This window comes from Xiphophorus maculatus, unplaced genomic scaffold, assembly GCF_002775205.1.
Source record: "Xiphophorus maculatus strain JP 163 A unplaced genomic scaffold, X_maculatus-5.0-male Unplaced_Scaffold_BN000185F, whole genome shotgun sequence".
Classification (NCBI taxonomy): Eukaryota; Metazoa; Chordata; class Actinopteri; order Cyprinodontiformes; family Poeciliidae; genus Xiphophorus; species Xiphophorus maculatus.
This window is the reverse complement of record NW_019369781.1, coordinates 1-55,527: the sequence shown is the minus strand read 5'-3', so window position 1 is coordinate 55,527 and position 55,527 is coordinate 1. Positions and strand designations below refer to the sequence as shown.

At 38.2% G+C, this 55,527-nt stretch overlaps 1 protein-coding gene across 1 annotated transcript; it reads right to left on the bottom strand.

The window, feature by feature from the left end:
- Positions 1 to 1,993: 1,993 nt before the first annotated feature.
- On the bottom strand, positions 1,994 to 50,645 carry LOC111607913 (ribonuclease 3-like; the record flags this gene model as incomplete). Its single annotated transcript, XM_023330090.1, has 8 exons — positions 1,994 to 2,038; positions 12,964 to 13,034; positions 27,132 to 27,234; positions 29,430 to 29,529; positions 35,189 to 35,248; positions 35,454 to 35,514; positions 38,340 to 38,478; positions 50,538 to 50,645. Coding segments are annotated over 8 exons (687 nt in total), but the record flags the coding sequence as incomplete, so codon positions are not given.
- Positions 50,646 to 55,527: the final 4,882 nt, after the last annotated feature.

The following is a 55,527-nucleotide window of genomic DNA, read 5'->3' as shown; positions in this document are numbered from 1 at the left end:
TCAATTCGTCATGATAATGAAGCATAGACCAAAATCTTCAATAAAGTACAAGTGAGTTTTGGCTTTCTGAGGTGATTATCTGCAGTTGAAACAAGAAGTTTACACACAACAAATAAAAAAAGTACATCCACCTTTTTTTCCTCACTTTCTGGAATTAAATCAGACAATGTCTGTAGTTTAAAGTCAGTGAAAGCTAAAATACAACTAACATAACCTAACAAACAGCAGAAAAAGCTATTTGAGCTATAATGAACTCAAGTTACTCATGCTACCAGCTAAACAAGCTTAAGGTTATTTATTGTTCAGCTACTACTCAAGCTAAAGGTCACTCATGCTACTAGATAAAAAGAGCTAAAACTTACTCATACTATTAACTAACAAGGTAAGAGTCACTCAAGCTAATAGCTACTTAAGCTAACAGCTACCCAAGTTAGCAGTAAGTATAGCTAAAATATAGATAAGCTAACTGTAAGTCAAGCTAACAAACATTTAAGCTTACATCTAAAGCTATTAAGGGTCAGAGCTACACACTCTTATAGCCAATCAAATTAAATCTAATTTTAACATGTATTAGAGCTAACAGATACTGAACCTAACCTAACAGTTACCCAAACAAATGGTAGGGAAAGCTAACAAACACCCAGTCTACATATAAGCAAATAAGAATCAGTAAAAGCTACTCATATCTGACTCAAGCTAACAGCTAGCTACAGTAAAATCTATTCAGGCTGACAGTTATGGAAGGTAGCCACAACATAAAAACAGCTAATAGTTACCCATAGCAAAAGCAGGTATGGTAAAAACTACTCAGAAAATGTTGTATTGTCTAAAATAAATCTCAAATGGTTAAAAGTTCTTATTACCTTTGGATCTAGCACTCAATTTGAGAAAACTTAAGTTCAGGTCACGTACAAGAACTGGACAGAAAAAAGCTATAAAAACAACAGCTTCAGAAAACTTGTTGAAGTATTGATCAAAAGCAGTCCCAGAAAAATAAAAAGTACTAAAAAAAATGTAAAGTTATATACAATGCTGATAATACTGAGTTTAAAGGGCAGGATGCTGTCAAGCTACCATGCAGTTGGAACAGTTTACCAACTCATTGTCAGGGGACCACCCAGAGGAAACAGCAGCAGCATCCACTGCAGTAATGAGGCTCCTGCTCTGAAGTGGCTAATGGAAGCAGACCTCGCACCACAGAGCAGTGGCGGGTCGTGGGGTGGACCCACGGGGCTCCACCCCGCTCATGTACTCACTGCTGGGGACTATGCAGCTCACTAGGAAAACAGAGTGCTGGCTGCAGTCGGTTAATCCTGAGCCCTGACAAGCTCAACAAAAACACCTAGGCTCTCTCTCTGAGTCTTTAACATTTAGAGGTGACAAATAGATGGATGAGGAGGCACACATGTACAGAAAAAAGCTATTTTGGGCTAGACATGTAAAAACAGACATGTGGAAATACTGAGACACTTTATAGCACATGCACTTACAGAGCTTAAACACAAATCTCTGAGAAAGAAAGCTTTTTCCTACAAACACATCAGAGAGAAGATGCCTGGCGGTCCCTGGAGACCTCATGTGATTCGGGATCGTAAATCCTGTTACGGCATCTTTGATCTCCGTCTTCCAAATTCTAATTTACAAACATAACACTGCTGACATGTTCAGTGTTTCTTTGCGGAGCGTGGCACTCAAAGCACAGCAGAGACGGTGAAGACACGGAGCGAGTGAAAGGGAGAAGCAAAGAGTGAAATGTTGCTGAAGAAGAAGGTAATCAGAAAGAGGATTAAGGTCTTGACCAAAACCGGAAAGCAGCACAAAAAGCTGGTGGAAAAACACTTTGACAGTTATAAAATGTAAGTCAGAGCCGTTGCAAAAAATAACAGCCTATGGGTAACCAGGAGACAATTTTTCTCCAAATGGATGAGGTGAGTTTTAATGAGAGGCTACAGAAACCAAATAAACATCAATAATAAATCGCATCTCGACCAACCTGCAGGGGGTGAGGTGGGTAGTGGAGCCAGACCTCCCGCAGGTCCTGTGAAGACAGAAACAAAGATGAGGAGTAAGGCAGAAGAAATTCATGGCGTGAGGGGTCTTCCAAGTTCGAGATTATAAATAACACAGTTATAAAAAAGTAAACAAATTAGGAAATTATGAATGAAATAATAGACTGAAGGTGAAAAAGTTTGATTGCTCTAAAACTAATTTAAAACACCTCAGTTCATCTTTCAAGCAAATTGAAAATTATAAAAAGGATGTAGATTTTATTTGAAGGTTGGTTGTGTGCAATAGTTGTCAGCAAAACAAATGTTTATCTTCACACCAGCATTAAGATTGACCTTAGTTTGAAGGATCCAAAATAGCGTTGAAGTAGCTAGTAGCTACTTTAATGCTGTTTGGTAGAAATAGCTCTTAGCTTTATACTAGCAAACAGTTATTTAAAAGCTAAAGAAGAAAGCTAGAAAAAGCTAAAAGCAATTTCTACCATCAGCTATTTAAGCGACTTAAGCTAATAACTTTCCTACTTAGCTGTTGGCCTAAGTATGCTAAATGAAATTATTGCTAACAGCTACTCCAGTAGGATTTTTAAAAACAATAATAGTTATTTCCACTGATGGATGCTGAAGCTAACAGCTAATCAGGCCAGCAGCTATTCATGTTTAATGCTAATCAAGCTAGGTGCTAATAGAGCTAATTATTTGCATCAACAATTACTTACGCTAACAGTTACTCAAGCTAGTAATTAGAAAAGTGGAGCAAATTTAGCTGAGCGCTCATCGGCTTGGTAACCTTTTTAACAGAGTAGCTGTTAGGAAAAGTAACTATTAGCTTGATAGGCCCATAAGAATATCTGTTTTTCTCCAGAGTTTGTACACAACATTCAGAGTGACTTTGTTGAATGTGCAAATTCTTAAAAGAATCATGCTAACAGCTACTCTGAAGCTAACACCTTTATCAACCATTAACTATTTATGCTACTCAAAGTAATAACTTTTCCTACCAACAAACTGGCTGTTGGCTGGAGCATGCTAAATGCTATTACTGCCAGTAGCTTCTCCAGCTAAAAGCCACACAAGCTAAGATCTGCTAGCACTAACAATTCCTTGAGCTAACAATTTTTTTATCATGGTAACGGTTTCTACTAATGGATGCTGAAGCTAATGACTAGTCAGTGAAGTGGCTATTTATGTTAAATATTAGTCAAGCTAAACGCTAATAAAGCCAACTATTGGCATCAAAAACTACTTGATATCAATTTTCCCTCTGGGGATTAATAAAGTATATTCATTCATTCATTATGCTAACAGTTACTCAAGCTAATAGTTAATTCCATATTCTTAGATGTATTTAAACCATCAACTGTTTTGTCTAGGGGGAGCAGGTTTAGCTGAGTGCCCTTTACCTTGGTCGCCTTTTAGCCGATAAAGTAGTTAGCTTGATATTCCCATGAGAATTTCCGTTTGTTTTTGTTCCTCACAAAGTTAACATGTTCTCTCTGTACCTGTGTGGGTTTTCTCTGGGTACTCTGGCTTCCTCCCAGAGTTCAAAAACATAATCATTGGGTTAACAGGTTACTCCAAATTGTCCTCAGCAAAGGAGGTCTCCCTATGTTGCCCTGGTAACCTGTGTACCCCACCTCTCACCCAATGGAGACTGGAACCTGCCCCTCCACAACCAGGCATTGATGAGTGGGTAAAGAAAAATGCAATCTACTGAATATTTTTAGTTTTATTAAGTTATTAGGAACAAAAAAAGGCCCTGAAACAGTAGTGGGGCAAAAAAAAAAAACATCCTACAACTGGTACAATGGACATCTTTATCTCCACACTATGCATTTCATCTGATTTTCTGATACTGTCAGTACTCAGAACTGACAACGCACTGCAGAGATGGTAAACGGGAGGTTGTGAGGTGTATCTGAGTGGAAAACACAGCATGTTACTGACAGGCGGGGTGGTAGTCTGTAGCTTTGGGAGGTATATTTTCTCTAGGGAGAAACACACTGTCTACCTTTCCTGGGGAGGCAAATGTGTACAAAAATCAACAAGTTTCTTCAATGTTGCTCTGAGGTAACTTTATAGATTAAATGGAAAAGAGATGGAGGGCTGGAAAAGCATACAGTACCAAGGGAGAGGGGGAAGAGTAAGTGCTCAAGCTGTTGCCAAGGAAAAAGGAGCAAAAGGCAGCTTTATGCTCTAATGTTGAGTGATTCATAGTGGTATAGAGAAGTGGACAGGTCCTCTAAAGCACAGTATCACTCAGGTGTTTAAAAGGTTCAAGAAGATAAACTTTAAAATGCAATGGACAGGATGGTGTGTGTGGCCATTGGTATTGAGTGGGAGCCTCATTTTCTCAACACACCCAGCTGGCAGCCCATCGCCTTGAGCAGCCAATGAAAAATTCATGACGGCGGTCAATACGTTTGAGTGAATGCTTCCTTTTGGTTGCCTGTATCCAAGATTGGGACTGGAGGTGGAAGGCGCCGGATACATGGCGTTGCTTGTGAACAAAAGACTCTCTGGCTGTGGAGATCACTTAAAGACCATCGATAGCACCGGCTAATGGATCTCATGTTATCGCAGCCTTGTTTCAGTCACAGTATTGGTTCTAAAAAAAACACACACGATTGTAATGCAATCTAAAACGTGCATACACACAAGAAGGAACTGCAAAGAAAACCAAAGGAGAAAAACAAATAGATGCAGTGAAGTACACACGAGGCGAATCGGCTTGTGATCGGGGTTTTTGATTAAAACTAATCCACAGGGTGCACATGAGCCGCCCACATACCGCATATAGACCTGAACAGCTAATGTTTCAATTACAGCCATCCTAAAGACAAGGCAGACGATGATTAAGCCAGCATCGAGTGGGGGATTTCAGAATAACAATATTTTTACTCTTTTCTTCTTTCTCTCTCTTCCAGCAGAAGAAAAGCATAATTACTGGGGCCACAAAGTATCATGTGCAGCAGCTGAATCACAGCCATTTGGAAGATTTACCTCTAGCGTTACAAACAAGGGGGGGAAACAGCCGAATGATTATTTCACTGTCAACTGCATAGTTTATAGTAAAAGTGAAAATTAAGAGACAAAAAGAAAAGTGGTACAGTGCAATCACCTGTGATCTACAGCGGATATAAAAGTTTGCAGTTAAAATGTTGATGTTTTTGAGACCATTATAAGTCATTTCTATGTTTAATGTGGCCCATAATCTGTACAAGCACATTCAAATATTTTAGAGAAAAATAATCTTTAATGATACTTTTTGTGCTCTACCTGCATTCCTGAACTGTTTTAGCAAGCTGCTGAAACTTTATAGCAATTACAGTCAATATTGGTTGTTTTTTAGGAGCAAAATAAAATGTAAAAATAGATTTATTTTAAATCTGGAATGTCTAAGTCTACTGGTATTGGATTTTGTATTTTTTTATTTCATTTTATTAATTCATTGAAATTGTTGACAACCCAATTCAAAATGGATTATTTTTGGTTTGTTTTTGGTGCAAGTTTACTAAAAATGTTCTAATTCATCACTGAAATTGTAGATCAACAGCAAAGTTAGACATTTCTTCACCCAATAAAAAAGGTAAAAAATGTTTTTAAAGATTTCATCATCGAGTAAGTTGTAGTTTAAATGTATTCAAATTAAAAACTACAGAAAAAAAAGCTAATATTGTGAACGGGCAAGATTTTAGCGATGGTTATGAATAAGGAGGACCAATTTCCTGTAAGTTTTGTCAGCAAACGGCTGACTTGAGGCGCCAGGATACATCCAGAAATATTGCTAGGCTAGGTAACTGAAGCTAACTCTTGAAAATGTAAATAAATCAGTGGAAGTGAGGGGAGAGTTTATTGAAGGTTTTGTTTCTCTTTGTACCAATAAGTATATCCCTTCAGGAAAAAAATTAAAACAATAATTCATATTTGGTCAAACTTTGCAAACTATGCAAGAACACAAAAAGAAAGAGTAATGATGTCTACAACACATGAAAGTTTAGTAAGCTAAAGTCTTACCTGACTTGAATCAGGAATCAAACAAACTTGGCTCAAACTCGGGCCGCACAAGCAGCCTGAACAGTCCACGGCGGCCCACCTACCCTCCCTACCGAACTGAACCGCCCCTGGGACTGAAGGCCATCTACCACTTCTCCTCTGACAAGGTCCAATGCTCCCTGACAAATTGGTCTCTTGCTGCAAGCTGCCAATCAATCCATCAAATGCGGTATTGCAGCGGGAAGGTCGATAGAAGATGGCACTGCTGATCAATACGAACATAAAAGGAGTCCAAAGAGCTTTCTGTCAGCGAACAGTCGAGGTGCCGTTTTTAAATTTCCCTACTATGAAATTTCCAGTGCTTGAAACAGTGAAAGCGAACGAGAAAATTACTTATTTTGTAAGATATTAGCGAGCAACGACACGGTTAAAAATAAAACAATTCTATTAGAATATTGATAGAATAATGGTTCTGTTACAAATTCAGGATGAAATGAATCTTGGGTCTGAAGAGTTCAAGGTGAGAAAATGATGATCACACTGCAAAAACACAAAATCTTACCAAGTATTTCTTACATAGTTTCTAGTGCAAATGTCTTGGTACACTTGAAATAAGACAAAATTAACTTAAACAGAACTTTTCAGCAAGATAAAGGATTTTGTTTTAAATCCATAATTAATTAATAATGATTTTAAAAAGTACTTGTTAGACTGGTAAATTATTTAATTTATTTCAAGACATTTTTCCATGTTTAAAGTGAAATAATCTGCCATTGAAACGTGCAATTCCATTTAGGCCTGTCACCGTAAATAACTAATTAGTTGCATAGTAAATTAAAAGAAACTTAATTTTCATATTTGATTTATTGTTTTTTTTTTTCTCTCTATCAAAAACTGAATGATAAATTCTTCAGTCTGATGCTTTGGTCTAAACTATCCTTTCTTTTGAAAGATAATTTTGTTTAAAGAAACCTCATAATTCATTTGTTGTTTCTGTTGTTTTCTTTATTTGTTTTGGATATTTCAAATTTAAAAGTTCATCAGAATTTAAAGTGTATTGACCTTTGAGAATGTGTTCTTGCATTATTACCATTAAATTACTTGACGATGGTCTCAGAATAACAATATTATTGTTTATTGCAATAGGCTCTGTGACTATTTAATGTCCAGAAAATGTTGTTATTGTGACAGGCCTGCATCTGAAGAAATTGATTTAAAACAAGCTAATATATCTTGTTCAAAAGTTGTTTGCAAGTTAGTTTTCATTTACACTAGAAACTAGACAAAGGTACTTAGAAAGATTTTGTATTTTTGCAGTGCAAGTACTTTATCTCTGGAAAGTCCATTTTGTTGAAGTTTACTTTAGCTGTACACTGAAAAAACAAAATCTTACCAAGTATTGTTGCTGTAGTTTTAGTGCAAATATATTAGTACACTTGAATTAAGACAAAACTACTAATTTTTCAGCAGGACAAAATATTGATCCATTGATAGATTATTGCAACTATAACACAGGAAAAATGTCTATTTAGAAGTAAAATAATTTGGCATTGGAACTAAAACTTTTTTTAAAACTTTTTTTCCCAATATGTAGCTGAAAAGTTGCTTTTAAGTTAGTTTTGTCTTACTTTAAGTGTAGTAAGATATTTGCACTAGAAACTATACAATAAGTCTTGGTAAGACTTTATTTTCCGGTGCCTTGCTGACTGATTTTTTTCCATTTCAGAAACAAAAAAAAAATCTCCAGGATGCATGAATAGGGCTGAAAATGAAGCCAGCTGGAAACCATTTTGTTTATTGTGCCCACCTGTGAAAAAGGAAGCCCGTTGCAACGCCGTATTACCAAAAAGTCATTATCCCAGCACCATGGTGACCGCCATAGTTGTCACAGCAACCTTTGTGGAGTTTGGTGTTTGGAGGTGCATGTGTCTGTGAGGCGGTGTTAATGAAATCCAACAGATTAGCCCATGGGCGACCAGAGAGACCATTATTGTGATTGCTCCTGAAAGAGGCACTTCCCTCAGGTCGGAACGGTGGCATTAACGTCTCCGACGCAATATCGCCGTCGAGTCCAGGTTGGGAGCAATCGAGCAGCTTCCCCCTGAAGATGATGCCTCCTGCCTCTCTGTCGATGCTTTAATAACCTCCACAGTAATGTCATTAGCAAATTAGCATGTATTGTCTCCTCCAGGCTTCTGTGTGCAATGAGGCTAGATTCCATCCGAGGCGACATAAAGGCCTGTTGTTTTGGGAACCAGAGTCTGGGAAAGGTGATGTGTTGGGAGGGAAAATTGTGGGGACGGAAATAGACGGTTTGGCTCCTGCTATGAATGCCAAACTGATTAGGGGAAGCAGGGAAACAAGAATAGTGGAGCCAGGTGAGAATTAAACATGGATGTTTGGTGTTATTGAGTGTTTAGATCGAATGTGTGCACATTTCTTTGCCAAGATAATGAGGTAAGACACAAAAATATCTAGATTTTTTATTAAAAAACAATATAATACTTTGACATGAGTATATCAAAACAGTAATTTTTAAGATTACTGAATAAAAAAAAGATCAAGCCTTTTAGAAATACATTAAAAGATACAATTAAACAGATATTTTAAAATTAAGAGCATTGTATTGACTAGAATGCAGTAGCAACATTTCTTTACTGTACTTTTGTAGCAAATGATGCATCTGCAGCTAAAGAAATACTTTTTTTTTCAGCATTTGAAAATCTCAGCCTTTTCTAATCGACTTAATATCAATACAGTGTAATCAATAATCTGCTGATTATTGATTTGATTAACCAATTAATTATTGGAAAGTAAAAGCCACTGTTTTCTGTATGCAACATATTTTCTGTTCTTGTTCATCTTAAATTCAGAATGTATTTAAGATGTATATATTTTTGTACAGTATTTTTTGTATTCTTTTTAAGTCTGTATTATCCAGTTAGTATACTAACTGGAGTTAACAACTAATCGATTTACTGAATTAAACGGTTATTTCAATACTTAATGTATCACAATTATTCTGATTAGTCGTTTCGGTTAAAATACTGAAGCTTTTTTGATGAAGCATTGATTTATTGTTACTTTTGTCGCATACGTTCCACAAATCCCTTTGAATTTACTGTGTAAAATGGATGGATGGAAGAAAGGAATAAATAAATTATTAATTATCAGTTCAACCTTCCAGAACCTCTCAGGTCTGGTTCTGCTCTGCATCCAGAACCAGAACCAAACATGGAGAAGCAACATTCAGCGTCTATGCACCGCAAATCTGGAACAAACTTCCAGAAAGCAAAAGAACAGCTGAAACACTGAAAAACCCACCTGCTTAGATTTACTTTTGAACCATAATAAATTAACACTGACCAACATATTTCATGTGTATTGATGATTCTTGACAAAATGTAATGCTTGTTATTGGTTTTTACAAATGTTGATTGTATGATGTTGCTTTTGTTTGTTTTCACAATATAAAAACAAACTTTGAGCTGCTGTGTGGCTGAAATGTCCTATAAAAATAAACTTGATTGACTGATTAAGTGGAGGGACCAATGGACTAATCCTACACTTTTTCTTATTCTACTTACATTTTTCAGACTGTCAGTCTTTTTCAAAATAATGTCCTTATTTCTCTCTCTGTTAACGATCTGCACCAGAACAAGTTCTGGCGATGTGAAGTGATCCTGTTGCTGATAGGAAGGTTGGTGTGAAACATCTCTTGAGATAAAGATGTAAAGGAAAAGTCGCCAGAGTAGCAAAAAAATTCCACATTTTGATAGAGAAAAATGTAAAGTGCTTCAGTTTCGCACCTCATCTCATTAGTTTCAGTAATGTGCTGTGTAAAGAGCCATTCTGCAGAGTTGGAGTGAAAGTGCAACAGGATCCAAGCGGCTTGTGTGGGTATCAGTGCCTGGCTGTCCGTCTCTGTTCCCCACCCCCGTAGCCGTCGCACCCCGCCACACGGCTGGTGTTTGGCTTTTTGGTCTTTTGTCCATCTGCCTCCTCTCGGCTTTGTGTGACAGAACAGCCATCAGGAGGATTCAGCAGGGGGCTGACAAGCCACACTATTTCAATCCTCCATCTGAATGTCTGAGAATCTCCAACTGGAGTTGAAAACAATCTCAACTTCTTTTCAATTTGTTGCAAACAAGTGAGTCGCTCGCTGAATGCAATTCTCCTGTGAGGCGCAGGTAGGATTTTTTAAAATACTCTCTATAGGTGTGGAAAATGCAATTACTAAACAATATAAAAGAATTTGTTTTTCAAAAATTTTGATTTTGGTCCAGAATGACAGAATACCCTTTTGAAGAGTCTTTCATTCAGAACCAAGATTGGAGAAACGAAAGTAAAGAAAGAGATTGGTTCACGGTTGCATCTTTATGCAACTTGGGAACCATTGCTCAACCTGAAGACCTAGAGTTAGAGACAAAAAAACTTCCTCTCATTATTGATTTCTATTGTCATACTGCAGGAGTTGACTGATGATTATACAGCGATCCTCCTCAACACTGGACCTTCTTTAAGGAGAAACTATTCAAGCCCCAAGTCTCCTGATTTGACCTTTGACTTGACCAGGGATCTTACAACAAGAAAAGTCAATGACATGAGGCTGACATCAAAACGATGCGATTTTTGTCATACAACTTCAGCAATGAGGACCGACTTAGGTACGTGAATTAAACCAAGCAGAACTCTTAGAAGTATTTACTATATTTTTTGAGAAAAGTCCTAGAGAACTACCTAGAGAACTTTACAAGAAGAAGAATTACTTTATTCATCCCAGCAGGGAAATTATTTCGCAGTTACAGCAAGAATTTTTTATATTATTAACACACACACGACGGGAGCTGCGTCTGCAGGCAGCCAGCTGAGCCGGCGCCATTTTTGAAGGAGGAGGTCGTCGGGACCGGGAGTCGAACCCGCGACGTCCGCGGGTCTAAGGCCTCCAAATGTGGGGCGTGCTAACCCCCTGCGCCACCACAGCACCCCCCAATGAAAGTTGTAATAATTCACACTAGTAATTGAAGAAAATGTGAAAATTTAAAGAAGTTAGCTGGATCCTGAATAGCCATAGCTTGGATAGCATTAAGCCTGACTGAGTAGCTGTTAGCTTTCTTAGTAGTGACTCGCCTCTGAGTTAGTTAGCATAAGAGTTAGCATGATTCTGATTAGCCTACTTAGAAACTAGCTTCACCCTTAGTTTTATTTAGCTTGACCTCAAGTAGCCATTACCTTGCATTAGCCTGAGTGAGTACAGGGTTTCTCCATGTTTTACCAACTTATTTTAAAGACTTTTTAAGACCGCTGTGAATAAAATTTAAGACAAGTGCCAAGCTTGTTTGCCTAGAATGCATGTAGCAATGTCTGCAAAAGAAGTGAGCTAGTAGCAAAGATGAATGTCATCCTGCCAACTGGCAATAATTTACCTAACAATGATAGATTTTTTAAAATATATGAATTGAAACAAATTTGAAGGATGCAAAACGGTCCTAGAAGTTAGCTGGAAACTCAGTAACAAGAGTCTTAGACAAATGCACAGCACACTTTTCAATTTTTTTTTCAAAAACCAGAGAAAAATAGCACTATTTTTCCTTCTGCTTCACAATTATGTGTCATCTTCTGTCCCATTATATACCAGTGAAACAACTATTGTTTCTGGCTGTATTGTGAAAATGTAGAAAACTGTTCAGAGGGTGTGGTTGAGTTTATGAATAGATGAAACTCCATCAACGCCCACAATGTTTTGTGGTTAGTGATTGTCAAGCTGTTTGCTTTAACGAAACTAATCTGGATCCAACAAGACTTCTGTGCAAAAATCATGAACTAGTTTTGTTTTTTTGGGTTTAGCAAAGCCAAAAAAAAAAGTTTTGATCTTCATAAATTAGATAAAATACAGAAAACGACCTGATTTATAACCGCTCTGTGTTTGCTTTTGTGGGTTTTTCTGGTCCATCTGGAAGCATCCTCCCTCAACTATGACAACAATGCCTCCCACCATCAACGAGGCGTTCATTAATACAGTTTTTTATGTTTGTATGTTTCTGTGGTTTTTTTTACTGCAATAAAAAGAAATTTCAGGGCTTTTTTTTACCTCCCCTTCCACATCTGTTGTGCAGTTCTTCAATAAAAAAAGAAATAAAATCTGTTCAAGCGAATCCCTCTTCATACAAACAGCCCTCAACTAAATCGTTTTTCTTGCCGACTCCCATGGCCGCGCGACGACAGTAAAAACAGAAGCAAGGGCGTTTCAGCACTCCAACACATTGGCTGCAAACTCAGAAGAGATTTGCAGTAAATTTGGCCAAGAGCAGAGACAAACAAGGCCAAATGTGTTCACAACTTCAGGGAAAACACACACAAAATAATAATAAATCAGCTCCACTGCTAAACCTAATGCTGAAATATTGATCTGAATTCTGATGAAAGTAATCCACACTACAGGGATGAGCATCACTGATACCAATATGAATAAAAAGGTGTTGCTTGCAGATTCCTTCTTTTGTTTTCTGCTGGTTCTGGTCGGGTTGTGCCGGTTCCTGTTGGTGGGCGGCTCACCAACAACCTGAACCGCCAGTTAGCACCGTACGCCACTAACTGATTCATAGCGTTTCTGGCCGGGACGGACGCAAACACCACTTCCTTCATCATTTATTCATGCTAGCTGATTTTACACACATGCAAACAACAGCAGGTGTCCAACAAAATTATTATCTCTGTTCCAGAATTGTGTTTGTTTTTTTTTTTCCAAGCAATGCTCAGGTTTTGTCCAGATCTTTCAAGGTTTGCCAGAACCTGCAGTGCGAAGGATTGGCCAATTATTAGGAGGAGGTAATGTCTTCAACAACAGCTTTCTTAAAAAATAAAGATATGAAGAAATTGGGTTTGCGTTGAATTTTTTTTTAAGACAAACTTTATTCTATCAGAGAATCACAAAATTAACCTTTACGGATGTTTCTGCACTCACCTCAGTGTTGAAAAGCAGTCGTCCGAAAAGCTGCCGGGACTCCTCCAAGCCTCCCTCTAGATACACAGCCCCTGAAACACACAGCACCAGCATTTATTACACACAGTAATGTAAAACGTAAATAATGATGCAACTACTATGGATGCAATTATTAATTAATAAGTTACTAAACAGCCATTTTCTTAAAAGCCCGAGTTTACAACAGTCTTTTCATAACAAAGAACTACCGTATTTTCCGCACTATAAGGCGCACCTAAAAACCTTCAATTTTCTCAAAAGCAGAGAGTGTGCCTTATAATCCGGTGCGCCTTATATATGGACCAACATTGAGCCACAACAGGTCTCGCAACTACAGTAAGCAGCCGCCGACTTCATTTTCCCCCGTAGAAGAAGAAGCGCGCGATGCACGCTGGGTTTTGTGTAAAGACCCCAAAATGGCTCCTATTAAGAGACACGCTTACGACGCAGAGTTTAAGCTCAAGGCGATCAGTCACGCAGTAGAACAGGGGAATAGAGCAGCAGCGAGAGAATTTAACATGAACAAATCAATGGTGCGGAAGTGGATATATATTGTGATTGCACTAACGTTTAATTTACTGTAACAGTATCAGGCTGTTTTTTACGTGTTTTTTGAATCAAGGAAAAGTTCCCCTCCACTATATGTTATACCTTGCTGTTGTTGAAAGATAAACTGTGTCACCAAAATACCACGTCACTTACTTTACCTCGGGGAAAATAATAAAACAGCATTTTAGGAATGAACAGAGTTTTCAGAACGCTGGTGTAATCTATTAAAGTTTGACTGACCTATCTGACTATTTTGTTGACATTCCCTTTAGTGCAGCTCCATCTAATGGATGCATAACGTAACCCCAGCCTCTACTGTAGCGTCTATTCTATGCGCCTTATAATGCCTTATATATGTCAAAAGTTTTAAAATATGCCATTCATTGAAGGTGCGCCTTATAATGTGGTGCGCCTTATGGTGCGGAAAATACGGTACATTTTCCATAAAATGCTATGTTAAAAAAACAAACATTAAACCTTATTATTTTGTATCCGTTGTATTAAATACAAAATGTCTTAAACTCAGAAATAACAAAACAGGAGCCTCTTAGGTTGCTGAATAAAAGTAAAAAATGAAGAGCATTCTTTTCATTTTTTACTTGAAATATATACAGCTAATATAAAATATCTGAACCAGAAGGATGTTTATACAGAAGCATACGGAAGAGGATTAGGGCCACCGAAAAAAAAAATTCTGTCAGAATTTTTTTCCCCGGTGGCCCTAATCCTCTTCCGTAGAAGCACCATCCGTGGTTGCTCTTAATTTAATATTTCAACTTTTCTCCATGAAGTTTATTAACTCACGTCTCTCAAAATCAACCGTATTTATTGCCACCTTGCAGTTTTTTCCCGTTTTCCCTCCACTTTTCTATCATCCTATCCTCACCTTCGTGTCTCGGCTGAATGAGCGCCGTTAAAGTTATAACTTCAGGAGCTCGTCATGTTTTTATATTTCAAAACAGAACCGCTTAAAATCCATTTTACATGCCGAACCGGACTCTTGTTTGGACCGTTTTTCTTTACCACTCCGCCGTCATCTTTAAATCCTGTATCAACAGCTCCCCTTAAGGTCGACCAACGGCGCCCCCTGCTGGACGGCGGCCGAACTACAACACTGCAAAAAGTGGACGCTGTTAGTTAATCGATTGAAACTAATTTTAATGTGATGACTTACTGGGGACTATATTTGTTTCTTTAGGAGTACGTTTTGGATTTATTGTAGGAGTATCAAAGTAAAAGGGGACTCTGTATGTATAAAGATGTATTGTTTCCACTTTTTTAGATTTTTAAATGTATAAAACCAGTCATTCACTAAATTGTGCTAATTTGTCACACAATAAAACAGAACCAACGGAGCAAATTTCCACCCAAACGCTTCATTTCTGCTGTTCACCATTCCTCAGCTCTTTCCTAAACGAAAAGCAGAAAATTAATTGAACTCGGGAATGAGTTATAATTGCTTTATTAAAAGTAGAAGTGCATTTTTATTGCTTTTTGGCAGCAGAATGACCTCGGGGTTTCTGTGCGGACCGCCTCCCTCCCACCAGCAGGAGGAGGCGTTTGCATCAACCACAATGAGGTGGAAGTGGTTGAGGTCACACAAACCTGACGCTTGGATTAAGAGGCACAAACTGAGCCTACACTGCATGTCCAGGCATGAATCTGTGTGAAATAAAACATCCAAGCCCACACGGAGGGCTCCTCTCTTTGTGGCGCGCCTACACACTCGGACATGAATGATCTGCGCAGATGTTCTCTGAATCCAACTTGAATTGCAAGGTGAAAAGGAACACAGTGTGCATACAAAGAGAAAAACGGGGATGAAGGAAGGAATGTGAAATGTCTCTCCAGATGGGAATAACGCCGCAGCCTCTCTGGCACATCCCGATGCTGGTTTCTGTAATTCGGCTCCTCTTGTGTTCCTGCAGAAATCTGTGGAACCATCACGCTGCCTTAAAGCTGCACACAACTTCTAAACCATCACACTTAGGGTGGCTCATTCAATTTAGAAAGCAATAACCACCTGGCAAATTGGGTATACAATCGCGCGCTGGTTTTTATTATGAGCATAAATGAGGCGAGTGGAAATGGGGCGCGGCGCAGTCGCGGGGGCCTAAACGCGCAAACTGCCTTCATGGCCGACATCAAAAGCATATGAGGGATTCATCATCTGAGGAGGAGGAAGGGGAGACTGCTTTCAGATGGCTAACAGGCCATTTATACACACACACACACACAGAGGGAGCTGAAGATGCAGCCTGCATCACCATGACCATAAAGAAACACAAACAAACTACCTCCAACGAAGACAAACACAAACACTCTGGCAGCATGTTTGTGTTTGTCTGCTTTCTTCGAAGCAAAATGGGAAATTACTCACAGCTACAGCAGGAATGTTGGTGAAATTCGATTAAAGGCGACAACTTCCTTCCCCTCATCTGCGAGTCAGTGTGGGGACTTTTAACGCCTTGTATGAAAATAAAAACTAAAATTTTTCTGTTGATGGAGTTTCATAAATCAAGAAGAATCCACCATGATTTGGTCTTTATCGGCTTCAGAAACGGTTTCAACCTGAACTCTATGTAAGGAAACGCAACAGATTCCAGGGTGACTTTAGTTAGTAGATAAAAAAAAGCCAAAATAAACAGTTTAAAAAAGTAAGTGCACCCTGTGGTTCAACATCTTATTAAAGTCAGAAAACAGCTTCAGTTATTACAGATAGAAAATGGAGATCAGGTATGATATCTGGGTCTACACTGCAAAACATCAAAATCTTACTAGTCAAGTTTCTAGTGTAAAAATTTAGAAAACTTGAAATAAAACAAAACAACCTTACAAGAAACTTTTCAGCCAGAAATAGCAGCTTGTTTTAAGATAATTCCTTAATATTGATTTAAAAAAGTACTACTTTCATTAGCAGATTATTTCTCTTAAAGAAATTCTTTCCATAAGTGAAATAATCTGCCAATTAAATTTTTTCTTCATCAATATTAATGAATTATTGACTTAAAACAAGCTGATATATCTTGATGAAAAGTTATTTATCAGGTAGTTTTATCTTATTTCAAGTTTTCTAACATATTTCCACAAGAAACTCGACAAAAAATACTTGGTATGATTTAGTTTTTTGACCTGACCCTTCAGAGCCACATAAAGACGATTACAAAGTCGGCCTTCTATCACCTGAAGAACATTTCCAGGATTAGAGGACTAATGTCTCAGCAAGATCTAGAGAAATCTTTAGTCGCATGATTACAGCAACAGTGCCCTAATAGGACTGCCTAAAAAATCTATCAGATCCAGAACGCTGCTGCTGGTGTTCTGACTAAAACCAGGAAGATAGAGGACATCACTCCAGTTCTAAGGTCCTTCTACTGAGAATATACTTAAAAAAATACTCTTGCTAGTTTATTAATCACTGACCTCACAGATCTTCTGGTTCTGCTCTACATTCCCAGAACAAAAACCAAACATGGAGAAGAAGCATTCACCACAAATCTAGAACAAACTTCCAGAAAACTGCAAAACAGCTGAAACACTGAATTCCTTTATATCAAGAAGACTAAAACTCACCTGTTAATATTCACAATAACTGGAACATTGATCAACATATTTGATGTGCTTTTGATTTGAAATGTAATGTTTATTGATGCTTCATAATTGGTAACTTTATGATGTTTTTATATTTTTATGGTGTAAAACAATCTGAACTGCTGAAATGTGCTAAACAAATAAACTTGACTGCATCCTCAGCTGCAAACCGTAAAAACTTCTGTTTTTGTTGAAGTATAATCAGTTTTTAGGAGCCTTTTATTAGCGGCTATATTTCCTCTATAATCCTACGGAAGTAGTTTGTTTTTCCACACAGAAATTTAGTTATTTTCTTGCTTTTTTTTTTTTTGCTTGAGTAGCCTCAACTTTAGCTTTAAGCCACTTCAGAACCTGCTAAAGAGTAAAATTAAAAGAAGGTGCAGCTTGGAAATGGCAGGAGGGAGTGCGGCTATTAGCCAAATAAAGTAATTTCCTGTCCTAAAATAAATCAATGCCGATAAATCTTCAGCTCTCTTGAAGTCCACAAACACAGAAAGCCACCAAACGTCTTGCAGATGTGCATCAGAAGCAATGTGGCCGTCTGAGCGAGGCCGACCACGCAGTCCACCAGAGATCTGCGGTCTGCAGCAGATGTTTCCACTGGAGAGCGGCTGTGGGAGGAATAAACTCTCCCTCCTGCGCTGGAGAACTGAAGTTTCCTTCAGAATCCCTCACAACTCAAAACGAAGTGACGTGTGTGAGCGTTAAAGGCTGGAGGGAAACAGACACGCAAGTTTTCCTTGTGTTCTGATGACGAAGCAAATTTGGCAGAAATGTTTCTGATTTGATTTTGAAAACTTTTTCTGACTGAAAGCAGAAAGTGGAAGTAAGCAGGAGGAGAAACTGAAACATCCTCCAGAGGATTCAGAAGGTATTAGAAATCTAAAAGCAACACCTTTTGGTGTCAATCAGCGGAGAAACCCAGATGAGGTGCAGAGCCAGAAAACTCCTGACAAGACGGCTGCCTGTGCAAAAAAGTGCAGCCCAAAGCGATCCAATCAAACGCGCAGCCCACTGCAATCATTAAACGCAGATCTGGGCCGCCGCTCAGTCCGGCCCATCAGCCTGTGAAGCTGCAGCCGACGCCCTGAATACACATGAATGCACCAAGCGGCTCGCATGGCAATTACGAAGCTCATCCTGCAGTGGGATCAGGTCAAAAAACTCAAACCAACCGTCAGAACCAAACCTGAGATAAGAACGAGTCAGACTGCTTTGTTTGGAGTCGCATCCTGTCCTCTAAAATCCTCCTTGGCTTTCTTGATTTCTTTGACACAGAGAGTGACTATAATGAAAAGGAAATCTCCTCAGCCTCCATCATACGTCCATCTGGTTCCAGAACCACAGTATTTCATTAAACTAGAAAAATGTTACTACGAAATAGGGGTGCGCTAAATTATCAACCAGCTGATGTATCGATGCCGATTTCTTTTATTTTGGGAGATCGGTGATTGGCCAATTTTTACATGTGAAGCCAATTTTTTCCTACCTTGGCAAAGGTCTAAAAATCAACCACAGACAGACCGGCCCACAAGGACATGTCTGCATGATTACAGTTACCAATAGTTACCCCACTGTTGCCAATTCAGCAACTTTCTTCATATTTTTAGCAACATTTCAGTCAAAACAATTGCTATCGGCCAAAATCTGAATCGGCAGTGTAACAGATAGTAAATTATCTAAGATTGTAAATGATTTAAAAACAGTTTCCAAATTGTGCAGATTGTTTATAGATGTTTGTCTGTTTCGACAGTATATTTAGTTCTGATTTAATGGTCAATGTTTATTTTGTACCTCATCGCTTGCCGTAGCCAATAAGGGCAGGCCTTATAAAAGCTGGCAGCTATCAGTTGTAAAAATGAATGGCTGGAAAACAACTGTCAGCGAGATTCAAATGATTCTATAAACAAAGACAAAAGTTTTGGATTCCCCCAGTGAAAGCAGCGAGGGACGTTTTGTTTTGTCTGTATTGTAAGCCCATGTTTCATATTTTAATGTTTGTATGTTGTTAGTTTTCACAGTGATTCGGATAAAAAAGAAAAGAGAAACGCTGAAAATCAGCCATCAAGGATGCTGGAGCCAGCTCTTTCCGATTACCTATTACCGATTTTTTTTTTTTTTAATCGGTAATAGGCGATCGGCCAGAAAATTGCAATCAGTGCAGCCAAACTTTGAAAGGCTTTTCTACTAAAGATTTAAGATCGTGGAACCCTCTGTTAAGAACTCTCAGAAATAATTCTTATTAATATTTATTTTTCTTTTCTGAGTTGAACTTCATGAATCTGATATATCGACATGTATCCCCTGGCACCTTACTTTTTAAATTTTTTTTGTTGTGTGTTTATGTGTAGAGATCGTGAGCGATATTTACACATACTTAGGTACTATATTAGTTTTCTGATTTATCCGTTTTTGTTCGTTACCACAGTATGGCAATGGACGGTTTGTATGCTAATATTACACTACAATGTCTGCTATTAAACCATAAATAATTTTTTTGGGGGAAAAAAAGAGATAAATTGATGCTACGCACATCTGTTGGCATCAAAACCAAAATAAAACATATCTAAACTGTATCTTTTGGAGATGTTTTATGCCCTTTTGCTTATGCATTCTTGGTTTAATGTGCGTCAATGACAATAAATAATGTTTAACAGAGAAAAATTAGTTGGAAATGTAACTTTTTCATGTTAGCAACAGTCGGACGGTGCCTGTAGCGACGTTGCGTTCAGAAATGACGTTTGTGGGTTTTCCTGTGACCAATAAAAACCGACGGTCGCATTAATAACCCGGGATGAATTATTCAGAAACGCTCCGGCTCTAATCCATCAAATCACATATTAAGCCGCTCGCTGCTCGGCTCAGCAAACTGAGACACAAACCAACACAACCTGGATGAAAATATAAAAAAAGTAAACAAGAACGGAAACATGAAAATAAATGTTTTAATTTCAGGATTTTCATGTAAAAATTCGAAGTTCAGCGCTCAGTTTTTAGATTTAAAGACCTAACGGATGGCAGATGTTACCACGACGACCAAGGTTTAGGAAGGAAGGGTGGAAGGAGAGGACAGAAAGAAAGGAAGGAACTGGAAGGAATGAATGAAGGCAAGAAAAAAAAGGACAGGAAAAATTATCCAAGGAAGCAAGGAAAGAAACAAGGAAAGGAAGGCAAAAAAGAAAGGGAGTGTGGGGAAAAAAGGAAAGAAAAGAAAGGAAGGAAGGACAGATGGAAGGAAAGAAAAGAAGGATGACAGAACAAAGGAGGGATAAAGATGGGAAGGAAAAGCAGAAGGAACGGAAGGATGGATGGAAACAGGAAGGAAGAAAAGAAAGGAAGGCAGGATGGATAGAAAAGGGAAGAAATTAAGGAAGAATGAGTGTAGGAAGGAAGGGAGGAAAGAAGGAGAGAAAACGAAGGAAGGAAGGAATGGATACAGGAAGGAACAATGGGTAGAAAAAGTAAGAAAGGAAGGAAAGAAAGAAAAGAAGGACAGGCAGAAAAGTGAAGGAAGGACATCAGAAGAAGGAAGGGTTGAAAAAGGAAGGAAGGACACAATGAAGCAAGGGAAAAGAAGGGAGGGAGAACAAAAAGAAGGTAGGAAACAAGGAAGCAACAAGGAAAGGAAGAAAGGAATTACAAGCAGGAAAAAGGAAGCAGGAAAAAAGGAAGGATGGACCAGGACTGAAGGAAGGACACAGTGAGTCGAGGTGGGAAAACAGGAAGGAAGCAAGTAAACAAGAAAAGACAGACTGGAGGAATTAGGAAAGTCAGAAGAACAGAAAGAAGAAGGAATGAAAGGACTGAGGTAGACAAAAGGTAGAAGGACAAATTGTTGAATGGACAAAAAGAAGAGTGGAAAAAGGAAAAACACAGCAACGGAAAGATGGATCAAGAAAGAGTAAGGATTGACAGACAGGAAACAAGGAAAGAAAGGAGGAAAGGAAGGAGACAGTAATGTTTTCCAGGCTCTGTTCTGTTTCCAAACCTCTCCACACCTGAAAACAGCGAACCATCAGACTTTCCCAGCCTGCGTAGGAGGAACCCTTTAATTTTTATATCTTTACTTGTGAAAAATCAGACCTGGAGGTAGGGATGAGACGCAGAAACAAAGGAGAAAAGAAAGACTGTAGCAATTAACAAAGGCAGCAGCAGAGCTTGAGAGGATCCACCGAGTGCATTGTGTATGAATCTGATATTCAGCAAGTGAGAGATAATCCCTCCTCTGTGTTCTTTTAATAGGGAAGAGCTTAGAGAGGGGCCTCACAAAGGTTCACCATCTGTATCCCCCACGGCTGCTGGCAGCACGTAATCCACACATCAACTGTACCAGGAAATTAGGGCCAAAAAATAAAATTAAATAAAATAGCAGAGCAGGCCTTTCTCGGCTTCTCCTCCTCTTCCTCTTCCCACAAGTTTTTACAAACAGAATCGCTCATGCAGGGATACTACAGGTTTCACCAATTCAAATTAAAGACCTTTTAAGACCTCTTAAGACCATTATGAATTAAATTTAATGTCAGAAATGAACATAAGAAACAACCTTTATCCATGTAGTGTCAAGTTTTTAGCACAGAATGAATGTAGCATCACACAGGTGATCCAATAGAGAAGATAAAGTGAAGATAAACTGGCATTCAAAACATGATAGACTCAAAAAAGCAAGCATGCTAGCTAGATAGCCTAGCTACATTGTTTTTTGTTAGTTACCTAGTTCTCTTCTCCCTCCATTTCTCCTACACAAACCAGAACCAATGGTTCCTGCTAACATAGCTGCTAATGCACCCTTGCTACCTGGCAGACTTGTGATTTAACATCAACATTTGAAGGTCTTATTTTGTAAACATTAAATGAACACATTTCAAGATTGCTATGAATGAAATTTAAGACCCGAGTCATGTAGGAAATGTACAAAAGAAACAGTCTTAACTCTCGCAGTGCCGAGGTTTTTTGCACAGAATGAATGTATCATTGTACAGGTTGGCAACCAAAGTGATCCAGTGAAGATGAACATGATTCAATCTGTGATAAATTTACACTTAAGTCATGACAGACGTTTAAGTAGGTTAAGTGAGCTAGCTTGTTTTTTTGCTAGTCAGAACCAATGGTCCCTACTAAACTGGCTGCTAATATACCTTTGCTAGCTATCAATGCTATATTAGCAGCTAGTTACCAGTAGCATGAACTGCCTAAAATGTTTGCTTGACAGCAAAGTCCAGAGAACAAAAACTACATAGAATATATGAGATTAAATAGCTCTGCCTCCATAAATTTAAGGCCAATTTACCTTTTACAATGTATATAAAGGCATTGTAAGGCCTTAATTTTAAATACATTAATTTAAGACTTTTTAAGGATGTGGGCACCATGTCATCAGCGAGGAGGACCGGAGAGGCGAGAAAGTGGTTCTGAAGGAGGTAGAGGAAGGAAAAACAGAGGAGTGGAGGCCAAAAGAGCCCGAATGAGAATGGCCCACTCCGGCAGAAGTTAATGACAGGGGATCAGAAAAGCAAGATTTCCATTCAACACTTTGAATTATTCAGGGTTGCAGGGCAGCTATTTGCATTGCAGATTCCTCCACTCCTTTCTCTCCCTCTTCATTCGCTCCGTCTCGAGCAGGAGAACGGCCCTGCCTCGGGGTGGGAGAGGGAGAGGAAGCCTCGTCCATGCAAAACAGGAGATTATCTGTCATTTCCAACACAGCCCGGGTTCAACAGTCACCACGGCGCGGGAACAAATAAAACAAAGGTCAGAGAACACGTTTGCCAGGCCGTCGGAGCTATCTGCAAATATTACGGCTGTCACATCCCGTCAATTCTCTGAACGACAAAAACGACAACACATCTGTGAGCGCAGCTGCTTTACTCACGGCAAAAACACAAAATCTTATCAAGTATTTTGGTCTAGTTTCTACTGCAAATATCTTAGTACATTTGAAACAAGGCTAAACTAACTGAGAAGTAACTTTACTGTAAGATATAGGAGCTTTTTGTAAATAAATAATTCCTTAACATTGTTATTTTAAAAAAGTTATAGTTCAACTGGCCGATTATTTCACTCAAGCATTTTTACCATGTTAAAATATTAAAGGTGATCTATTATGTTTCCTTGACCAGGTTACGATAGGTCCATGGCCTATACAAAACATGCTCCTTATATTTTTTGCACAAACTAATTCTTGGATAATGTAATTTTAGTCAGAATGAGCTGTTTTAGGGCATCCTGTCACTTTAAATCCAAATAGGCTGCTGGCCACACCCCCTATGTTTACACCCACATATGAAAATGCCTCCAACCAGATGTTTCCAACAACTGTTTATCTTCGAAAACAAGAAGTGGCGCCTCCTGCTCAAACAACAAAAACGCAGCAAGAGGTTTCTGGATGGCAAGTCAACAACAAAACCCTTGTCTCTTCCAGCAGCCATCGAACAGCAATAGACCCTTTTCACAGTGACGTCAGACAATGGCCGCCATAACTCAAAACTGGGTATCTTTACTTCCGGTGTGATTTTGCCTTGGGAACCAAGCTGAAAACTTCCCGCATTCTCATAATCTTAAGGATATAATAAAAGGTAAGTTTAATAATAACAGCATTTAAGTGTTAGATAGCTGTTACTAATCATTGTAAATTCACCATTCTCTATCTGTGTATAAAATAAACAGCCTCCGATCGGAGAGTAAACCACCTAGCAGCAGCTTTAGCCACATTTAGGAAAAATATACTCTCTGTCAGCGCTGTAACGTTTAGAGGTTCACTTTCTGTGTTTTATAAAACGGTGTTTACGTGTTAGATAACCGTTATCAGTCATTGTCAATTTACCATTCTCCAACTGTATTCAAAGGAACCAGCTTCCGATCATGAGTAAACCAGCTAGCAGCAGCTTTAGCCACAGTTAGGAAACATATACACCGCCGCCTGTCAGTGATGTAACGTTTAGAGGTTCATTTTCTGTATTAATGGAAAATAAAAACAAGACAAAAGCCACAAATAACAGTTGGGCTTGACGATATTTCTGTTTTTCCAGCAACAAAATGCGCATCTCCATGCACTGTTCATGTTTCTGTCACTGCTAACTGTCACAGAGTCTCTCCCAAAGACGCAAAGAAGGAATAAAAATAAATACACAAGAAAATATTAATGTGCAATGATTTGGATAAATAACTTTAATCTGATTACTGGATTTGAAATACGAACTCGTTAGATTATTCGTTACCGAAAAAGTGGTCCGATTAAAGGCATTACAAAGCAGCGGCGGCACCGGACATCTCTGCTTATAACAAACAAATCCCTATTTTATGGGATGAGTGGCAACTCCAGTCTATAATTTAATAATCTGATCAAGATTAGAGCCTAAAACGTTATAGTTCAAAAACAGTAAAAAGTTCTGGTTAAGGAACAGTTATGTCACGTAGTTAGCTAGCTAACAAAATTCACTAATGCTAAGCTAACGGTTACGCAAAACAAAAATACCTACCTTCATAGTCAAACAGGTATTGTTCGGTGAAGAATTTGTAGCCTTTGTCTAATTTAGATTTTTTTTGTCAGAGAGAACTGGTTTGCAAATCGTGATATATCTTCAAATCTTATTTTAGGCAAATGTTTTAGAGACTGTGTAAACTCCATGCTCCGGTGATCTGTCTGATCAACATATGCTGTCAGATTTATACATCTCTCTCTCTCTCTCTCTCTCTCTCTCTCTCTCTCTCTCTCTCTCTCTCTCTATATATATATATATATATATATATATATATATATATATATATATATATATATATATATATATGAAATAGACAACTTTATCATTACTTACTATGTACACCGGAACTAAGGATACACAGCTTCGAGTCAAAACGGAAGTTGTGTGACGTCATGTGAAAAGGGTCTATAAAACCAGCTGAACAAACGTGCTGGAGCTCCGCTTGGGTTGCTAGGTAACGGCAGCCGAATGCATGTCAAATGTGACTTAACAATTGGGAGGTTTTTGAAAAGGCTCATTTTCCAGACACCATAAAAATGGCTTGCTGGTTGTTTTTAGTAGCAGTAGAGACCCATATGGAAGCACAAAAACGAGCAAAATGTGAATTTTGAATAGAAAGTCCCCTTTAACGGTCATTACTTAAAACAAGCTCCTTTATCTTACTGAAATATTACTTCTGAGTTAGTTTTGTCTTATTTCAAGAGTACTAGGATATTTGCACAAGAAACTAGATGAAAATACTCGATAAGAGTTTGTGTTTCCGCAGTGCTGCAGCTCGACGTCTCTGTTGGAGAACAGCTTTAAGATGATGGAGTGACTCAATAATTATGCCCAAAAAGTCTAGATCAGAGGGAGGTGTAGGCATGGAAAAGAGGCGTTTGAGCTAAACAAAAAAGGTCGGGAGAAGGGGGACGGCGAGAGGGGAGAGGAGATGTCTGGAGTCGGGCTGAGTTCACACCAGGAAGGAAGGCAGCAATATTTCAGAGTTAGTAACCCAAAGGCGTCACCACAGGGAGGTTCTCCCCTTCAGAACAGGAACCCTGTTTATTCTTCACTTCGATTGAGCCAATAATGAACCCGCGAAGGGAACGGTGTGACCCCAGGGCCGATGACAGGGGGGCCGCAGTGCCAGTCAGCACATTCCCCGCCTGCTGTTTTTTTCCCAGCACAGAGGGGAGGCGCTGTGGAGATGATCTCTTTAAAGCCACCCACTTTCTGCATCTTTCATCCGAGAGAGACGGCTGAACTGCCTCGAGATGGCGATAAGACGAGCGAAGCTCCCCAGAAGCGAGGCTTAGCAAGGACTGAGGCGGGGGGCAGCGGCGTGTGTGGGACAGGAGAGCAGAGATTTGGGGACCTTTCAGAGGTCAGCTAGGTAAACGTTTTCAAGGATTAACAGAAAGATAACTGAAGGCGTACACAGAACCTGCAGAAGGATTCTTGCATCCTTTTTTTTAACATTCTCACACCTGATAGTCTGGTAGATTCTGTTCGATTTGGGACTAAAATTGCAACATTTGTTACATTTTTAGCTGCTTTGGTCAAAAAAAAAACAAACTAAGTAAGAAATCTGTTCCCCTCCTCTTCTGCAGAGGCGCTGCACCAAGAATCACTGAAAGAAACATGAAAACCACAGAAGAAGACACTGAGCACAACTTCCTTCTTCACTTAATGTAAACAAAAATGAAGTCAGATTTGAGCAGTTTTAGTATTTCTGCTATGTCCTGTGAGCATTAGCAGCTCACAGGACGAAGGAGGGGGGAAAAAAACAACATTGCAGATTTTTTTATTGATTAAAAAAAAACCACAAGTCACTTTTCCTGCTAATGCTAAAGTGTTTGTTTTGGTTGTATTTACCCAGAATGCCCTGCTCTGTAGTCCTTTCCTGCATTTGGAGTGGTCACCAGTCCATTTGTCTAGAAAGTCCGGTTTGTTTGCGGAAGTGTGAATGTGTAATCAAACTCTGGTCTGCCTACAAACCTCTGTCTTGGTTTAGTAGAAGTGAATTCTGGTGCCTTTTGAATGAATGTGTGAACACCAAGCACTCTGGAGTCCAATCCAAAAGCAGGAAGTGGACTACAGCGCATGGCATTCTGGGTAAATACAACATAAAAATATGCAAGGGTACTGCTAGCGGGAGAAATGACTCATTGTCTTTTGCCAAAAATAAAATCATACAACCGCTAAAATTTGAGGTTACTTTATTTTTGTTTTCATTTTTTAAAGAAGAAAGTTGCGTTCATTGTCTTCTTCGGAGCTTTTCATGTTGTTTCCTTCAGTGGTTCTTGGTGCAGCGCCCCCACAGGCGAGGAGGCGAACAGTGCAGGGTGAAAGTGAACCAAGGCAGCTGAAAATGTAACAAATGTTGCAATTTTGATCTCCAATCGAACCGAGTGTACCGGACTATCAGGTCTGAAAACAGACTTAGTCCTAAATCCTAGGAGTGAAGATGAACGTTTAGTTTATTCAAAATCTGTCCCTACTTCTTTGTCATCAATCATTTCTTCCGTTTTTATCTCAGGAGAGTCTCACCGATGAGCGCTTCAAAGCAGTTGGCCATGGCATGTCGAAGGTCCGACTCCCGGCACAGGTCGGGTCCGTGGGCGTAGAGCATGAAGCGATCCAACTCCAGCTTCTGGAAAAGAGACGCATTCATAACAGCAAGCTGCCCACTGACACCTCAGCATTAGCAGCTCACAGGACGAAGGAGGGGGGAAAAAAACAACATTGCAGATTTTTATGAAGGAAAAGAGCATTAGAGGGTAAAAAAAACTCGAGGGAAATGAAAAGTTGATTGCTCTGGTTGGAAAAGGTTCGACTTCATGGCACTGACAGATGTGCTCATGTGCTGTCCAGCTGTGGCATGAAGCAGGAATAAAATCGCTCACTTACAGACATTGAAAAATGACAGATGAAATGTGAAACAGTTCATTTACTCTGAAAGCGTCTCATAGCGGTCAGTTACTTTTACACAACGCCAGTAGACCTCCTACTGACGCCATGTTGTAAGAGAATAAGATTATGTTCATGGTCTAACTTGGTTACAATAAAGACAGAGCCTTTCTACACATGCAGAAATGGAGAAAATGGATTAAATTGTAGTTAATTTTAGATACATGAATTTTAGACGTTTTAATGAATTACAATAAGAAATTAGCTTAATGGAAACATGACAATTTTGAAAAAATTTGTTTTTCAATAAGTTTTGTGATAGGTTTTTCAGTCATGCTGAAACTGAAGTAAAAACTCTTTTTTTGCTTAACACCAGTTTGAAAAAGCAGCATTGCATAAAAATTAAAAGTTGTGGTTTTCTCACATTATTAAAATGAGACATATTTATAAAAAATAACAAAACAGAAAACTCATAGGTTGCTAAATAGAAAAATAAAAGATGAAAAGAATAAAATATTAAATTTTATCTAAGTATTGTGACAATTGAGAACAAATGTCTGAATGTAATTGAACGCAACTTATCAAACAGTACAGCACGTTTTTTTCCGTTATGTTACATTTTTTCTGTTTCCACTCCATTTTTGTCATCTCATCCATCATCGGCACCATTTGGTTGAGAAGTTGATGCTCCTACATGAAACTGAAGGACCTGGAACTAAAATATTGCATCTTACATCCCAAACAGGACTCTGTTTGGACCGTTTCTCTTTCCTGTTCTGGTATGCCCCCGCCATCTTTGTTTCTGTATCAACTTGCTCAATGACTAGTGGCGCCCTCTGCTGGATGGCGGCCAAACTACAACATTTAAAGAAGGTCAAATGGAACGGCTGGAACAAATTTTAATGTAATAAACCATTAATTGACAATCGTAAGTTAATTAATTGTTTCCATTAGTAATGGAAATGCAGCTTGTGAAGCCACCGCTGATGCAGTGAAACTGGAATCCAGAAGAAAAGCAGCAAAGCGGCTACGGATCTGCACAGATTGTATGTAATCTAAATGAGTTTGTGTTGCTGAGCGACGGAGGTCAGTCAAACTTTCTGCAAGTCATCTCCCAGCCAAGAGAAAAGTAGCCCAACTTGACTTTCCTGGCGGCGCTGCAGAGACAAAAAGCAGCCAGGGTGCTTTTTAATTACGGCTGATAACTGTTGGTGGTACCAGCCCCCCCTCCCCAAACTCCTCGTGATTGCACACACACAAATTAAATCACAATTCACAAATACTCCAACTCACAGGGAACCCGCTCTGACTTTTAAGCCCTGCGAGTGAAGTGGCGGATTGTGGCGGTGCTCGCTGAAGATACTTTCTGGGAGATAATTGCGAGTGTTCTTGAGCAGACGGCTTCAGAGGAGCCCTGGTAAACAACTTGGCAGCGCTCGACGCTGTATCACACTCACTTTAGCGCGAGCGGCAAATTGAAACAAGCCAAACTGCTACAACGGCGCTAATGCAGATTCGGGCGGCTGCATCTTTGTATTCAGCGGGGAGCGACATGAAAGATTGAAGTTTTTAATTGGTTTCTCCACATCACGGGACGATTATTGTTGTGTTTCTTTACAAACCGTGCCAGTGAGTGTAGCTGGGCTGCCAGCGAGAGAGAAGGAGGAGGAGGGGTGGAAGAAGAGTGATAACAGGAGCTGAAGAGTGATTCAGGAAGACCTCCGGGGGTCTGCAGGGACCCTGGTTGCACAAGTCTCCAAAACAACAACCTTTTAACTCCAATTACAAACCTGAGGGGGTAAAAAATAAATAAATGCGCGAGTACGGAGGGCAGGAAGACAAAATTACTCCTTAGCCTTGTGCGCACTCGGAAAGCAGCTGAGTCATAACACCACGATGGGAGACAGTTACAGTTTCCACCTGCAGAGAGACGCTCACCTTGGCCAGCATGGCTAAGTGCTGGTTCTGAACGATGGCCGTCCTGTAGGTGGCCAGACCGCCCTCCTCCAGACTGGGGAACAGGTAGTAGAGGTGGACACTGCGGATGAAGAGGAATTCATTTTTAATGGTCATCTCTGTTCTTTTCCAGGATCCCAAATCGAAAACCTTTGCCTTCACAGGAAGTGATTTACACCAGCCATCAAAAGCCTAAATTGTTTCGGTAACTCATTTTAAAGGAAACCTATTATCAAAAAATTGAAATTTTTTACAGTTTTTTACGTCCATTTGGGTCTCAACTGCTTCTAAAAACAGGCCTACTGAGATTTTTCTGGCAATAAGTTAATGTGTTTTTTAGTGTCTGGAAAATTAGCTAGAAACTAGATCAAAAACATTTAAAATGTTGTGTTTTTGTAGCATATTCACATTTAATGATGGAAAACTGTCTGTTTTTATTCAAACTAACTGCAAACGCAGTAAATACATAAATGAAATCTTTTTGAAATATTCCAAAATGCACAAAAAAGAAGTAAACCTCGGCTGCATTCTCCGGGAAAACCAAATGAAAGTCTACAACACAGATTAGCAGCCTCTCCCTTCCAGGCCCGGTTTGGGTCCAAGAGACGGCCGAGGACGCTTGAGCGGTTCCACAGCTGGGTTCTACAGCGAGCAGGTTCCATTTTCATTATGCTCCAGCCTCTCCGTAATCACTGCGTGTCATTTGATTTCATTTGAATTAAAACAGGCCATTTCTTTCAGTCATTTCCAATCAGCGCCAAGAGAGGTAAGCAGGTGGCGTCCCGTTTTTTTTGGTTTTTGTTTTCGTTGTTTGCAAACCCCAAATGAGCTCCATTTGTTAGGAGATGGGAGAAAACCTGGAATAAACACTTGGAGTAATTGAAAATAATTACTTTGGAGACACAAAGTTATTAGTAAAAATCTCTTAATATTGTTTTTTATTTAAAAGTACTAGTTCCACTGGTATTTTATTTCCATTTATAAGACATTATTGCCATTTTTAAGTTAAATAACCTGTTAGTGGGACTTTTACTTTATTAATATTACTTGCTGAAAAGTTACTTGTCAGTTAGTTTTGTCTTTTTTCAAGTGAACTAACATATTTGAGCTAAAAAGTAAATAAACATACTTGGTAAGACTGTGTTTTTGCAGTGTATGGAATAAATTGGGAAATTTTTAGATTAATCTTGTTAAAGAGTAAAATATCTCAACTTTAGGGCTCAAAAAAGGCAATATGTCTTTTTATCTGAAAAATCAGCCAATGGAAATAGTACTAAAAAGTATTAAGGAATTATTGACCCAGAACAAGTTTATATCTTGGTAAAAAGTTGCTTGTAAGTAAGGCTGTCTTACTTCCAGTGCACCAACATAGAAACTAAAACAAAAATACTTGGTAAGATTTTGTATTTTTGTATTGTATGGAGTAAATTGGGACATTTAAAAAAAAGAAAAAGATCTGGTGGTGTTGTATCAACCTTCCAGAATCTCTCAGGCCTTCTGGTTCTGCTCTGCATCCAGAACCTGAACCAATGGAGATGCAGAATTCAGCTTCTATGCACCACAAATCTGGAACAAACCTCCAGAAAACTTCAAAAGAGCCGAAACACTGAGTTCCTTTAGATCTAGACTAAAAATCCACCTGGTTAGAGCAACACTGACCAACATATTTGATTTGTATGACTTTGGGTGAAGGAACTTATCAAAATATGTTTGTTCAATTGTTTTGTATGGTGTTTTCTTTATAATTTCATAAATTTTCTGTTTATTATGAAAAGCACTTTGAACTGCCGTGCTGAAACTTTCTATACAAATGAACTTGATTGATTTTTTATATTAATCTGGTTAAAAAGTTAAATATCCAAATTTTAGTGCTCAAATTTTGACAAAAACAAAATTTGGGTATTTTTTTATCTGTAAAATCTGCTAGTCAAACTAGGACTTTTTAAATCTTGACTTAAAACAAGCTCTTAAATATTGCTGAAAAATTACTTGTAACATAGTTTTGTCTTATTTCAAGTGTACTAAGATATTTACACTTTAAACAAAAGTACTAGGTAAGATTTTGTGTTTTTGAAGTGCATAAAAAAGAAAACAGGCAAGTTGTGGTTTTGCAAAAATGTTCATTTAGCTGTCCCTCTTGGATGTTGACGATTTTAGCTTCTATATCTTGCTGAAAAGTTACTTGTTAGTTTTGTATTACGTCAAGATATTTGCATTAGAAATGAAGCAAAAATAGTTGGTAATATTTTGTGTTTGTGCAGTGTATTGAATAAATCTGGACTTTTTTAGAAAATTCTTGTGAAAAATAGGTTTGTGTGTCTTTTTTACATGAAAATGATGAACAAAGTTTGCTTCTGAGGACATTCATCTTTCATAATTATGACTAATTCAAAATCTTACCTGAACACGAACGAATTTTATGTGGAGATAAAAAAGCTTTTTTCAGAGGATTGCACTTGGATTTATTTTTTTTACATCATCTGCCGATCTTGTAGGTCCTCTCTGGTCGGCACAGACTCCCTCGCTACATTTGGGGCTGTTCGCATGTGCAAAATGTTCTTTTGGCTGGACAGCAGAGGAGCGCGGACCCTCCAAGGGCAACGCGCACGAGGCAGCTGGCTGGATCTGCTGTAGCCATTTAACTGGACAAGGGGCTGATAAATAATTCAGAGGGCCAGGGCGCAGGCCAAGCATGTCTCGTCAGACACTAACAATCAAAGACGGGTAGGAGAGGAGGAAGAGGCTGAAACATGCCCGCAGATATCCTGAGAAATGGAGACTAACTGACCTGCTTGTAGCTGCATAAAGAGCGGCAGTCTGTGTGCCACAATGAGCTCCTATTAGACTTTAATCCTAGGCGCTCACTGATGTGGAAGTGTTGGTGACGCGGGTTACAAATTAGATTTTTGTGATAGAAGCTGTTTTTGTTGGATAAAAACATTTTTTCTTTTCGTTCCAGGAGCAGAGGGAAAAAGAAACGCTTTTACCTGCTTTTGAAGCAGTTAATTCATCTGGTGTTGCTGCAGGTTGGAAATACAGAATGTAGAAAATTAATACCAAGACTTTGTTTCTCTTCCAGGCAAAAAGACTTTGTTTTAAAGGGGCGGCATCATGTAAAATGTAAGTTTTTTTATGATATTCCTTCATCAAACACAAACCCGGAGTGTTGCTTTGATTCTTTCATGAATGTTTGAGAAATCTTTTAATTTCTCAAACAATGCCTGGGTGAACCTAGCTCTGCCTTAAAGGTAAAGCTCCTCCCCCACTCAGCTCCTTCAAACTAGCCAGCAGCAATTAGCAAACACCTGGTGGATCTGCTGAGCTGATTATAGCAGCTATTTATCAGTGAATCGCTGGTAAAAACGCCATTAAGGGATTAATGGAGGAGCCATGTTGGAATAACTTCCTGAAGGCGGAGCTTCAGAAAAAGCAGGAGTTTTTAAAGAGACAGAGACCCAATTTCAAAACTTTAAATCAGGAAGTATCTTTGAAGCAATATTTGATATATATGGCTTTTTTATAACAACTGATGGTAACAGTAACTTGATTACACTTTAAAATGTGCATAAAATACACATATATTTGTATTTTCTGCTGAAGTGGTCTGGATCAGCGGTTCTCCGGTTTTTTGGCTGTAAATGTTGAACCACCACCATGTTTAAAAGAGGGAAGGAAGTATTTTAAATAATTGTCATCTAACAGATGCAGTCAGGTTCTTGACAGGTTAGACACTAACGCCACCGGAGTTGAGAATCCAATATAGAAGATTATAATTTTTGACCTTAACTGATTAAATCTTTTAATTATGCTTTGATTGAATCCATACAACTCAACAATATAAAAGCATAAAATAGAATATTTGGAAATTCCAAAAAAACGAATTAAGTCATAATATTATGAGAAGAGAAAATTTGTAATATTACAAGAAAAAGATCATAATAATGCAAAAATATTATTAGAACATAGACATAATATAACCTGAATAAAATCTTAATTTTACAAGAATAAAGTCATAATATTACCCGAATAAAGTTGTATTATTATAACTTTATTCTTTTAGTTTTATTTTTTTCTTAATTTCTTAGAGAGGTCCTAAAACTTTGCCAAAGGGGAAAGGGAAAATAATGACAATAGTCAAAATATTACTAGAATAAATTTTAATACGACTTTATTCTTGTATTTTTTCTAATTTATTCTCATATAATTTCAACTTTATTCACATACAATTTTATTCTTGTAATATTATGACTTTATTCTCACATTTATTTGTTTAAAAATATATTTTTAGTGTGGCCCTAATACTTTATTGTAGAGGAAAGTTGTAACAACAGGAGCAAGAAAATAATATTTAATATATATATAAATGTTTAGAAAGAAGTGCCTCCTTGTGTGGGTTTCTGCAGGTTCCACCAACTCCAATTTAAGGAACATCGATGTAAAACAGTCAATTTATAGATAAGGAAATAAATTTGTCCCAGAGGTTCCGTACTGGAAAATGAGAAAGAGAAACTGCAGGAAGTTTGAAGAGCTGATAATTAAGATTACTTCAAAAGATTACAAGAAAGTCTGGCAGCTTTGGAAAAAAAAACCCCAAAAAACTGACTCATAGCTTTAGTGCTGAACTCAATGTTTCAGTGATTAAGTTATGAATTTGCTCTTTTTTGGCCACTGTAAGGATAAAAAGCTGCTGTTGTTTTGCAGCAGTTTCTCATCTCAAAGGAGTCGGTGTTGTTATAGGGAGAGTGTGAGATTAATAACAGCTGTGCAATCCCAAACACAAAATCCTAACAAGTATTTTTGTCTAGTTTCTAATGCAAACACCTCAATACACTCGAAATAAGACAAAACTAACTTACAAGTAACTTTTTAGACAGAAATAGAAACTTGTTTTAATTCAATAAATCCGTAATATTGTACCATTTGTCATCAATATTAAGGAATTATTGGCTTAAATAAGCTCTTACGTCTTACTAAAATACTTTTAAGTTAGTACTGTATTATTTAAAGTGTACAAAGATGTTTGCACTGAAAAATGGAGCAAAAATATTTGGTAAGGTTTTGTGTTTTTGGAGTGTAATTCTTTTTGTCTGTAATTAAGCATTTTAAATGTAGAGATTTGAACAATAAAACAGATTCAAACTTTTTGAATTAAAATGTCTACACTGCAAAAACAAAATCTTACCAAGTATTTTTGGTTTAATTTGTACTCTAAATATCTTAGTTTACTTGAAACAAGACAAAACTAACATAAATAACTTTTTAGGAAGATGTAAGAGCTTGTTTTCAGTCAATAATTTCTTAATAAAAGTGAAATAATCTCGATTTTTAAAATCAAAATTAAGGAATTATTGACTTAAAACAAGCTCCTATTTCTTGCTAAAACTACTTGTAAGTTAGTTTTGTCTTAACTACAGTGTACTAAGACATTTGCACTAGAAATACTTGGTAGAATTTGTTGTTTTAATAGTAGCGACTTGTGTTGTCAGCAACACAACTCAGCTAATTGAAAGTCGTCACTGACAATTTCTGGCTGTTCAAGTAACATCCCAGTTCCAATTACCAGTGAATCAGCGTCTTAATGAGGCGCAAGTATGGAGAAGAGCAGCTCTGTGACAGACAGGAAGGAACGCAGACAATGAGAAAGACGACAGAAACAGAGTGAGGAGGTGAAGAAAGGGGAAGAGAAAAGACGGCGTTGTAGTCGGCTTCGATTAGCGCCGGCGTCCATCAAAGAGTCTCACCTGGTGAGGAACTCGACAACAGCGTCGCCCAGGAACTCCAGCCTCTCGTTGTGATTGATCCTGGAGAAAAGGGCGGAGATTTGATCAGGTTCAGTCAGAAGCAATGAGCTCATTTCATCCCCCCTCAGGTACGCCTCCGTCCCACAGCTAGAGTTAATTTTCTTGTCAGCGGGCCTGCCGGGCGTATTAATCACACAAATGGGCGCTCTGATTGCGCCTGTGGTCAGTGATGGTACCAGCAGATACGAGCCAGCAGGCTGCCTACCTGGAAGGAGACGGGTCATCCTGACCCAGACGGGACATGATGTTAATCAGTGTGTTGATTCCTGGAAAGAAACGACCCGCAGGCAGGAATTATTAATCACAGAAGGAAAGAAAAAAAAACATTTACTTAAAGCACTATAAAACAGAAAACAAAAAAAAAAGATTTTCCCTCTGAATGAATGACATTAAATCTGACTAAACCTTTGACAGTTAGCAGATTACATACATATCCTTAGTGATTTGGTGGAATTAAAAATAACACTGCAAAACACTACATTATAGCTATTTTTGGTTGAGTTTTCAGTATAAATACCTCTAAACATTTCAAACAACATAAAAATAACTTAAAAGTAATTTTTAAGCAAGATATAGGAGCTTGATTTAAACAATTCCTTACTATTGATGAAAAAGCACTACTTTCACTGGCAGAAACTGGAAAAATGTCATATTTAGGCAAAATACTCAGCCTTTTTAAATCAATAATAAAGAATTATTGACTTAAAACAAGCTCCTAGTTCTTGCTAAAAAGTGATTTGTAAGTTATTTTTTCTTATTTATTTATTTATTTATTTATTTATTTATTTATTTATTTATTTCGAACAGACTTTAAAACAATCAAAAAGAAAATAAAATAAAATGTAATGAAACAAACTTAAGAAATAAAATATGAAACAAATTATTATGCCCATGTGACATGCAAGTGTATTAAGATATTTGCAATAGAAACTGGACAAAAATACTTGACAAGATTTTGTGTATTTGCAGTGTAAGTACATAGTACTCACCGTGCACTGCAAAAACACAACATTTTACAAAGTATATTTTGGTCTAGTTTTTAGTATACTTAAAATAAGATCAAACTGACTTAAAAGTAACTTTTCAGCAAGATGTAGAAGCTTATTTTATGTAAATAATTCCTCAATATTGATGAAAAAGCATGAGTTCCACTGGCAAATTATTTCACTGTGTCTTGTTATAAGTAAAATAATCTGCAAATGGATCTAGTACTTCTTAATCAATATTAAGAAATAATTTTCTCAAAACAAGTTTCTATATTTTGCTGTATAGTTACTAAGTCTACTAAGATGTTTGCACCAAAAATTTGCCAAAATCCTTGGTAGGATTTTGTGTTTTTGCAGTGTATAATGGTCAATAGAGCCACATCTTAAACAGTCATATCTAAATTATTTATAATTATAGTAATTTCACTATATATATATATTAACTCCCTTCTCACCCACCGCGGGTGGTTCTTATCCTCTGAGCTCGGGTCCTCTACCAGAGGCCTGGGAGCTTGAGGGTTCTGCGCAGTATCTTGGCTGTGCCAAGGACTGCACATTTCTGGACTGAGATGTCTGATGTTGTTCCTGGGATCTGTTGTAGCCATTGGTCCAGTTTGGGGGTGACTGCCCCGAGGGCCCCGATGACCACAGGCACCACTGTGGTCTTCACCTTCCAGGCCCTCTCCAGTTCCTCCCTGAGGCCCTGGTATTTCTCTAGTTTCTCGTGCTCCTTTTTCCTGATGTTGCAGTCGCTTGGTATTGCTACATCTACCACAACGGCTTTCCTCTGTTGTTTATCCACTACAACAATGTCTGGTTGGTTCGCCATTACCATTTTGTCTGTCTGGATCTGAAAGTCCCACAGGATCTTAGCTCTGGCGTTCTCCGCCACCTTTGGGGGTGTTTCCCACTTTGATCTCGGGGTTTCCAGTCCATATTCTGCACAGATGTTTCTGTACACTATGCCTGCAACTTGGTTATGTCGTTCCATGTACGCTTTCCCTGCCAGTATCTTGCACCCTGCTGTTATGTGCTAGACTGTCTCAGGGGCCTCCTTGCACAACCTGCACCTTGGGTCTTGTCTGGTGTGGTAGATCTGGGCCTCTATTGCTCTGGTGTTTAGGGCCTGTTCCTGGGCGGCCAGGATGAGGGCCTCTGTGCTGTCCTTGAGTCCAGCTTTTTCCAGCCATTGGTAGGATTTACTGATATCAGCCACTTGGGTTATTTGCTGGTGGTACATCCCATGTAGGGGCTTGTCCTGCCATGATGGTATCTCTGGCACCTCAACCTCCGTTCCCTGTTGTCTGAGATATTCACTGAGCACATTGTCTGTTGAGGCTTTGTCCCTGATGTATTTATGGATCTTAGTTGTTTCGTCCTGGACTGTGGTTCTCACACTCACTAGTCCTCTGCCTCCTTCCTTGCGGCTCGTGTACAGTCTCAGGGTGCTGGATTTGGGATGGAACCCTCCATGCATTGTTAGTAGTTTTCTAGTCTTAATATCTGTGGCTTTTATCTCCTCCTTTGGCCAGCTAATTATTCCAGCAGGGTATCTGATTACTGGCAGGGCATAGCTGTTTATTGCACGGATTTTGTTCTTGCCATTGAGCTGGCTTCTCAGGACTTGCCTTATTCGTTGGAGGTATTTAGCTGTGGCTCCTCTCCTTGTGACCTCATCGAGGTTGCCATTTGCTTGTGGTATACCTAGGTACTTGTAACTGTCCTCTATGTCTGCTATTGTTCCTTCTGGGAGTGAGACCCCTTCTGTGCGGATGACCTTCCCCCTCTTTGTGATCAGCCGACCACACTTCTCTAGTCCGAATGACATCCCAATGTCCGTGCTGTATGTGTATATATATATATATATATATATATATATATATATATATATATATATATATATATATATATATATATATATATATATAATCATCTGAACTTTAAAAGAAGGTTTTCTCTCATAATACAGATAATTTTATTGCCTATCAATGATCTAAAACACATAAGAATTATCTAGTTAATTATTTATTGTCAGACAAAAGAGAAAATGTTATCTTTTCATATTTTGTAGATTTGGTTTCAACCATAAATTAGGTAAAGCCCACCTTTTTTCCTCATGTACATGTGGTGGACCTTCCTGTCGCCGTATTTCGGTTGGCGGATGCCACAGTTGGACAGCGAGTTGCGGGCGTGATCGGGATTCATGCCAAAGTTGAGGTGGTGACTGGGATGAGTCATGGCCAGCTGAAAGAGAGCGTGAGCAGAAATATTTAGTCTACTTGTCCAAATTAACAAGTTTTCTTTCCAGTATCCAGGAGAAGTTTATCACTTCAGGCAGATCTGAAACCTCAACATTGATCCAGACATTTCAAACATAGAAATTGGTGTGAAACAGAATCAGAAGCTCTCATTTCAGACCAGTTTTTAACATCTCTGTATTTATTTTGTTTTCAATTAAATTCCAAATTACAATTTTTTTTATTGTTATTTATGCGACAGATCAAAAAAAAATATTTATTTCTGGTCATCTTACAGTGAAAATTCAAACTCAGTTTCAGTTAATTTTATCACTACTTATTAAAAAATGAAAAATATGTCTGCATACTGTAAAGCAGGGGTCACCAACACGGGGCCCGTGGGCCCCCGGTGGCCCAAGGGACCTTGTCAGTCGCCCGCAGAGCAAGTTCTATAAATAGCCATTGTCATTAGGCAGCATTGCCATAGAAATTATTTAATTTAATGTTTTTACACTGAAGTAATAACATTTGTTTAGTTACATGTGACTTTATCCACAACAATGTAGAAGCACAATTTATGCTGTTATGGGAAGATGTCTTACTTGGCCTCACTAAAAGCTCAACTTGCTGCATTTTACAATGAAGTTAAGTTTTATATCCAGAATATCAAAGACAAAAAATAGCTATTAAAACAATTGAAATCTCTATTGTTTTAAATGAACCCTTAGTTTTTTCTTTTTCTTGAATATATTTATCTGTATTTGCTTTTTCTTGAGGCAGAACAAATGAGGCATAACTCTGTCGTTATACAGTGTGTCTGCGAATAAAGTTTAAAAAAAAACATTCCCCCCCTCTCCCCCCCCCCTTACCCAACAGACTTCTTGTGGCTTTGATGTCAAACAGTGATGTCACTCATCCTGTCTGTGACATCACAGGCGACTGTCTTTGTATTCTCAGATTCCACAGAGAAATTCATTTGCAGTTTAAGGTTCGAAAGAAAAGTTACAATGGAAGGAAAGAATTTATTGTCGACCAAAAGTTTGGAGAAGAGATTTAGGAAGCTGCAAGAAGAACAGGCGCAGCTTCAAAAGACAGTTGAAAAACTCAGGAGAAAACTAGAACAGCTAAATTCTAACAATGCAGACAACTACCAAGCTGAGCAGAATGTTCTTAATAACATCAATGAATTCTACAAGGACAAGATTAGATCATTGAACTCAGACCTGGACAAAGAAAGAGAGAAAATCTACAAGCTCAGATGGAAACATGACGCAATTGTAAAGCGAAATGCACAACTGAAACAGACAGAGATTGAATTAAACAAGGATTTTGATAATTTATTAAATGAAAAATCTAAACAACTAAAGTGGCGTCAAACAGAAAACAGAGAGCTTAAGAGAGAAATTGAGGCATTAAAACTAAAGACGGAAAATATACAATCCAGGGTGGCAGAAGAATCCAAGGAGGTCCCCCATATAGAAAACAAAATCCCCGAAGAGACGCCAACATTCCTGCAACGAGTTGGACGTACCTTCGTCCACATGTACCAATCAGGAACGTTAAGATACTGGGTGCCACCCTGGATTTTTTAATTTCTGAAGAGGAACTTTGTAATAACTTTAAGATTTTGCAGTTTGATTTTCTTTTGAGGTATTGAAGTTTTCACTTGCTGTAAGTTATGTTTTCCATTTTCAGTGAGCAGCACCACTGCTTCTTTCTTCTAAGGTTGTTTCACCAGTTTTCTCCTTACAGTGTTCTTGGCATTAACCATTCAGCAGTCATCCTCTAAGGTAACGGCATCTCAACGTGCTTTGCACTCGTGATGCGAGTACAGAAACGAATTTGGTTGTTGGAGTAAACCTGCTACTGTTATGCCTCTAACAAAGGTCATTCCAGGGTTAAGCTATTGAGAAATGAGGCATCAGCAGCACTTCATTATGGAGTCCAACTTTCACATCCTGCAATGTCAGCTTAACTTCTAAAAAGACGCAATGTTGCCTTTAATTTTAAGAATTTTTACACATGGACTACGCTACACAGTCCATGTGTAGCGTAGCCGACATGGAGAGCGAGAAAAAGAGATCCCAATCTGATCTAAAATAACAACGACTATAAGGAATTGGTAGTTTATTTCCCCAGTGTTTTACCTACCATTGGTAAAACAGAAGCCCGAGAAAATCCTGACGGATAAAGTCACAGGTGTCGGACTCACTGACTACTTGACAGACGGGTCAAAGATCGAGAAACTGAAGGCATGTTCACAGTCATCAGTATTCCTCAAATTTAAATTGTGACCCCAAATCTTGTCTTTTGCAGAAAATAAAGTTGTGGGGAGTCATAATGACGTGGAAGCTGAAAGTAGATAACTTGTCTGCTTTTGTGGCAGGAAAGAGGAACACTGAAAACGCATGTTTGCATTTTTTTTCCTGTATCGTGTTTAGACATTAAGAAAAGAAGACGCTCTATGTGAAAGGAGTAGTACACTAATAAAGCAAACTGGTTGGATTTAGAGTTTATTTTTGATTTGGTGGCCTGGTTGGTGGCTTTGGATTTGATTTTAGAGTGTAGATGTTACAGTATTGTAGAGGAGTAAGGGAGTATTTCAGTTTTTGATGTTGGTTGACCCAATCTTTGTTCAAGATTGTATTTTGACTAGAAAGATGAGATTTTAGGATCAGTGTGAGAATCTGCTAGGTTTTTGTTCAATTGTGGTTTTTGGTTTTGTGAATAAATGGAATTGGTTTTTAGTGCAATGTGAGTAGGTTTTGGTAGGAAGGGATTGGTTTTTGGTGGAATGAGATCGTTTTTCTGTTTTGGAGGGATGAAATTTGTTTTGGTGGGAAGTTTTTGGTTTTTCTGTGTGGCGTTGGGATGGGGTTGGTGTTTGGTTGACTGTTGTTTATGGTTTTGTAGGTTTATGGGATTGGCTTTTGCCTGGTTGGGTGGACAAGATTGGTTTCTGATCTATTACTTTTTGGTTGCATAGATCAGACCAACCAATAAAATAGTTTTTTGAGAAGATGGGTTTGTTTTTTCGTGGGTTGGGTAAAACCAACCCACAACCTTATAACATAACACTTTGGATTTATGTTGTAAGGCTGGGTGGGAATTTTCATCTAATAAGGGTAAGTAAGGGTACATGATCAAGATGGGAATTTTCTTTGAGGAAAAATGGTTGGGTAGATGGAAATAAAAAAACCCTCCAGTCTTGTACTGACTTATATTTCATTTGCTTGTTTCTTTTCTTCCTTCAACAAAATGCATCTCTACCCCGCTCCATCTGTAAGCATCTTTAATTCTTTATCACAGATGGCCAAATGCTGGAGAAAGCTCAAGGCTGTTTGCCAATTCTATAAACTGCAAAATGCATTACAGTTACAGCTCCAAGACAGCAAATCTGAGGTCATCTTTCAATTTGTCCTTCCAATGAGACTAATAGTTATGAATCACAAGACAAGGACAGCTTTCAAACTGGTTCGCATAAACGGTGCGTTCTTTCTCAATCTCTAAAGCATCAACATTCAAAACCTCCACAACTATTAAATAATAAAGTAAGCAGTATAACAAATACTTTAGCAGTATACTAATGCTTCATGTATACAAGATGTAGTCAAATATAGTTAGTATATTAAGCAGGAAAATATTAACTAAAGTGATTTCTTTAGAAATTTTCTCAAGATATCAAAAGATAATGGATGGATAGGGGAGCCCCATGGCTCAAGGCTGGGAAATCTTCTGTTTTACTAAATACTAGATATTAAAATAAAAAATATAAAGGTTTAAAAAGTCATTTGGGGTTATGAAACTGATAAGTTCAAAACATGATCATCTAGTCTGACCACTTTTTGTTGCCAATTGCACAGAATTTCCCAACAATTTATAATTTATCATTTAATTTCTCTGTGGAATCAAAGTATTTTTTAATTGAATAGAATTTGATGCATCAATTCTCATCTTAAGTCAGACATATAAATAATTTGTTGCAATATAAAAACTCCATACCTTTTCTCTGAGTCTATTTTGAGTCTATTTACAAAGTGTAAATAAAAAAGCTTATTATGCTTTGAAATAACCCGGCTTGAAAAGTTTAAGTTAGTTTGTTGTAAAGTTTATTTTGTTTATTGTGAACTGAAGTTAAATAAATCAACTGCTATATTTCGACAGGCGTTAAGTATTAAACCTGTAAAAAAAACTGGCTGAACAGAGACGACTAACAGATGGATGAACGGATGGATGATCGGATGGATGCATAAATTAATGGATAGAACCAAAAAGTAGTCAAATCCTAAAAAATTATCAGACACCCAAACACTCTAGAAGTGTTTTTCAGGCAATAATGTCAAGAATCAATGACATAGATGAATAAAAGTCAATTTTATGGTAACTTTGCAAATAAAAAAACCATCAAACAAAAATAAAACAATTTTCTAGTCAGTAGGAACACACTGCTGAAATTTTTATTTGTGGTTACACAAAGCTTAAGTTATCAAATGATAACAGATTAGTCTCTTCCCAACTGCAGAAATCTCTTAACTCATCCCTTCACAGAACAATTTGCAAGCCAACACTTCTAAGACGATGTTAGGCCTAACATGTAGTTACTTCACAGTTCTGTATGTCTTTCACTTGTACTTTTCTTTAACTAGATTTAATGCTTACACTAGGACTTTTGTGCCGTACCAAAGAGAGCAAGCAATGATGGGTCAGCAACTGTTCCAAGGAAATGAGGAGCGAGAGCTTCTTCTTTGTAATATTGGAAGCTGTTTGTGTAAAAAGTAATGGCTTACATTTTCATAAGTCAGTAAAAATGCTGGAATTTCAGGTAATATATCCCTGAGGGTAACACACGAGTCAATTTTCAGCTTTGTTTGAGGAGGAAGGTGGGGGAAAAAAACTGCTGTGCCTAGAAAGACTTGCCGTTGCGGAATATCTCAAACACGCCGAGGGGGAAAGAAAAAGGAGAAAGATAGGACTCAGTAGGATATGTTGAGCCTTTATCAATCTTACATTAGCAGAATGTTAATCTCATCCCCCAAAAAAGAGAAAATAGAAGAAATTCAGACTTCTTTCCCCCCCTGGGCTTGCGTTTCAAAATGCTTGTCTCCTTTCAGCCAACTTCAAATCAATTTCAGGCTCCAATGAGATATATATGTAAAACTCTAACAGAGAGCTTTCAATATTTATAGTTACTCAAGAGGCCTTCAGCTTTGTAGCGTTTAAACAGAGAAATGACAAATTTAAAAGCGATTGTGTTTTTTTTTGTGAACCAAGTCTGACGTGACACAAGCAGAAATCTACCAATTTCCAGCCCGGTGTTAAAAGTTTTACACTTAAAGCTGCGTCTTTCAATCTCCACTCTCCCATTGTGAGATGCCAGACGTGTCAATGACTGCCTACTGCACAGTCTCAAGTACAGAGCTGGGTAAACAAACCAGCTGCTGTTTGAGCATTGCAACTAACAACAATGGTAGATTTTTAGCTGATTGATATTGGCAAATATGCCTGTGCACGTAATGCTTATGGAGTGGCGGTGATTTAAGTCTAGTGATCAGCAGCTGCTCAAATGCCTGCAGCAAAAACAGGAAAAAACTCTGTTCTCAGAAACCAGCAGTAGGACAGAAAGTTCAAGGCAAACCTCACTTTATTTAAAGAGTAAAATATTAGTTTATATAACACAGAAGCAAATCAGCCCGATTCTGGTTTGTCATGTTATTATTAGACTTTGGATCTGAAAGACAGAAGTTTGGGGTTTCGACTCACCAACCATCAAACAACCAAACAAACTGGTTGTTTTGGCTGTTTATTGTCGCTGCTCGAACTTCAGTCCGCTTTAGTCCAACTCCAGTTTGTTTGATTAGAAAGTCCGGTTCATTTGTCAAAATCTTGTCCACCAAAAATCTATGTCTGTATGGAAGAAGTGAACTCTGGAAGGTTCAAATTCAAATTGTCACCTTTCTAAAATAATGGCCTAAGTTTTTTTTGGCGCCTAAATTTCAATGTGAAGTTTATTTATTTGGCATTTTTAAAAGTGCACCAAAGTATATGACACATGAAAAATATAAATCAACTTTTGGTTAAAAAAGATTACATTTTATGACGGTGACTAAATGTGAACACCAAACAGACAGGAAACCTCTCCAAAAGCAGGAAGTGGACTATAGTACAGTGCATTCTGGATAAACACAACCAAAATAAATGGAAAGGTCAAAGAGAAATGGCTTGTGTATTTTTACCAAAGACAAAAGAGAAATCTTACAACTGCTAAAATCTGATGCCACTCCATTTTCATTTGCTTTTCTTTAAGAAGGAAGTTGCACTCAGTGTCTTCTGAGGTTTTTGTGTTGTTTCCTTCAGAGGTTCTTGGTGTAGCTCCCCCACAGGCGAGGAGGGGGACAGGTTTTTCAAAGTGTTTGATTCATTGGACATAGTGCAGTGAGAAAAAGAACCACTGCAGCTGAAAATGCAACAAATGTTGCAGTTTTGGTCCCAAATTGAACAAAGTCTACCGGACAATCAGGTGTGAAAACAACATAATTAATTAACTCAACTTGCAATGAATCAATGGAGTTTATTAAGATTCACGCGATAGAAGCTCGTAAACTTGAGCAGATAATAAAAGCCGACAGGGCTGTTGAGGGCAGCTGCACTTCAAACACAGGGACACTTCTACCACATGCCAGCAGACGGATCAGAAAACAAACAAAATGCCGCGGTACACAGAGCACACATGCATGGGGCTCACAAACAAAAGCATGCAGCATCAGAGCTCAGGCCGAGGACTTGTACGCTTAAATAATTGAGGACCTCTGCGATGCCTCTCATTCTGTCAGCATGGGTCAAAAGTGAAGAATGGCAGTAGAGCAACAGGGGTTGGGTGGGATTATGATGGTTCGGTGGATGTGAGGGACTTGGGGATGAATGCATGCCTCTCCAGCTCCAGAAGCCTACAGCCCTCCCCAGCTTTAAATGTTAAATGTTTAACAGGGAGGCTCTCAGAAGAGGAGCTTCAAAGAGGTGTTGCTGCTCTGCAGCCGGGCGGAGGGAATCTTCGAGTGCTCCTACTCTGCCAGGCTGCATATTTCACTACAGGATCGTTGGGTTATTCTCTACTTCATCAGGTGTATTGATTCCCGAAGAGGTAAATGAGCTCACAGACAGCCGGCGTGTTATAGTGATTATATAACAGCTGCTTGATGTACAGGTAAGCTTTTATTCAGCATTAGAGAGAATCTGCAGAGAACATGGATTGATTCTGGACAGACCCATCCAGCCGACGGGATTTTCCCCCGTGATCTTTCATTTCCACAGAATGGAAGAGTGAAAACGTTCTTTCAATGGGGGAACTGCAACGCTGCATTAAATAAAAAACAACACAGAAAAACAAAAAAGTTCATTTTCACCAAAAACTAAAATTTTGAGATTAAAGTCAGAAATTTGCAAAAATGAAAATTTCTGAGTTTGAAATGTGGACATTTGCCAGAAAAACTCCAAAATTTTGAGAACTCAGAAATTTTCTAGAAAAAACAAGAACATTTTTGAGTTTGAAAAGTTTTTTTTTTTCTAGAAAAGACTTTAGAGATAAGTCTCTTGAGATAAGTCTCAGAAATGTTCTAGAAAAAATAAGAAAATTTCTGAGTTTGAAGAGTTACAATTTCTCTATAAAGAAATCCAAAATTTTGAGATGAATCTCAGAAATTGTTGAGAAAAACTTGAACATTTCACAGATTTCCACTGGTAAATTATGTTGGCTTGTTGTTGTGAACCATATATTTTATTGGATTACATTATCTGGACTCTTGTGGATGTAAAAAGAGTTTTGGGTCAAGATAGATGATTTATGTTGTTTTATTATATTGTTAAATTAAGATTGCGTCTGTATTTGGAAATAAAATATGTTTATACTGCGGAGTTTGGGCTGGATGGGTGCTACATGTTCCTGGATTGGACTTTCACTGGTTTTTTTCTCTGGTACCAGTGACATTTACATTCAGCTTGACTTTTTAGGTGACTAATTCAGTTTAGCAGAACAAGCTACATACCTTTTTCTGTTGAATGATCCGAACTTTGACCTAACGTTTTGGTTTGGTTCAGCTCTTTTTTTTCACTGTAGCTGTAAAAACAACCTTAATTTTCCCAACACACCCTGTATTTGTTTGGTACATGTGTGTATCGATACGACAGGGAAGAACTGGATATTTTCAGTATGGAAACATATTCAATAAAAACCTTCAAATGTCAGTTTGTTCTATTGCATTTCGATTACACAATCATGGTTTCCCTTAACGTATGATACAAGAAGCGGTGAGATTTATCCGTTTCTCCGCACAGCAACTTGTCGGGCTTCTGGTGACTGAAAGGCAGAATTTAAGGGAATACTTTTATACCTTTTTAGGGTTTTCAGGAGGAATTCAGCAGCAGTTTGAAAGGTTTCCACCCGCACATTACAGCCCATTGGAGGCAGATTAATTCCAAGCACACAAGCGCTCGTATCAAACCACAATTCATTTGTAATGCAATCAAAGAGTGGTACTAGATTCCCTCGTGTTTAATGAGTAGACTGTCAGTGAAAAACATCCATCTCATTAAAGGCGGTCGGCCCCTCGGAGTGGAGCTAAATGAGAAGTGACGGAGGATGTGAAACCTGACTCGTTTGGGAGCGAGCGCCGCCGCCGCTCCGTCTGAATCTATCTAGACGATAGGTTTGTTTCCACCATTGCATAAAAATCATTTGTGCTTGATAAATATTTGGTTCTTTATTGAGAAACCACTTCTTCACATCTCAATCTCCAGGGAATAAATCCACATTTCTGCTTTTCCCTTTCTTTTCCACTGGGAAAAAGACAACATCTTCTCTCCCCAACTGTCTTCGGCTCCCGGTTCTCTGGCGACCTTGTGACCCCTTCCCTTTATTCATCCCAGGGACTGAGGCCTGCAGCAGCAGTGAAGCCTCTCCGCCACCTTTCATCAGCAGCTCACCCTGGGAGAACATTCCCTCAGAACCCAGCGGACCCCAGAGGACCCGGCTCTGTGTTTACATGGAAGTAAAGAGCGACTGGACCGAGTCAGACCAAAAGGTTTCTCTCCAAGGACAAGACGTGTGCAGATTCCTGCTTCACACTGCAGGGAAAGTTGGCGGCTTATTCTGGTTCATAATGAACCAAACATGCCTCGTCTGAGCCAACAGTGGCATAGCATGAGCTAAAAGCACAAATGCTTTTAGTTAGATAAAACTAACTAAATAAAAACTAAAAACATTTTTGTTTTGGGAATAAGTAAAAACTGTAATTAATGGAGAAAACTACAACTAGAACTATATGGTGTATTTATAAAACTAAAACAAACTGAAGTTATAGACGTAATGTCCTTCGTTTATTAGCCTTTCGAAATAATATGAAATGTATTTTTTACCTCCCAGAAGCAGTTTATGTCAGCTGTCTGCAAATTACGGCACTACATTATCCTATTTTTATTTTCATATTATTTTGATAATTTTTTTAAAATGTAATTTTTTCATGTATTTTTTTATATTTTTATAATATAATGCTATTTTTTATCATATTAATAAGAAAACAATCATATTATACAAATATTAATATTAGTAAAAACATATTACTAATATTAGCAATAATAGTACCAATTAATATTAATAAAACTATTATTATTATATTTATCAATATATATAAATATATTAATAATAATAGTATAATTATTATAAAAAATTTATAATATTATTATTTTTAATAATTTGAAACTAGTATTTTTAGAGTAATAATAATTTGTTTTATATGAATGTTTAATATTTTGTCACATTTTTAAAAATAATATTTTCGCATGGTGTTTATAACAATAATTTGATAATTAGAAATTATGTAAAATATTTTAACAAATTATAATTTTATTTTTATATTTAATAGTATTTTAATATTTTTTGCATGATTTTACAATAAATTTACTTTTAGTATTTTTAATAATATTTTAATAATAATTTAACAGGTAATACCAGTTTTCTAATAATTAAATGAGAGTTTGTTATAGTAACAATAATAATAATAATAATAGTAATCTGAGCAGGCTGGCTCCTGCCATGTGCAGCAGTGTGTGTGTTGATGATGGTTCTCTGTTCGGGTCATTTCAGCCGCACCTTCAGGTGAATTTCTGACAAGCCAACACACACAAACAAAAACAAACACCAGTGAGCCGGTATTAACACCTCTGTGGATATCATTGTGATAGGAAGTGGCAGCTCACGTCGCACTGAGGCCGCGACGCGAGCTGCTGTGTCCAAATGATCGCTTCTTAGTTTCTGTTTGGCTGAATGAGAACCAAGGGAGGCGGGACTCATTTACAAAAGAGGACAACGCTGTTTATTTTCCAGCACTCGTAAGAGACAGGTCGTCGTTATGCCAACGACAAAGAAGCCGATCGCTGATCGATGCGGCCGGAGAAGTAGCGAGCCCGGAGCGAGTCCTATTGCATCCTTCCCCCTCTTTAACTATGTACAGCCTACAACACATTGATTTCTAATGTATCAGCTTATGACAGCTCTTCAATACTGCTGCAGGCAGCCGGGGAGAGGTGAGCCGGGCTGGTGTGTGTGTACACACACCTGACAGGGGAGAGCTGGCATTACGGAGGAGGGCTTGTTGTTGTCCTCCTGACTACTGTCACTGCTAGTCAGGGAGCCGGGAAACAAACTCAGGCCAGTCACAGTGAGTCGGTGTCGGTGTGCGTTCGCCCAGCTGACTCCTGAAACCCCGTTTCCTCCTCGACAATCCCTGCAGAGGCTGCAGTAATGAGGGAATGCTCCTCATAACAAGCTCCAGCACAAGCCTGGTTTCTAGATTTTTCCTGCCAAAAGGCCTTATTCATCATGATAGTGATCAGCAGAGGTGGGTAGAGTACGCTAAAAGTTGTACTCAAGTAAGAGTAGCACTACTTTAAAGGGGATCTTTTATGCACAAATTGCATGTTTTTATGCTTCCACTTGGGTTTCTACTGCTTTAAAAAAAGCCCAAAGGCTTTATATAAAAAAACTAGCAGCTTTTTGGCAGCAAGTTCGAGTTTATTGGTGTCTGAAAAATGAGCTGTTCCAAAAACCTTCAGATGGTAGCGGCACAAATCAGAAGGCACTTTCTTATCACCTAGCAACCCCAGCAGAGTTACGCCCGTTACCTAGCAACCCCGGCAGAGTTATACCCGTTACGTAGCAACACCAGCAGAGTTCCAGCACATTTGGTCAGCTAATTTTACCGTTTATGAGCATTTTTGTACTTCCATTTTAGTCTCAACTGATTCTAAAACCAATCCATGTGTTTAAAAAAAACAACAGCACCCTGACAGTTTTTGGCAATAAGTTATTGGGTTTTGGTGTCTAGAAAATGGGCCGTTTCAAAAACCTCCAGATTGGTAACAGCGCAGTGTGATTCAACAAACAAGCTCAGCTGAGTTCCAGCCCGTTTGGTCAGCTGGTTTTACTGCTGAGTGCTCTGTACAATGGCTGCTGGAAAAAGACAAGAGTATTGTTGTTGACCTGCCATCCAGAAACCACTTATTGCATTCTTGTTGGCTGTGTAGGAGGCTCCACTTCTGCTTTTCAAAGAAGTACGGTTGCATAATTGCGCATCTGTTTGCAGCCATTTTCATGTGTGAATGTAAACGTTGAATTGAGGGACGTGGCCAGCAGCAGCTTACTTGGATTTAAAGTGACAGAGACCCTAAAACAGCTCACTCTGTAAGGAATGAAAAATGTAACAAGCATGTTTTGTTTAGCCCATAATGCTATCCTAATCAGTTCAAGGAAGCATAATAGGTAGAGATGCCTAATATAACAACATTTCTATAGGTCAATATTAGTAATTTTTTCAACATATTGGTATCAGCCCGATAAATAAAACTGGGCTGAAATCAATCAGTGATTTATTTCCACATTGTTTCTGGTTGTTTTTATTTCCAAAGATGTCAAAAAGGTAGAGAAATACATATTGGTCAAAATTTTCATATCGGTACATCCCTAATTGTAGGAGACCCGTAAATAATGCAGCAGTGTCTGACAGAGTTGCATCTCACCTGCAGGAGGCAGCGGTCCTTGAAGACGTAGCCGATTAGCTTGTCCAGGTGCATCAGGCACTGGTGGTATCGGATGTGATGGGTGAGAACCGGGAGCATCATGGCGTGCTGCGGGATGACAGAAATGGGGGAGAAAAACACCCAGGTGAGATCATGTCTCTTATGAAAGGAGAGTGAAGAGAGCGAGGGGAGAAATCAATCAGCTGGCCATTATTTATTAAGAGGGGCTCTGCAACAGAGAGATGAAATAATCAAAAAGCCAATTGCTGGAGTGTGAGAAGGAATGACAAGAGGACGGGAAAGGAAATTCACATTTGGACAGGGCAGCAGTGGAATCGAAGCCCTCGCTGACAGCCTGACACGCTCAGCTTTGAGCAAACACTGACAGGCCTTCCTGACCCTCATATGAAAGCCAAAAGTTTCAACAAAGTGGAGGGAAAAGTAGCCGAGGAAGAGAGGAAGAAGAGCGGCGGGCGAGATCTTATGGAGTCATTACCGGGGAGGCTCATCGAGTGTACACACATTAACCCCGGCGCCACTGCGCAGGAGGCGAGGGAGTGCCGGCTGTTTTAATTAGAGCTGCTAGGGGGGGTGGGAGCGGCGACGCGGCCCCGGGGCCAATACAGGGGCCACCCCGACACGGTCCCCAGGCCTTGTTAAGCAGCCAATTAAACAAAGTCAGGGCCCCGGTTTGTGTGTGCGGCTCCTGACCTGTTCTGATGACTGACTGAGGACAAAGCGCGTGTGTGTGTGTGAGTGTGTGTGTAGTGAGGGCTTGTTAAAACTGACACTCTGGTAATTAACAAGGTGGGAAAAGATCTGATTTACCTTCACCCATCAGACCAGCAACAGTTTTCATGCAGCTTAGACATGAAAAGCATAAATTGGATCCTTTAAAGGGGAAGTATTGTGTTTTCAAGGCACATAGCGCCATTTTAAAACACAATAAATTCAATATTTTATTGTTAATTTAATAATGAATTGTTATTAAATAATTTACTTATAATAAAAAAATTTTGCAAATTTATTTTTTGCAGTTTTATTATTTATAAAACTTATTTCCTGATTTAACACCTTGAAATTGGGACTCTGTCTCTTTAAAAACTCCTGCGCTTTCAAAAGCTTCACCTTCTTGAAGTCATCTATTAACCCTTTAACATTTTCACCAGTTTTGCTAGCTTCTATAATGAGCTCAGCAGGTGATTGCTAATTGCTGCTGCTAGTCTGAAGGAGCCAAGTGGGGGAGGAGGCGGAGCTAGATCCACGTAATTGAGATAAATACAGACTCTGCAATTAACTCAATAAAATTTTTAATTGGGTCCCCCCATTAAATTTAATCTATAACATCATCATTTTGGTTCTTCTAAATTGTTCATATGAATAATACATTGACTTTCAAAGTTTACATACAGCAAATATAAATAATTTCTGTAAATATTACAAACTTAAATCAAGAAAAGCTTAGTCTGATTTGATGTTAAATAGGCAGAATAAATGTTTTCTATATATATTTATACAATTTTAATCCTTTAATTTTTAAATACAATCATAAAGAGTTTATCTAAATATAAATGAACAGGATATTGGTTCTTTTTCATCTCTACATGAGACAAAACAAGGGCATCTAATGCTTTTTTCCTAATTTATATTCTAAATATAAGTAAAACTACAAAAACTGAGGAACATTTATAATTTGAAGTTTCAGAATTAATTAGAAGTTTCTTTGGAGTATAACTGAATTTTTCTCTAATAATTTCACTCATTTTATGTTCATATTCTGTTGCCTTTTCTGAATATTCACTAAGTTTGTTTATTTAACATGAATAAGAAGGCCATTCCCTGCCAAGCAGCCTATTCACTGCTGCAGGAGGGGAAATAAAAGGCCTGGTTTTAAAATGTGTTTTGGACACTTGATGGCCTTCACTCTGATGTGATAAAGGCTGGAAAAATACGTGGAGATGAATAGAAAAAACAAAGATTACTAAAGTAAATCAAAATAAACCCTGTTAGAGCTAAAAAAAAGAAAAAGAAATAAAAAACCTTGGAGTAGTTGAGAGCTGCTCCTGTAAAGACCTGACGGCTTTCAAAATGAAGAAATTAGGGGTCACTTTTAGCGGCCATCGCTCGTCCGTGTCACGCAGTGCTCGGAGTGCAGCGCCGCGGCTCCAACTGAAATTATTCATGAAGCAATTAGTCGCGGCGGTACAGCTTGAAGCAAATATAATTGGACAGCAATTATGGATCGGATTCTTCCCTGGCAGACCTCGCGGGGAGCGGGGTCTGACTCGTGAGGCTACAACTTTCTGTCATTCCTCGCCGAACGTGAGCGGGAGGATCGGCTACGGGCCGACGGCGGCGCGGACAGTGACGTAACCGGGACGGAGACGGAGAGCGGAGCCGCCGCCAGTTATCGCCTGAGGCCAGAGTTAGCAGAGTGGACGATAAATTAAAGAAAGTTTTCAAACTTTTCCAGCACACTTTGGAGACAAAACAACACAAATGAAGTAAAGAAAATCTATAGTTTTCAATTCACTACTATATGATAACATTGATTACTGTTATAACAGTGATATGTCTACATTTACAGCAGGAAAAAGGTATAGATATACACCTGACTGGTCCGAAAACAAACACTAATTCAACACAAAATGTGCAATTTTAATAACTTTTAAAGCACAAAATATAAGGCGATCAACAGCTGCATTTCCTTTAAACATAAACTTGACAAGTTGAAGTTGCTAAATAAATTCCCTCAAACTTTGAGAAAAAAAACTCATGTTTTTGATAAGCTTTTGTGTTAGAATGAGGTGGTTTTTCTAATCTAAATGGATGCATTTATAAAACTGCAATGGAATACATTTGTTCGCATCATATGAGTCACATGACAAACAACAGGATGTTACTACTGGTGAAACACCAAGGAAGATGACAGGAAGTGAAAGTGATTGGAGGATGACCGTTTGTTTTTCATCCATCAGAGCTCTCGCAGTGTCATTGCAGTTCATAAAAAGTTGTTTCATTCCAACGGGTTGAATCCAGAACTCTTCTGTAAAATGGCCGACTACAATTTCCCCAAAATGCCGTGTACAGAGCCACTCCCAGGTAGGCGGGGCTTGTCGCGCTAACGCCTGACGTTTCCCTCTGATGGCTGAATTATGAAGATAACTCCTGTAACTGTTTACATTTTTAATGACTTGTCACATGTACAAGCTTATCACGTGATTAAATTTAATTTCTTATTTATGGAAACAGCCGCTGCAAAAATTGTGATTTTTTTGATGCAGCTAATCAGTAATTGAGCCATTAAGAATGAGAAAACTTTCATTTCCACGAAACAATCCAAATAACTTGTGTAAGGGTAAATTACATTTCAGCTCATATTAAACACTTAAACACAATATACACAAAAAATTACAAAACAAAAATTCTTAGCTTTCAGGAATTTAGCCAATAAAAATAATTTTGGTAAAACTAACTGACCTAAAACAAGAAAAGTTTAGTTAGATTTAAATTCGGAAATTGAGAAAAAAATTTCATTTGAAGCGTTTTCTTAGAAATGTGAGCAAAACTTCTAATGTCGGAAAAAAAAAGTTTGCAATTGCGGGGTTTTGTTTGTTTATGTGAGAAGCACAATTTTACCATTAATGGAAACAAATCTAGTTTTTTTATAAAATGTGTAAAAATATCTGGTTTAAATTGTAAACATTTTCCAAATTTAGGCTTCTAATCAAACTTTAGATTGCACTTTATTACAAAACTGAGCAGATAAAACAAAAAAACACTTCCAAGGACTTTATACAGAAATCACCCAGTTGAAATTCAAGGATTTTCAAGGAAGCAGGATTTTTAAGCAGTTTGAACTCCACAAAACATGCAGCTGTGGAGTTCAGTCCTCATTAGATTTGCTAAATTACAGACGTACGTACGTAAAAGAACTAAATATTCCCCTGAAATAAAGATAAAGACTCAGATAAAAATAAACCCCCGCCCAGATTCGTTTCTGTCGCGCGCAGCGGCGCAGCTGCATGTAAATAAACTGTCAGGTTGGAGTCGTTGCTTGATGAACGGTGTAAGTGCTGCAGCTCTGCGGGGGTCCACTTTGCTCATACAGACTCTGACACTCGAACGGAGACGAGGCGCGGCGATAGAGGAGAGATCACAGGCAAAGTTTCTGACAGCGTATGCCTGAGTGGAGCCACAGACACAAGGATGTTCTGGAAGAAACGTCGCATCGCAGAGCTTTTCCTTTTTTCTGTTTCGCTTTGAAATTCAGCTTTCATTCCCATCAGTTACCTTTTTATTAGCAGAGACAGATCGGCAACTCTGTACGTCAGCAGGCGAAATTAAGAAAAGAATCAAAGCTGCATTCATGCAAAACGGACAAAAATTACACAAAACAAAAGTTAGAAGTCTCTGATTTTTGGATGTGAAGCAAATAATGTCAAAATATTTTATCTACTAACTTTATTGGGTCCAGAGGTAGGAAAAGTATCCAAAAATTGTACTTAAGAGTTGTGATACTTTTGCATATGTTTACTCAAATAAAAGTAGAAAGTAGCTGTCCAAGAAATTACTCAAGTATTTCTTGAGTAAAAGATCAAATTATCAATCATTTAATATCTACAAATTACATAATCAAACAAACCAAAATGTAAAGTTAAGTGGAAATTTTGGGATAGGGAATAATTCATATAGGTAACAAAAATCTAAAAATAAAAAATCAGACAAAAGATAATTTTTCCAAATCAGTTTCTTTCAATAAAAAAGTAACAGAAACTGCAGGTGTGTTTCTGTGTCTGGGGAATTTTTGGTTCTTTTCATTCAGTGGGGAGAAAATCCAGAAATGTAATCAAGTAAGAGTAGAAATACTTCATAATACAACGAGTCAAGTAAAAGTAAAAAGTTCAGCGTAATAAAAACACAAATAAAATTACTTTAAGAAAAAGTTACTCAAGTAAATGTAAATGAATAAATGTAATTAGTTACTCCC